The sequence below is a fragment of the Anopheles moucheti genome, chromosome 2 (assembly GCF_943734755.1).
Source record: "Anopheles moucheti chromosome 2, idAnoMoucSN_F20_07, whole genome shotgun sequence".
Classification (NCBI taxonomy): Eukaryota; Metazoa; Arthropoda; class Insecta; order Diptera; family Culicidae; genus Anopheles; species Anopheles moucheti.
In genome coordinates, this window is record NC_069140.1 from 61,154,056 (window position 1) to 61,226,144 (window position 72,089).

At 36.8% G+C, this 72,089-nt stretch overlaps 2 protein-coding genes across 2 annotated transcripts; one reads left to right on the forward strand and one right to left on the reverse strand.

The window, feature by feature from the left end:
* Positions 1-208: 208 nt before the first annotated feature.
* LOC128310885 (uncharacterized) lies at positions 209-42,509 on the reverse strand. Its single transcript, XM_053047628.1, has 7 exons — positions 41,981-42,509; positions 33,769-34,342; positions 24,567-24,669; positions 23,602-23,821; positions 7,186-7,363; positions 4,749-4,885; positions 209-1,711 (listed from the first exon to the last, which is right to left on the reverse strand). The coding sequence occupies exons 1-7, from the start codon at positions 42,504-42,506 to the stop codon at positions 1,584-1,586; spliced, it is 1,866 nt and encodes a 621-aa protein (XP_052903588.1). The 5' UTR covers positions 42,507-42,509; the 3' UTR covers positions 209-1,583.
* Positions 16,408-17,157, forward strand: LOC128310886 (uncharacterized). Its single transcript, XM_053047629.1, has one exon. It carries the CDS (start codon positions 16,408-16,410, stop codon positions 17,155-17,157), a length of 750 nt encoding a protein of 249 aa, XP_052903589.1.
* Positions 42,510-72,089: the final 29,580 nt, after the last annotated feature.

Genomic DNA, 72,089 nt, shown 5'->3' on the forward strand with positions numbered 1-72,089 from the left:
AATTGTAACCTAGTGTAATGAATTGACAAAAGTATTACCATAATAAGACAATTATTCGTACCTTAAGCTAAGCCAGGAAAACTTTTGTCTTCGTTTCGTCTTTGAACTTTCGTCCTCTGTGCAAACATAAAAGATACGACCGTGGAGGAAGGAACTACAATCTTATAAAACATTTACATATTTTTGCATATTTATTCGTCTTGCTTTCACCTTTCACGTTCATTTTTCCATCATATGCCGCTCTTGCGTTTGCAAACAAATTACGTTATTTCTCATGTTTCAAATCACATGCTTACATCTCATGTCAGTTTGAATTTCCTAGTTTATCTATCGTTGTTAATTTGAATTTAATGTACATGTATTTTGTTGTTAGTTCATATTTGACGATTATCGTCAAAAAGTTAGCATGCATCGACGGACTATATGACCGATATATTCTCATCTGCAATCTGCAATAATCACTTTACGTACAATTGTGAAACGAATGTATGTTAAATTTTGTCAATAAAAAAAAACATTGGTATAACTATTTTAACATACTATATACACAGCATGCTTACCCTCCTGCTTACCAACTCCCATTTATATGTCTGTTCCTGTTTACAGTCGGCTAGGGTGGAAAGTGGTTATTACTTTAAGTAGTGTTGTTTGTTATTGCAATGTTTGGTTTGGCTGTTTGGTATTACTTTACTTTCCTGTTTCCCATAAAAATATGACTAGTATATGTTTTCATTGGTTATCCTTCTCCAGCATGACATATCGTTTATAGAGTTTCGGTAAGCACGCTATTCTTTTACGGGGGTAAGTATGTATGTGTATATGTCGTGTTTGTTTGCATGTGTATCTGTTTCAGTATGTGGTATCTAGGTTTAAAATATATTCCTATTATTTCTTAGTTATCGATGTTGTTTTTTATGCAATTCGAATTCTGCGGATCACCTTTCCGAAGATGCAACATAAATTTGTATAAAAGTATCAAATTTGGTAAGCAAATTTACAATGGGTAGGATATTTTTATAACAATTTTCGTAGTTGCTATCTCTCGTCATATATCTGCTATTTTTTTACTAACGCTAGAAATTGTGTAGAATGTCGTATTTAAGTACATCAAATTGTTTAACTGATGCAACATTTTTCATCAGTGTAGAGCTGATTACAGCTTTACCATGAAGGATTAACAAGTCTTATGATCGCATGCCTCCATGATATGTAATGAAAATTATGGTAACGTCATCAGCTTTTTTGTTCTTTTCAGTTGTATTATTATTATATTAACATGTTCTAACACAGAAACAGAATCATTTACAAAAACCAGGAACCATGAACAAAAACACATGAACAGTCAACCCATTGCTCTACAAACTATTTCAAATAATCTGTTTTAATGCACTCGACAGTTTCGTGTAAATTATCCTAGCCCTACGGGTGGATGCATTGGTTGTTTAAATAGTATGTTTTGCTTCGGTGCATATTTGAAAGTTCTAAGAGTGCATCACATACACATGTACATGGACAGGTTAAAGAATTGGGACCATCATGGGTAGGGGGTTCGATACCCTGTTTTACTACGATAAAGCCGACTATTATCTTCCAACGGATAGTTTGAGCACCAGGAAAAACAGACTCCTGATAACAAGCCATAGATCCACAGCTTGTAGAATAATTGGAAAGGCACACGATCGCTGATAGATTCCGAACGGATTGGCGGTGCCTGAAAGAAGGAAATGGATATAGAAGATAAAATTAAATTTCGTTTAAAAAAGCGACAGCCACCTTCGTTACAGCGTTATTCGCATCGAACCGTAAAAATAGTTTGTGTGTTTAATACACAAATCAAAAGAAAAAATAATATGAAGAGTAAACGTACAGATTGGCTTACTTATGTAGGTCAGAGATTGGAACAAAATGTTTTTTTTTGTTGTTGCGAAAATTACGTAATTAATCACACCAATGATAGTTGTGATACTCCTTACACTCGGTAGCACTTACATATTGGAATGGCGTAGGCTCATAAAGCTGCCACATCATTCAATTAGCTGAACCACCACGTTTCCTCTTAACGATGGGGAATCAACGTGGCATGTAACTCCCCGAAGAGCAATATTTTTTCACTATAATGCTTAACATGTCTCGTGCGAGTATTCCATACTTTTGATCTTTAGCGAGCTTCTTATTTCGGTTTTCCAGTCGGTTTAGCTTAGAATTGGGAAGCATGAGAACATTCTGAGAAATAAAGCAAATTTTCACTTATGCGTGGCTCGACACCGCTCCCTGGGGTGTAGCACTTTGTTGCGGTGTGAGGTTACGTTTCGTGAGCATGGTATATTCATCAATTGGATAGATTCAATCAGATATTTAGTTGTGGAATCGTTTGGTAGTGTAAAAGTGTGTGGTGAAAATTACTGCCGTGAAATTAGCCGATATCAATACTTTAATATATTTTAAGGTGCGGTTTAGACGATTTATCGAACTATCCTGCATCCTGCTACAGTAAAAGTTTTGTGTTACCTTATACATGTAATGCGCAATATTATGCGCATTATACAATGTTGGTTGGGGTTGAACCAATATATTATTTTATTTCACTTTATTAGAATGGCCCAATGTCACAATGTACATTATTTACTGCCGAATAGAATAGAAATGATGCAATATGGCTTATATACAATGCGTGTGGGATTTTCCGTTTTAGAAAAAGAGGGTTTGTAGTTTGTAGTGGACAAAATCAAAATGACAGAATAAAGTTATTAAAGAAAACAGTAGCGGCTAGCTTTCTGCCGAGGAATCACCAATGTAATGGAGCGAAATGTAATCGATTTATATGTATGCACATGATCTGCCGCACAAAGCGCTCACGAATGTTCACGATAAGTTCCCATACCATTTAGCGCTGATGATGGTAGTTGCTATTCGCGTTTTCAAACAACCGCGAACAGAATGGTTCAAGTGTAAGAGGAAATCGTTATTCCCCTTCGACAAACCAAACACTTACGTGGTCGCACTTCCGACGAAGGTTGTGATACAATGTGACTGAGTTCGGGATGAGGAAATTAAATAAGTTTTTAGTAAAGGGATTATAAGGATCGTCAGCATGGTTGAATGCTTCTTCGTTTGTGGTAAATGCGTAAAAAGTGAACCGCTTTTGGGATTATACCCCTTTTTATCGGCTTTGATGGGTTGTGGATCGAATGTTTGCTGCGAAAAGGTTGGCAATGGTTTTATGTAAAATGGAGCCGCTAGCGAAGCAATAAAGTCAATTCGCCCATTCCGTTTTGGGCTGTCAAATATTAGTCAGCAGGATCTAGGGGGTCTAGGGATGGTGGATGTCGAGGCAATGGGTTTCTAACCGTTGTTGGTTTGTTAACTGGGTGAGTAAATTTCAAATGGAAATGCTGTACTAACCGCACAATTCACGGATTGGCCTTCGCTTGGATTTGTCGAAGGCATCGAAATTTACCGGTGTTGGTTCAAAAAGGATATATTGAGGACGAATAGACGAAGGTGCATGTGACTTATGGTCAATGTCATTGACGGTTTGATTTTTTACTTCATCTCACCGCTTTGGGAGAGTGTGAGACAAGTACATAAATCGATGGTAGGTGGTGTAGTAGGCAAAAAGAGAAAAAGCAAATCAATAAAAGCGAACAAATGGATTATGTGCAATCATAACTCATCTCCGAGTTAACGATAACAGTAGAGCCATGTTGTGTGCTGCGTCGTAAACGATCACACAGAAAACGAGTACAGCTTAAACCAACTGAAACAAAGCCAATCATGTACAGAACACTAAAAGGAGGTATTGATACCGTAACGATGATGCGGTCACCATTATAGGAATCAACATAAAGGTGCTATTCGCGGGTATGATATATAGCAAGCACCGTTATGAATGTTGAAACCAATGCAAGTGCGGTAATACCTTACATTCATAAAAATAGCGACAGGTGTTCCAACGAAAAGAAGCGAAACTGTGCGAAAGTTAAAATTCCTTTACCTTTCAAAAAGCATGACCGCAATTTTAAACATATGTGAATGTTTGCAAAATGGCTGCAAATGAATGAATATTGGAGCATATGGAAAACTTCAGAACACAGGAGAAAAGGTTGTTCACATTGAAAGGTTGGTAGCACATAATAGTTTAAAGCTTATCTTACTATTCGCGATTGCCACGTCTTGCAATTCATGGGTATATGTATCTATTCAGCATTAGATCGAAATTAATGATGCATGTTAAAAGCTTCCCATGGAAGTACCCAATAGGTAATATATCAATCTATTTAGGCGATCTTCCTGTTGGCGTGTATCTGCTACATTCGTACAGCTGCATAGGACAGTGTGAGCCTCTCTTACGACCACATCAACGATAGCCATTTGCTGCGAATGCCTGTCTCACGGCAACATCACGCAGATCGATAATGATATGAAATCCGGTCGAATGCCAAATCGGTCGGTAAATTAAGCTTTATTTGCCCTTTTCCGCTAGTAAAAATCGGATGTGGTAGGATGAAAAAGGCGAATAAAATCCGATCGATGCGAACTGACTTGACACTGTTGCTGTTCAACGTTGCTTATTGGTTTCGGAAACCAGGCTGGGTCGATCGATCTGGCTGGTTTGCATTGCCACCCACCGAGAGAGTGTCGAATGTAAATTGACTTTAGTTCTCCAGGGTCCAGTATACACGGTAGGGAATGGGAAGTTTGCAGCGATGTTGGTTCGAAGCGGACGGGGGCATCTAGTGAATACTTACCGTTGAGCACATGCACGGAGATGGAATAGTGTTGATTTGGTCCTATCGAACACGTATAGCTGCCGGAGTCTTGCCGATTGACCTTCGCTACGAAGAGTGTAGAATTGGCTCCTATACTTGTTAAATTCGTTTTTACACTGAAAAATTCAAAATACAATACAAATGTTAGTTTAAGTTTATATCATGATTAGAAAGATAATTATGATCCTAATGTAAGGAAGTAATAAAGAATAAAGGAGTTGATAATGTAAAAAAATGGATATTTAGTAGATACCGGTTTAATTAAAAAAAAATTTAAACTAGCCAAAATAACAAAGGGCCTCAAAGCGTGGCCGTAGACATTATGAATATTTTCACCGACTGCAAGTAAGGGTAATCGTTTTCTGTTTCATTATGAATAAATTGTTTTTGAGGTTTCAAGAAAGACGGGCTGAGTGCTCATTAAGGGTTTGATGAATAAATAACGACTTAACAAGTGATTTTATGTTAGTAGCACAACTATTTGAAGCAGAACCGCTGACTGTCTGTTCCAAAATGACCCTCCTTTTGGTTTTTCTTCAAAGCAGATATCAAAGGCAATCTCGAATGAAAGCAAGGTTAAAATCGTTGATGCATGTGATGATGGAATGCCAGATAGCTTTTAAGCTGGTTTCGGGTTTCTAGCAACTGGGTTTTGAGTTATTTTCGTTTATCAGGATATTTCCGAAAAAAAACATCAAATCGTCGTTTCATAGATGACATTTTCACGGTTTTCTGCGTTAGCGGATAGCGTTATTTTCTGATTCGAACTCTTCTTAAGTGGCCAACAATCATACCGATAGACGACAGATAATATAGTACGCGTAGAGCAAAAATAAATGGTTCTTCGTTTCAGACTTCTGGTCATTGTCTGACAGCAACAGATCACGTTGTCCTTTGAATGGATTCGGGTTGATTAACCGTAACTGATAGATGATGGATAAGACGAAATATTTGTGATGCTGCATCGTTTGGCTATTACGTATCTACGCAATACGAGCTAAGAAAATTAATTTTTCTCTAAAATTACTATGATCGCAACGAACTAAGTCTGGCGTTTGAACAAATAATTTAAATACTTTCAGAATATTTATTGCTCGATCATTGATTGATTAATTGCTCTTAGCTATACAGTAGGACATCGATTATCAAGGACCTGATTAACCAGCGGGTGGGTTATTCGTGAGTTATTATTATTATTATTATTATTGTAGTTGTTGTAGTTGTTGTTGTTGTTATAAATATTACTATCAAATCGCGTAGCCTTACGTGGAATTGTTTCGATGCGCTGGCTCCAGATATGTGCTGAGGGGCACCAAACAATGCTTACGTACTCTAAGATCGGCCAAACTAAAAGCGTTTTTATACAACCGAGGTCACGAAACTCTTTTGTCATTCGAAATAACACGCTTAGCGTCTGATTACCACGATTAATTAGATATGTCATGTGAGGTCTAAAACTAAGTTACTTGTCAAGAAGGATCCCTAGGAACACACTCAGAACGTTGTAATAAACAATTGTCAATATTGTACTACAATAGGATAAGTGAACTGCTTTTTTAGAAGGACATTACTTGACATTTATCGACGGACAGTAGTAATGAATTTCGTCGGTATCATGAACTAAATACGTCTATCGCATGTTGAAGGCGAGCACAATCAATGACTGCATCAGTAAAAAAGGATAGCTAGTAGCATAGTTTTGAATTTTTAACCTGTCAACCGGTTGGCCCTAGAGGCTCTTGAGCATTTCTCTATATTGCCCGGTTAATCGACGTTCTACTGTATAGAATTATGTTACCAAATTAAAAGCCATATAAACAAAAACGTTTTATCCAAGTCATTTTTAAGAGTCTTTTCTGATGATATCTATTGTGATTAAAGAAAAGTTATGATTTTAAATAACACAGCCATTCTTTATAAAACTGTACGAAAAGTTATTTTAAGGAAAGTGGTTCGTGTTTTGGTAGCCACACTGTACTATAATGTTATCTCATTTGCCTAAGTGTCGGAGCTCATTATGGTATGATGGAAAAGCATGGTAATTTTGGTAAATTTACAGATACTGCACAGGTATTACAGATAACTGTATCCCTATTACAATAGCTTCACGTGAACATTCCACAGATGAGACTCATAATTGAACCATTAAATGGAAACAGAAGAAACCCCGCGGTAAGAGAATTACTGATTGTAGTAGAATGCCGTTCGTACCGTTCTTGTTTACAGAGTCTTGCAATTGAGTGAAGCAGCAAACCATAAATGAACCATTTCACGGGTGTACGAGTTGTGGCCGAAATCTGATCCACTGATCGTAAACAATCGACGTGACTTCTGGACGAATGGTATTTGAAGGAACATGGTAAGTGGGAATGAATTGAAGTCAAGGGAAGAAGAAGAAGATGATGATGACGCTTACCTGATGCCGCCTCTCGTTGTATCGTGGTTGAGAATGTTTTCGTTGTGTATCCAGTAAACGACTGACCGTAACATCGAGATGTGTCGGATTTTGCACATCAGCTTTATCGTCGAGCCAACCTCATAGTACTTATCGTATAGTGGGGCACCTTCTTCGTCCACGATGGCCACTTCGGGTGCTATGTCGGGGTAGAACAGAAGGAATAGTCCAACGCAGGAGACAGCACAAGGGAACAGGTGAGAAAAGGGAAAGAAAGTTATAAATATATGGTTCTTCCGTTGTTGCTTGGGATGTTGTATTCGCTTGGGATTGGATGGTACGACTCGCTTGAGATTTGTGCGTGCTCAGGTAATGGCGAAATTGCACCTTCGTTTGATGTAGGGCAGAAGGGTAAAGCTTCCGATTCGCAGGTTCAGGAATCCTCCACGGTAACACAGTTTGTGTGCTGATACCTCAGCGAAAGCTTAAGGTAAAATCGACATGGAAATGGCACCATAAACAGTTTACAATCCCTACTAGCCTAGCGTTCGTAAGCTGAAGACTTAGTAGGTATAAAACAAACAAACTGTTCATGGTTTGCTCTGTTTACTGTCGTTCAGCTGCTACTAGTAGACTCTTCATATTTCGTTATGCAAACGATTTTTATTCTAGAGGATGGTGGAAGTATACAATTTATCCTATTGACACTGGATGCTGCGTTGTATGATCACTAGTCTTATTTTTTAATGCAATGATCCTGTCCAACAACTAGACGTAGTATGCATGACAAATAGTTATTGTTGTTATTTTTTTTCGTAAGAACGGTTAGGCCGTATTGACTTACTTTACTACGTTGCCAGAAAGTCACCCATAACTATGGGAAAACGGTGCGGATGGGCTTTTGACCGGTCCAGTCGTGTGAATTCCAACGTCGCTGCCAATACACTACCGAACAGCGCCACAAATAATTATGTTGTCAAAAAAATAGTTTGGCTTTACTCATATGGTCCTGCTGATACAATATGAAATACACATACTTTAACACAAATTTCATCTTCTTCTTTATCGACATAAAAACCTCGGGAGGTGTAGGTCTGGCATTTTTGGCTTTGATTTTTTTTCACCCGTAGCCGGATGGTCAGTCCTGCGTACGAAGGATTGATTTGAGCGGGATTTTGAATTGGTCCTGTAGTGTTGTGACCGGCACCGCTACCAAATACATCACTGGGTCACATATTTCATCGATGTTTTTTTTAAATTTGACCGTTCCTGCCAGTGGTGAGTTTCCGTGGCAGATCTACGGAGAACAGATTTGTCCATAACAATATAATTAAATTATACATTACTTGAGCACAAGGTTGGACTGCACAATTAATGCACAGTTGTGTTACCAGTCTTCGTCGATCGAACAATCCGAAAAGAGAGTGGATACATTAGTATTTCTGCAGTCTCATGCGCAACACGAACAATGTACACAGTACATATCCTACTCAATGTCCAAACGTCCATAATTAAAATATTATTATTTTGATAGTGCTAAGTGGCGGTCGATTGATCGGGTACAATCGAAATAAGGTGCCTTTTCTCCGTTGCTAGAAGGAATTGTCTCCAAATTAATATGAATCATTCCTTCTTTACTTTAGATTAAGATTCTAATAGATTTAAGCAATGTAGACTGGCCGATTTTCATTAATAAAAACAAGTGATCAAAGATTTATTGATGTTGGTGATTGATGATGATTGATGTGCCAAGTTCCTATGCAGTATTCCGAACGGGCTACCGTATTATGTTATCCATGATGGAGACGCCCAATCTTCCATCGATTAAATCTGTTCTTAGTTGTATTCTCGGCCTTTATTAATCCTAGGCCATTTAGTTGAGCAAGTCACTCTATGTCGGTTGAAAGTGTAGAGAATTAAGAATTTTCTAAAACGCGCATTTTCAATGATGGTTTATGAGGGTTGGTCTTGTTCTCATCATATCTGTTTTTGAATCGTTCAATGGATTAAGATTTATTTACACTCAAACCGAACATGTATTTGAGCCGCACATTGTCAACTGTCTTGTTTGACCGGCTCGAAATCTTAACTAGTTTATACTGTTTTTGTAAAACATACTCACCACAAAAAAGTATAGTATAGTAGTATAGTATAGTCAGTTTTATTATTTTTCCAGGATATGCAAAAATTTGAAACATGTTCAAGAGTACATGGTAGTATGCTAGTGAGCAGAATTAAACAAGGAAGTATGCTAAATTGAAGGTGTTCTGCAGCGCAATGTTGTTAAGTATTTAATTACACCTTCAATATGAAATTATTCTGAAAGAAAAAGCGTTAATTGGTTTCAGGATGTAAGCCTGCCAGGTGTAATTGTTGTTGAAGCGTAGCATAATAATGCCATGAAGGAACGGACCACAGTTGGATAGAGGAATATGATGAAGTGTAAGCTCGCACCATGTGCGTAAAATCTTGGTGCAATGAGGTGGCAAACTAACAAAGAACTGTGCTCCTAACTTTGTGCTCGCTCTAGGGACAAATGCACTTAGAACGGATGCAAGTTTCTTTGGACGGGCATATGTGTGCTATCGAGTGCCGTTAATGTTAGGAGCAGTGCCATCCGATTGACAAACCCCGTTGCGAAGCCACACGGAAGTTCGTGCACCGCGGGGGATTAGTATGTAAATTTATGCACTTCACACAATAGCAGGCTCGGATGCTTAGTGCCTTCTTCAAGAGGAAGCAAGTTAGCTTGAACGACAGCAAGAGAACGTGCTTAGATGGTTGGTTATTTATGGATGGTACACGAGAAATAAGGCAAACCGATAGAAAATTTAACAGCTCTTTTTTGTAGGAAACTTGTGGAAGAGTTGATGATGATGAGCGAATAAAAATGAGTTAATAATAGAAAGTTTTATAATCATGATTGCGCGTAAAGAAAATTTGTTGGGCACCGGTATCTCGTTCATCATAGTCACGTTTACGATCAACGACATGGGAAAAAATGTATGTTCTTATGGTTACAAGAGTTCGGTTTGGTGGTGTTTTGGTTTCTATTCAAAATCTTAAACAATGTGTGGAAATGTGTTGAACTAAAGATCTTGCATAATCAGCTAGTGATGTATCGTGAGCGAATAATAAAAATATATACATTAGAGCTAATTATTAAGTCGCAACAATAGTTAATGTAATCACTAGTGTTAAGGATGTTATTGACGTTTTTCATTGACGAGATTTGAATGAAAGTATTAGAAGAGAAATATTCGTCTAAATTATTAATAAATATGTGTTTTTTAAATACCGCTAAAAAAAATATCTACAAGATTTCTGATGACACTTTCCATGTTTGGTGTTAATTTTGGGCTACACTAGCAGAATTATCCAGCTTAATTAAATTTGCTCTCGATAGGCACGCTGAAATTTTTTCACATGACTAATAAGATTAACGCAAGGACCACTGTTGGTTCGAATATCTGTGTACGTTTCGTTATTACAACGAAACGTGTGGGAACCATAATAAGAAATACGAAGGAATCCATTCTATGAATTCTGGAATCGTGGAGCGTAGATAGAGTTTGTTTGTTTTTATTTTCTTCGATCAATGCTGTGCGAGTGGTAATTATTAATGTGATCAATGAATGAAACTTTTCCCATTGTAATAGCGTAACCATCCCATTTGCTACTCACGCCGAATCGAATTTATCGACCGATATCATCTTACATAAACAAATGGCACTCGTGGCTCCTCACTGGTGCGATAGATAAGAATATTCTTCTTGTGGAAGGCTGACTATTTGCGCTGAATCTATAAGCATGAGGCCGAATTATCATTTGAGGTTACATTTTCGAGATACACGTAGTCAGTACTCGTCAACAGCATGGTGGGAAATATAACATAATCTAATAAGTATAATATCTGTTGGGGATTGAAAACGAAAAAAGGTAAGAAAAATAAAATGATCTTTCTAAATAAAGCGACGGTTGGACGAAGCATCGAAGCATCAAACCAGAATAGCCCTCATGTACGACTCCAGAGATGAAAATAAATGGTTTGCAATAAATTTGATTCAGCAACTGTACAAGCATTCCACAAATCAAGTTTCGCTTGAAGACGACTCGATCGAAGGTTCTACTCGATCGATGTTGTATCGGGTTTCATGTGTTGTTGGTTTTTGTTTTGTTTGTTTATCGTAGTGCTGGAAGCAATGCTAAACTTAAGATGCAACGGTACGGATAAACTCTCGAATCGGAACAAATATCTTTAAGCGGGCACGTGGGTCGAGGCAAGTATACAGCGAGTGAATTGACGTTACTTTAGCTTGATTTGTTGTTTTTCTGGTTTCCATATACTTGCCTTTTCTTTCATGAACCATTTTCTGGGTCGTTAGTTGACTGCAAAATGGAAGCTTATAGCTACCTTCCGGTGTGTGTGTGTGTTTTTTTGTGTGCGGCTATTCCGACAAGACAAAAGAGCCTCCAGCGTACGTTGCCCATCGCTTAAGAAAACCTTGGAACTAAGGCGTTGACGTTCCCCAGACGCCAGCAACTAGGACAATCAATGGATGAAAGAAGCTTAGGAGGTTGGCTATTACTGGGATAGGTATCCATCTGGCAGAAATAGTTTGCCACTCTTTCATCACTGGCCGTGCATCGTCTTTTGTAGTGCACGGAGGCAAAAGAAGAGCAGCTAGGAGTTTTCCGAAGGGTTTAGATGAGATTTAAAAGTTAAGATGATGGGATGGAGCCTTCTTCCTAAGGCTCTCGGTTTGCGACGAGTGAGACTTTACGAGCAGCGAATGAGTGCCCGGAAGCTGCGGACAGTTTCTTGAGTGTCGAAGTAAACACGAGGGACGTGGTGATATATAGTAAGATTTGTGGGGTTTACAAAAGGCAGGAAGAAAGTGTTTATATGCCGTGTACCGGTAGGGTCAATCGTGATCATGTTGATCCCCGGCTGGGGATGTGTTTTTCTTGTTATTCGTTGAAATATTACATGTGTAGATAGAGATGGAAATCGTATGCGAAAACAAGGTTCGGCAAACCGTAGACAGGAAATGGTCGGAAAATTGAATGAAGCGTAACAGTGGGTGACGATATATTATTCGTAAGCATTTGAACCAGCGTGCGATGGCAGAGATGGTAGAGTAAAAGGAGTGGAGAAATGGAATTTTCTAGGGCGCAGTTTACAGAGGGTAAAATAAAAGAATTACGTTTGCTTGATGAAATAATCTTAGTGATTACAAGGGCTTACATACTTCATGACTAAGGATCAAAATAGGAAGTTTGAGTTAAAAAGAGCATTTGGCAAGTATGTTGACCTATTTTCCAAACGTGTTTTGTTATGTCTTTGCAATGTTTGTAACGTAGGGCATTTAAGTGTGTAAAAAAAATGTTTTGTAGGAAATGGTTATTTCAGATATCATTAGCTTGCTGCTTGAACTAGTTTTATGTCGTTTCTAAAAGACAAGGACCAATTTCTCTCAGTATCCATGATCAATCCTGCGTATCTTTATAGCTGCAACGCGGTATGCCATTTTCGGGTTGAAAACATTATTTAAATGGTCGATTCCGAAAAACTTTGGAATTTGATTGCAAATAGTTGTTTTTTTTTTTTGCTGTTTACCGTTCAAACTCTCTGAAATGTCACAGAACGTGTGTAAAAACACATCAAGCATATAAAAACAAATCAACGATTTTAAAATTCATTTTCTTGTAATCATTTTCACCGGTAACAATCGTTCAATTCCCAATGCTTGAATGCTATAACATTAACAATAGTGAGTAATTGTAAAAGAAATGGTGTGTTGATGGATCTTGGAGAATGTACAAAATTATCGCAGATTGAAAATAAGCCTCTATAATAGGCAACTGAAACATCCTCGACTTGCACAGCGTGCTAGAAGTTTGAACATGGATCCTTGTTCTATCACGGTTGAAAACGATGGGTGGTCATAAAAATTTGAGAGGGCCATAAAAATCGATTGCATCCATAAAAGCATATTTTATGGCTTTTCTATAGTAGGTGAGATTTCCTGTATTTTGTTAAAATTAAGTTTATCATACGGTAGGTAGAGATTGGGAAAACAAATCAATAGATTGCGATGGATAATATCTGTTATATGCCAGTGTATAAGCTCACAATTAATCAATTCACTAAATTCAATCTAATATCAAGCGATTTAGTAATATTGAACAATAACAACGAAATTGTCAACACCCTTGGTTGCTTGATATTCAGAAGCGATTGGTACAAAGTTAAAAAATAGTTAAACATTTCGTTTATGTTATGAATATATTTTTACAGGAATGAGATTGCATTAGGAATGCTAATTGAAAGCATAAACAAAACCAAGATATCGTGTTGCTATATGTTTGCAAATAGCGTAATAACTTCAATTCAAATCCAGAGCATGGGCTTCCCATGGCGTAATAATTTGAAAAGAACATTCATCTGCTTTGCGTGTATTAATACTGCTCTCGCAAACCTTGTACGTATTGGTACGACAAAGCGAAGAAATTATCATGCTTCCATGGTTTGGTGATGTTTTTTTAATGCGATTAAGCTACGGTAGATGCTAATGAACTTGAACACAAACGCAACGTTCTTTAAATTTATTACCAGTTTCAGAGACAGCTTAAAAGCTTTTCCAATCCGTTCGTTCGTCTTACTTTCTGTGGAATGTACCGAGAAAGCAGTGGAAAAAATTGAAGGAATAAATGAAGAACACATTATGAGAGCATCTGCTCGAGAAACGGAATAGTGAATTTTTGGCATAAATAAGTGGTCCCCTAACCAAACGCTCACTACGATTTTCTACTAAAACTCTCTTTGGTACGGCGATGCCACTAAGGCAAATTGCAGCAATCCTAACAACTTGAAGGAAATTATTATAATTTATGTTTGGGCATGATCAAAAAGTTTTCCTTCCTTTTGGCCGAAGAAAAATATTTCCGGTTTTGCAAATGTACTGTTTGATACGGTTGAAATAGCCTAGGTAATAGTTTTATGGCTTGCATTTGAAAATAAAACCGTGTAGTTGGTTTGTACGGTGTCTTAAAAACACACAAGCCATATGAATGTGTGAGAACATTGTTCAAAACGCTTGGTAAAATATGTTAACTTTAACGTAGGAAGTTCGAAAGAGCAAAGGAACAAAAAAAAAAGAGTCAGAAGCGAACCGGATGCAAGTTTTTTTGTTCTTGCAAATTAGGTTTGATAACGGAACCCATGCTTTCCGTTTGTTGCTTATACTATTCATCTATAAGTCCGTTCCGAAAAGCACGTTGTCGGAATGACGCTTGTCCTCCTTTTTCGGTTAGGTGTTATCCAAGGACAACCACCGTAAAGAACAGAATAGGCTATATTCTGCTACCGTTATCAGTGCAGGTGTGACCATTCGTCACCAGGCCAAATAGAAGCAAAGAGATATCGTTTACCAGTCCACTCGAACCAAGCCCTCTCTTTTTTTCTTGCTCGGACAGATGGAACGTGGTAGTCAACCGCGGCGTTTCGAAGTTATCTTAATTTGCCTCATTAAGGGCTGAAAACGAACCCGACCTGGTAATGGCTGTGAATCATTTCTGGGTGACAGTTTTGCAGGTCAAAGGAGTTTAATGTTTTTTTCTTCGGAAGTTGTTGAACGTAAATCATCACCTTTGCATTGTCTTAAGTGGAAGCCGGGTTTGTCGGGTTTTGTTTGATAAGGGAGTGTGTACAAATCAGCGCTGTCACTGTGAAGCACATTCCGGCGGTAGTGATTTCGAGAAATAGCTGGTTGATACCGTTTGCAAGTGACAACGAAACGCCCTCTATCTTTTTCAGCGTAAACATTCTCGGTGCTCGGTAGTAGTAAAATCTTGTCTGAATTTCCATTTACCTGTTGTTGGGAAAGGAGCATGACTTTTAGCGGGTTGGAACAGCTTCAGCGATTGCTCATACAGCATCAGTGGTTAGAACACGATTGTGGCTCTGGTACGTTTCACGTAGTGAACTACAGTAAAAACCCCCGAGGTCCGTTTCAGGCGATTCAAGAAGAAAGGGTTGTAAGCCCTAAAGACCCGTTTTGGGTTGAGGCGGAAAATTGTGGAAAATTTGTTGTGGATAGCGGACAGATAATGAAGACAGAAATTTGTGGAATTAATTACAAGAGATTGTTGTAGGAGATAATTTTCAATTAAATGCCACAGTGCAGGATTTGTGTTCCATTTTTCGGAAATAAACACGTTTCGTAGATCTAAATACTCGCACATCTGTGTGGTTTCTGAAAGAAATATTACTGCTTGCTATTAGATGAGTTACGATGAATTAGTGTATATTTGTATTCAGTTGATAAAGTCAATGCTGTTATACAAGCCACTGCTGTCAATAAAAATGAACTTTGTTGATGGTGTTGAATCAACGCAACAATCTATTTGTATATATATCAACGCTTTCAATATTACCATCAATGACAATGTCTCATCAATGACCACCAATGATGGATGTTTTTGTACGCCACTATACGTTGTGCTGCTGTAGTTGGAATACCGATGATGTGGAATAGAAGGGAGCTAATGTTATTTTGGTGTATCAAATTATCTTAAAGCACGACCAACTCACTGTGACACAAGCAAAGCAAACGTATCCTATTTCGTACTGAGAGTCATCTGATTCAGCTCCACTCGAAATGTGTTTAGGGTTTCAATGTCCTTGTGAAGGTTGAGTGCGTCACAAATTGAATCGAGCAATACGCCAGATTGCCTACGACTTGAAACGTGAGGGAATAGTGGGAAAAGCAGTAATTGATATTACCGATGTCCATTATTTTCTCCAAACTTTTAGCAGTAGTATCACTTTACAACCGGAAGTGCTCTCGGATATGTAAGTGTTAAATGTGTCGACTGAGAGTGTTAGTAGAGTAGAGATGATTCACCACTGGGATATGGCGCAAAGGAAAGCATTGTCAAGAAGCATTACCGGTACTGTTGTACAAGAATAACTAAAATAGGCCGAATTGTTGTTGTGTATCAGAGACTAAAAATTAAGTTGGAATCAATAATTTGACTACATGTGCAATGAAAATGGACAGGAGAATTCATAAAAACGTTGAAATAGGTTCGTCAAAGACAACCATGAGTATTGTATTTCATCATAGCAATCGATGCTCAGTGAAGTTAATTCGTATTTGATCAATCTGTAGTAAGTATTCATTCAATCAGCTGCAACGGTCTTTATAAAAAAATTAAGCTCATCTGTGGCAGATCAAAATGGAACGTGCTTTTGAAACTACCTACAGTCAGGATTACACACATCGGTTGGAAAACCGTGAACTAGCGCTGAAGCACAAGATAGATGCAAATCTTCCGGGCAGCTGTTTCTCACCAGCATTACAATGCACTGTAGCGGTTGTAGCGGACGATAAAAATAGAATGAGTATTGACTTCGAATCAGAAGTAAAAAAGAAAGACTTTACCAGGTGTGATGCGAATCGTTTCGTTAAAAGTCTGGCCAAAACACATCCCGAGTTGTATGCTGATATTGAAAACTGTCAGCCATGGAAGGAGCGCGCTGGTAATTCATCACCAAAATCAAGCTACCAGCTGGATTATGACCGATTACCAGAGAGTGCACCATGTCTCGGGAACATTTTGGTGCAATCCGATCGATGGCCAGACTGGAAATATTTTCAGCGAGGCTGCAACGACAACCCTTTATGCAACAGTGTATCGGGCCCTAAAGACACTCCATGTTCTTGTCAACTTTGTCCTATTGAACACCAAGAAGAAGACTCGAACAGTGCCGCTAGATATGGATGCGTGTATAGTATATCGAATATTCCAAAAAGTTATATAATTTCTAGTCATTGGCCTGATAAAGACTGGCAACGCAGCGTTACAAATCGAACGGAGTATCGTGATAATATCGGACGCCTCGGTGGGGTATTGCAACGTGAAAATGTTCACGATCATAGTCGTTGTTCACCTCAGCGAAATTGCCGGCATAAATTTTTCTTGTAATTGATGTGTTACAAAAATTCACGGTCTCAGTATTTGTAAAATACTCTTTAGTCTTTGATTGTTTGAAATGTTTGGAATAAACCGTGCAAGCTGCGTTTTAGGAACAAAAACCAAATTCTCCAACCATATATCAGCTGCTTACCAAAAAGAGGCAGAAAATTGTCATGCAATGAGTGCATAAAATAAAAATTTTAATTGTACTTATTTTATAAAACCCAAGATAACTTGTTTCAACTAATTAAATTATATTTGATGTTTTGCAAATTACTTGCTGTGGATATTGCAGTGTGGGCAAATTGAAAGTAAACAAATAATATTTTTTTTCGAATTTTAACTGTATGTTGTGAAATTGTGCATCGCAAGATCAAAAGATATTGAACAAAATGCCGAATAGCGCAAGGTGTGTTTTATCCAACACGAATGATTGATCACAAACCAACAATAAACCAGGCTGGTTCAAATGGAAGGTACAGAGCTGTACTACCTTTCGTTTACATGTTCAAAAGCAGATAGGACCAGCCACATATCGGCCGTAGTGCTTGGTTACATTAGCCCTAATGTTTGATTTATAACACATTACCTTAAATGTGTATTTCAGGAATAAATAGGAATGCGGTTGTTGACAACCTTTGTGTACCTTGATAGCCAGCTCAATGTATAGGTTGACTATGGCAGCCAGTTTTTTTTTATCGTTGGTTGGTTGGTTGAAGTAAGCATTGGATGAGAGCAACGTCTCCGACATGGCGAAAAGGTCAAACGCAAATCTACATTTCATAACCTGCTTCTTAATCTACCCTCTCAAGTGGCTTCTTGGAAAATTTTGGAAGGCAAAACGGCTGAACGGATTGTCATTGGTCTTTTGACGGGAGCGAACTTTTCGAAAATGTGTTAAAACGAAGTGGATCACTTATTGGATGAAAGTGTCGTACGGAAAAATGTTGGAGAATTGTGAAGGAAAATGGGGCGGAAAAGTGTGCTTCTTTTTAATGCAGCTGCCGAAACGAATGATCCTGTTCAAGATTCCTGCCTTTGGAAGTGAAAGCTTTGAAAGCAGTAGTACGGTAAGGGTTGGAAAAAAGTGTGAATGATCATAAAGTTTTCGGCTGATTCGGATAGCACCACGCTTTGGTGGCATTTTTCAGGTGATTTATTTTTGTTTTCTCGCTCCACCACAGTGTGCGTGGCAAGTAAGAGAGTAGAACATTGATTTGAACAAAACATTTGGGATGTGCTCTTTAAACTGTAATGAAACTTTATGTAAACTGTACTGTACTGTAGCGATTAAAGATACATAAGATACGTAACATATAAACATCAAACATAACAAAGATTAGGCGATATCTCGAACTGGGTTGCATATTGCAAACAGATTGTTTATCTTAAATATGCTTTCTATTTCAGACAAATATTAAAAAACAAACAAGTACTGCTTATGTGGTAAATTGCCGCTTGGATTTTTGATCATTGCCTATTTTCAAGTTAGCTGCTTATATTCAATAGGCATTTTATAGAGCACTTGAAGTAATGCTCATTGTTGGATTATTTGATATTGATAGTGCGCTAGAAACAAATTTGAAGAATTAAAATTTTCATTTAGTTTTTAATCGTTTACCATGGGTGCAACAATCAAAGGAGGTGTTACTTGTGGGTTGGTATAAAAATAGTCATTGAAGCTTGCTAAACATTCAACAAAAAATCACCAAATGGTACCATCATTAAAGCATAACTTGAGTAATGCATTGTGCATTCGACTCCAACGGTACCAAATATAAACGATCACCATGACGAAAGGAAGGAGTAAGAAATGTAAAGTTGCTCCAGTCAGCGATAAAAGCTGCTCTGTCGAGCGCCATTTGGAAAGATCCATGCCAAGCTCTTAAAAAGTCCCAGTCACTATGTGCCTTACTCGCCATCTGATATTCTCCGAATTGCTAATGGTTCAAGATCCAAAGAGGAAATGAACAAAATAGGAGCAGAAGTAAAAAAAAATACAACTCCAAACAGCTTCTCATAATCGTCAAAATGGGCCATCCATTTGACTCGAATGAGCGAAGTAGTTGAGTGGTTGAGTGTGAGCTTGCTGAAGCCACGAGAGGATTGCACAATCCTTGAATTATTTTCCGAGTACAAGGATGCAAGAAGGGGTATACGTTTTTTGCATCCAACAGTGCACTAGTTTCTGAACTGGACTGGACATCTTTAAGCTTTCGCTTAGTACTTCGAGCATTATGACTGGACTGCAAATGTTACCTTGGAAAGTCGTAAAGTGACTGTTAGTGTAGAAAAAGCTGTTACTTATGTTTAACAACTTTTCAAGTACGGCTAAGCTCTTGTACCAGCTTAGCTAGTGTCGCCGGAAGATGTTAAATCCCAGATTGGATCCCGAATTGTTGCGGACAGACGCTCTTGTGAATGACAAATTTTTATATTCCGTTGTCAAAGCTGGCATGCTGCACAAAACATTGTAAACATTTTTTTATCGACTGTGTCATAATTGAAGCGTAAAAGAATAAATAACAAAGGTTTGTTTTACTTTGTTTGTGGGTGTTGTTTGCACTATGTTGCGAGTAAGTGCAACGTGGTATTAGTGTTGCATTTTGTTTAAAAGTTATTTTGGCAATAGTTCCGATTATGCTTGCAACTGTAAGCTCTGGTTCCCATCCGATTGATTGTACGAAAAAGTGCACACATTTTGAATGAAAAACAGGCTATTTTCACATTCCTGGAGCTTCGCCCAACTCATTTGCTCTACATTTCAGACATTTCCGTTCCATTTTTGGCATGTCCAAGGTTCATACTTTATTGCATTGCAAATGGACATACCAATGGTTATGTGTGAGTGTTTGAGTGCTGCATGTTGGAAAGAGAGAATACATATTCTAGGAATCCGTGAGGAAAATTACAATGTTTCACGTTATAATAATATTCGTATTTGTCAAACCATGCACACAAATACTGAATGCGCACTTGACTGTCAATGGCAGAAATGGCATAAATGTACGGTACCACATAATCCAAGCGGCTTGTAAATAAAAGTTAAAAACCCTTCATTTTATGTAAGAATGCTAGATATTTGATAATACGTATGAATTACAAAAAATGTAAGAAATAAAGATGTTCTTTATCCTCGTGGGAACATGAAGCACGATGTAGACCGTGATTTGAATTTTTATCACGTATCGTTTCCTGCCAAGAAATGCTGTTCAACTTACTAATGTGGAATAATAAGAAATGTTTGTATAGAAATGATTTTAATATTTTTTAAGAAATTCAATTTTGTTTTCCAAGTTTAATGTATATTTGCGATTTAAGAAAGGGTATGTGATTTCGATTGTGTTGTTCGCACTTAATAGGATGTTGTCTACATGGGGTTTCAACGTAATTCGCTTGACATAACTTCCATAAAAAATATAATTAATTAAAAACATAAAAAAGATATAGGGTGGTTTTATACTGCAATAGTGAAATACAGCAAAAGGTTTCGCATTGTTTTTTTACGAAAATCTTTTGTTTAATAAACGAGTAAACTTTGAAAGTAAACAGTTTGGATATGTTGAGTCCGATCGTACGGTTTGGCTTATAAGTGAAAATAGTTGAAATGAAATTATAAAATTATTATGAGGATTTGCAATAAAAATGTAAAACCTCCTGTTTAACTTGCTGATGCAATAGCAGTGTTATTCTGTACAGTGGTCAAAGACGTTGTTTTGTTACGATATGTATTAATTTGATAAAGCTTTGAGACAGAGAACTAATAGATCAGCGGTCCTGAGTAATAAATAAGTCACAAAATGTCTATCCTATAGGGCCTATTCCCATCGGTCTTGTGTGTTAGCTGTTCGCTGGGAAATGAAAGGTTGAAAAATGAGTAGTCCTACGACTTAATCTTCTTATTTATCTCCATGATAACCGTGGACGTTGGCTTTCCTTACACACTGGATATCTGGAGCTGGTGCTGTGATTTGACATAGCCCGTAGACGTGTACGTACTTTTTCTTATCGATAAAGTTGTGAGGCTAAAGACTAACAAACAAATTGTTCAGCCTTGCATACATGTCTCAAGAACAATTTAAATTTTAGCTTGTTATAATCAAATACAAAATATATGGAATGTTTACATATACAATTAAAACAATAATAGAGTATAAATCTTATATGTTAATAGCAGTAGCGGTGACAAGGGGCTATTGTATAATATATCATTGATTTCATGCCATTCATGAAACTACAGCGTAGTCAATTGAGGTTGAAATCTTGACTAGAATCTGTGCTCTTCATATTTGAAAATGTTACTGCATATTACAGATCATATCAATAGATGCATACCGGTTACAACAAATTATTATAGACATACATTACAGCTTTTCAAGCGAGCAGTACAAGGCATGTAAATGACACTGCAAGAAATTTCTTTCGTTTATATAAGAAAAGATGTGAAGCGTCATTAAGTTCCCAAGAAAAGTTTAGACAAAAGATTTGGAAGTAACACCCTATTGCAATGTTTATCATACTATGAGAACATAAATTGAAATATTACTTTATTTATAAAGTTATGGAATTTTAGACGAAATGCTAAATTTCAGTACTTTTTCAATGTCATTTTCTTCGTGACGGTTGGGACAGGTTCCGTAACGTAAACCATGCCAGTGCCTATAAATTTATACATTATATGTAGAACATTCCGTTCGTATAACCATTGAAGCAAACGGACATAAATAGGCTAAAGTACAAGAAATCTAAGGTGGTACCCAAAAGAAGCTCAGAACTACTGTTATGGTATGGTGGGCGGCGAAGCAATAGGCGAAGGTCTTATAATTTTGCATGAAGTCACAGCCGCGTAACACTTGGCATCCGTGCACTGTTCCCGTCGTCGTTGTCGTCGACATCGTAGGGCAATTGACTGTCTATCGCAGTGCTGTAGGACTACACCCGGGGAAGAAAATTTATAATACGATCCCGATCGTAACAAATGAGCGCCAGCGCACTGTCATATTTTATGCAAGTTTATGTTCCTTGACTAAAGTCGGTTGTTTCCGTTGGCATCACAGCGAGTACCAGCAAAATGTAAACGGCTTGCATATATTGCCGATTTGACTGGTACTTTTTTATAATGCGAATAAAAGCAACTGTTTGTGGGGTTTGTGATTGAAGTTTGAGGCGTTGACACACAGGTTGCAGTGTGCGTGGTTGAAATTCGTACAAAGGACAAAGTTAGTGTATGTAGTGTATGTTAGTAATCCTGTTTGTTCGGGAAAACTCGGTTTATTCATTAAAATGCAAATCAAGCGAAGTGTGCCACTTTGTGTTATATTTAGTTTTGTTATAACTGTATGTGAAATCTAGTTTTGTGTAGTAAAAAAACGAAAAGTTTGTACGTCTGTGTTCATTGAATTATTTATTTTATTTATTTCAAGTTTCAATATAAGAGAATGAAAATTATATGTATGGACGGGAGTGCATGTGAAAAATAACGTAACTAATGAATAGACATAACTATTGCTCGAAATCCGCTACATGCGAGCCTAATTCCTGCTGTGAGTGATACATTTATTAACATCATTCAGTGAATGAGACCTTAATGACACAATGGTATTATATTGGGTGAATGAGCTCTTTGAAATCTTTGATAAAAAAGGCAAGAAAATACGTGGCTACAACACTTTTTTGTTAGGGAAGTTTTTCGTTCAACAACAGCTGATTGCACATGCTGTTATATCATGGTTGAGCAGTTCCTGTGGCAACAGCGTAATAACCCTCAAGGAATTATGCGGTCTACGTGCACAGCCAACATAAGAAACCCAAAATAAGGACAACATAAATAATAGTACCTTCCAGGAATACTTGATGGGATACGTAGCACTTGTTTATCGTGTTAAAGTGGTGCGAATATTCCGTGGATAAGAAGGTAGTAAGCTTCGGCAGATGGCAAATGGCATGTACTGCATTGTTTGCTATTGGTTTTACAAACACACACACCATGAACCCAAGTGACCATGAATGGAAATAGAATCACAGTGGCTGGTTATACTGGCACAACTGTTACCCGTATGTTTTAACAATGAGCTGATAATTCTCATAATTGAACGTATTCATAGGTGATAGCAAATAGTCAAAAATGGAAGGCAAATTTACAAAGAACAAAGAATAATTAACGAACAAAAGTATCTTAGCGAGTAAACATTGATTTTCCTTGTACAAATATGCATTTCATACAAAAACGCATTTTACATGAAATAAACAATGAAAACTCATTAATTTTTTCTCTAAAATACTAATTTTTAATTGTTTTATATACTAAGAGAGCGATAAGCGGTAAATGAAATTTGTTATACGTTTCGTACCATTCCCTTTATATTATGTAAAACTGAATGTTACCAGACATCCTTTGGCGTTTGAGTCCAACGTTTGATATTGAAGATGTAAGAAACTACCATTACTACTTACCGTTAACATACAGGTAGTAAATAATAACTTTGGGAGGATGTGTCGATATCTGACACTCGTACACCCCTTCATCATTCTTGTTCGCTCGTGAAATCTTCAGACGCCAGTTGTTGGGATATTGGAACTCGATTTGGTATCGGGAATCACCGGAGTAAGTCTGTTTTCCGACGGTTAGCAGCTGCAAAGCTGTGTCGCCGCTTTTTCGCCGAACCCAAGATACCTACACAATAGGGTAAAAACACGAGTTACATCAGAAAAGTTTAAGAACGGCACGAGCAAAAGCTGGTACCGTGTACTCGTGTTCACAAATTGAATTTAACCTTTAGAGAGTATATTTCATGGGATGGGATGGTACAAATGTCTTTTTTTGCTTTCTTTACAAATTTGTCGTGTCGTTTTGAAACGATTCCTGCATCTAACATCCTTTACTTCATGGGTATCGGTTTGAACGAGGTATAAGTTATAGCAGAACTTGTATTTGGCCGACCGCTCGTTTTTGTAAAACTTTCCGGCTAGGAAGAACAAAACTAGTTCAACCTGCTCGTAGCTTGGACAGATTGCATATTTTATGTTCAACTTGTCACAATTGAAAATGTATTTGACTTTGGAAGTGAATGTTACGACAAAATTATAAAATTTGTACATTACCTTCTGACGTTAAATTTTTTACACAATATGTATTAGAATATTTGGGCTAGAGAATTTAACCTTTAGAACAGATGGAATTATATGTTATTTAAGATTTATACATACTTTGTGAACTTAGAGCAAAAACCACATTTTTATCGTTCACAAGAACACAAAATGATGTAGATACGTTAATCGTTTCTGTATTTTGATATGTTTGCAATTCATGTATGCATTTTTGAAACAATTATTGGTTTAAAGTGTCGAAATAATCTTGAAACAGAAGCCTTTTGTAACTCATTTCATGGAAGCTTGAAGTATCGAAACATCATACTTACCGTTTTATCCTGCAGCAAACTTATTCTACAACTTAAAAAAAGGGTATCACCGTTCTGTACCGTGATGTTGGTGACGTTATCAGTTTCAAAGTGCGGCCCGTACCTGTAAAGAGAGAGAAGAAATTCCAAATGAATATGGGAATATTGCAGTTAATGCATAGCTGCAGTTGCAAAATTGTAAATCAAACTAGTTAAAAGCTACAGATAAAGTAATAACAAGATTTCATGTCACAGAATATAAGTTACGTTGTAAGTTTCTTTAATATTACATTCATGAGCAGGTGTATTGAAACATATGTGTTTCATCTAAATATCTCTCTATGTATCAAATGTTGATAGCTCATTGATATATTATATATTCAGAATATATAGAATATATTAATAGACCATGTCAGTATTTATTTTGCATTACTGCAGCTTAATTCATTTATTGTTTTATTTTATGTCGGCGTATACAACAAACCACCATTATAGTAGCGCTTGGTTTAGTGCTTTCGAGCTTGAACTAATGTATCGGAACCAGTGAAACATCTTATCAGGGTAGTCGGTGGCAAAAGAGAGATTATCCTGCTAAGTGGAAAAAATAAGACTACTAATCCATCAAACATCAGGCCTAGTGGCCCGTTAGTCCGACGAGAGAAACACGCAATGTAGCATGAAAAAAATGTGTTTATGTATTATTATGTTAGAATAGAAGTTTTCAGTGAACTACTGTACCGTGTTGAACACACCAGTTAAAGTCCAATATAGATTTCCTTTTTTGCCCAAGTATCACGGTTTCAACGCGCCTGAAATAATGATTAAGGTCGTCAGAACGGGAATGGTTTTTAGTTAGGTACGTTAACGCGTGTTGGAAAATTTTTGATTGACGTAAATAGTACAACCCCATATGTAACTAAGTTCACAAGCTACGCATCGCAAAACAGATAATAAATCGTTTCTGATTGAAAACCCAGCAAAACATGATATGCAATTTTAAGTTGTACACTGGTTTTATACGAATTACTATTTTTTTAAATTTTTGTTAATTATTTATGGAATCATGATTGTTGAGAACATGCCGTCATTTCGTACATGCTAAACCTCCAGGAACATGATGTAGAAATAGAATCAATAAGAGTTAGCCAGGTTAAATATTGTGGGTAAAGTAGTTTTAATAGTACGCATCAATAAGTTAAAAGTAGCTAAATAATTAAAAACCATGTATTTGAGATAAGCTTAAATTTCCGCTTTTCATTTGATCTAGAATCGAAAACAACTTTAAACAGGTTAAGTTGTTCGAACGTTTTTTATGGGTTTGTATGGCAAATCACCGGATCGATAACATACATAAGTTATGAGTTAAACAATTGGATATTTGAAAAAAGGCGGTGTTATCACGCTATCAAGTTAAAGCAATTTAAAGTTCCAAATTAAATTGTTGTACTAACCCAACAAAGTTTCATTGAAAGAAAATGAACATGGTTCAACAACTGTTAATTTAATAGCGATATAAAGTTTTGATAGTTCCACAGATGTTAGTTTATCTGCCACGTCGGGGTTTTGTTTTCGTTGCGGTGTGACAAGTTTGTAACTTTATAATGCTCATACACCGCACAAATATTTACTTGCACTGTCGAAGTTGCACATAATGCCAAACCCATGCTGTTGTTTAGGCTACTGAAAGTAGAATGAAGGAAATATTTGAACAAAAGTTAGAAAACACCCGTTGAACCCGTTTGTAAGCTTTCGGCGCAAATGACAAAACTTTCGTGTCCAACCGTGCAGTAGTGTCCAATCGGTGTAAAAATACTAGTAGCATCCTTGCCTTAGTGCTGAGTAAATAATGTACACATAATTTCCCTTACCTATAGCGTTCCCTTGTTCTTTGTTGAAGTTGCCCTATGATTCACGATTAAAGGACCTGCAGATGCGAAAGTGCTTAAAAGGTCATCCGGTTCATAGTTTGCGGTTGTCGGGCAACGGTGTGTACCTCAGTTTGCTCCGGAGGCAATGCTTTATCAAGAGTCATAAAATAAATGTAATGCCTATTTTCCGTGGCTTAATCGCACCGTATGGAGAAACAGTCGCGCCGCTTGTTTAGTTCTTTAGGTTGTTTGGTTTTGTTGATTTTCCGCAAGAGGAAACATGCGCCGACAGGTTGCTTGCGGTCGGCAGTTGGCAGGGGTACAAGGCAGACATGGTCAACGGGATCTTCTGGCATCCCACGGATGCACACTTACGTTTTGGTGGATGAATGGAAAAGGTGTGCTTTGAGAAAGCAGCCATATGCGTTGCTTGGAAATGTAATTTTAATTCTACGGCAAAGCCATCACGGCAACATATTAAACTAGCAGTGTTTTCCCCAGCGAGTCGGCCAACTCGGGAAAAGGGAACTTAAATAGAAACTCTTTTGATAGGTCTAATATATTGCATTTGCTCTTCTAGACTCAATTTCGGTAAAATTAATACTGCAAAAGGACTCTAGGAAAGAAAAACTGTTCGCACGTTCTGGTAAACTAATCTTCAGACCTGTTTGAGCCGTTAGTACTTTAGTAACATAATATTGGACATGACGTATTTGAGAGTAAAAAGTACTTGTCTTTGTTGATACCTGAAGTTGTTGCCTTTATACGTGAGTCTTGAACGCTATAAAAGATTCTATTTTATGTATAAACAAGAAGTAATGACGTCGCAAGATCATGTACCATGATTAATGTCATTGGTAGTAGTCATTTACAGAACCATCTACAAAAGACTTGCAGGGGATTCTGAATCATCTTTGCCTTTAATATGCACTACTAATATGTGTTTCAAGCCCAGAAAACGAGATGCGTTGGAAGTAATTTGGCTGGACGCGTTGTTTTTTTTTACCATACTTATGTTTTACACACTCTTATATTTAAGTTATTCAACCTTGTTTTTTGTTTGTTTGATAGATGTTTATTTAGAGAAAATGTAATTGTGAGAGTATATGTAGAAGAACGGTTTATAATTGCACTTTAGTCAAAGACAAACAGTGTTTGCAACATCAATAACATAACTTCATGAATTAACACATAAGTTGACATAGGTTTAACATTTTATGTGAGTGAAATGGAATGCAATAACGAAACGGATGATTGTGTAGTTGTTGCTGAATTATACGTCAAAGATGCGTACGGACACCAATTGATTGCTTGTACGCTCTGTGGAAATCTGCAACAAAAATAATTAAATTACACTGCAGTCAAAATTGCAGTATCACAACAGCAGCCCTGCGTGAAATAATAATTATATCGCTACTGGTTGAATATGCTGCTGCAATTAACACCATGCACTGCTGTTGAATGACCATAAAACTAATATTTGTGGTTGGTCATTTGATTTGAATTGGATTGCTATGCACAATTAGAAGGAAAGTTCATTGTATGCAAACATGTTTACCATATTAAAATATATAGTAAATTTAATGGAAAGTTGGAGCTTGTTTTCTTCTTGGTGTAATGGCCTACTAGGTTATGGTAGTTATTTCTTACAGACTATCCTAGAACCACGTAACCGGAGATGTTACGTGGTATCGATCCGTACAGGATTTTGTACCGATCCTGTCGTGTGAAACATCTTCGCCACTACCGCCTGCACCTCCAATATCAAACTATATTTATCAGCTATCAACTATTTTTACTTCGTTTCTCAGTTTAGAATGACACCATTAGTGTCATCAAGAAATGTTATGGCAAATAAGGCTATGCGAATTTATAACAACAGATTCAAATATCATTTTATGGAAGTGGTAGTTTAACGACTTTCAGACTCCAATTTAATTCGGGAATCCAGGAATGTGTTCGAACTGATAACACCCAACCATGCATAAATAATCATAAGAATTAATTACGGTTCGGTTTGTGTAAAATCGAATACGATTTTGTAAAATGCACATTGATCGATGCTAGTCAACTGATATTACCGTAAAGCGGTTATTTAACAAGGGTAGAAAAATGATAATGAAGTCTGATCTTTTTGTGCCACAGGCGTATGGTCCTGTTAAGATAGTGAGTGTATTTCAGTTACTAGGAAAATGTATTACTAGGAAAATGTTAACTCAAGCTAGTACGATAGAGTATATTGTTAAAGTAAAGAGTATTTGTAATAGATCAACCTGTGCTGATTATTCAAAGTTATGTTGAACTATTTAAATCTAGGACATTGATATTAACTTTGAATGATACGGAATGTTAGTCATTAAAATAGAAAACATTCGTTTGACTATCGACACTACTCATCATAACGTTGATGGTTACTGCTGGTTATTGCTAGCATATTTGATGGTGATCTTCTAAACACAGCCCAGCAGCCTGCCTAGAAGACAGACGTAGAACAAAGCTTTATACTTTTTCTAATACTGCTGGCACATAAATATTGTATTGGTGCTTATTGTCAGCCGCTTATATGTCATTTAGCCTATTTATTCTTGCATCTAATTTTCTAATGTTCTCAGCTCCTGTTGGTTGATGAGTTTGATTGTTTAGTCACGAGATAGCATAACGATCGGAACGAGAGTTTGTTATCTCGTCTCCGATCATGACGCCATTGCATTCGGGAATCAGCCAAGGTAGAGAGAAAAGAAGAAAAAATGAAGAAGAAGAGAAAATGAGTGTTGAGTTAAACATCCGCATCCCGCAAGCTTGAGCTTGTGATAAATATACTATTCATATACTATATCATGAATGCTTGATATTCACTGTATAGAAGTCTTTGTTGTTTTTGGTACATAAATTATGCAAATGTTTATGTTTAGTTTGAAAATAAGACATACAATTAAAAAATACGAAAATTTCCGGAAACATTCTAACATATAAAATTTTTAAATTAAGATACATTTCTTAAGCCGCCGATGTGATAAGAGTAATTCAGAAAAATGGCATTTATTCAAGACCAAAGATCACGCTCAACTCGCATCAGTTGTCACAGGAAAGGATAATTCAGAAAACATCGAAAACTTTTCCTCATCTTATCATCGTATGAAAACAGACACTTGCAGCAGCAGCACATAGCGTGTGAAGCGAATGAAATGAATGAAACCAAGGGAGGATAGTAATTGGTGGTTGATCCGGCCGTCCTGATTAAATCCACTGCCTTGACGGCTGTTTTGATGTCTTTTGAAGCAAGGACTCGTCTGAGGTTGGCGTGAATGCTAATGGTGTTGTTGTTGTTGTTCAACCCGGAACATCGAAAGTAATTTCTGACAACGGATGGATTTCTGAAAACCAATGTTTGTTGGATGAACTGGTGTAATGCTAACGTATGATAATCAGTTAACTGTAGGATGCAATCTGATGAAATAATTATCCAAAGCCACTATTTTTGCAAAACAAAAGAGAGGTATGGTGCTATATAAAAAAAGTTTGAAACAAACCTATTTACTTACAAGCTACAAATTGAGGCGATACATAATAGAAAACAAATTGCTTGTTTTTTTATCTTCCTGAACATTCTGTTTTCTTTGAGCTGTTTACTTCAACTGAATGCATGAGTTAATTTTGTTTGCTGTGTATACAGCTAAATATTTGTGTTTGGTTAACGTCAAACAAGAAAACGAGTGGAATGAGATTAGATAAAAAAACGGCTGTGCTTTGAGAAAAGGTGCGACAGTCTGAGATTTAATATCCTGTGGATAGTGGGGTTTCACTTACCTCCGAAAGAAGCAGTGAAATTTTCGCGTATTCTAGTATGGAAGCGTTTGTGCAGCTATACTTTTGAGTTCATAGGCCAAAAAATAAATTTCTCATTACAAATGATAAAAAACAATCATAACGCTCAAGTAGGAAACTTTGAAGATAGATTGTTTGAATAGTTTGTATCTCTGCAGGTAATTTAATGTGTTTTTCTAACAAATAATAAGTAAAATCTTTTACAACATTCACAAATCAAGAAATATCATAAGCATTCTCACAATTTTCAGAATTCACTGTATCAGGTTCGACACTATTAGCTATTGAATTTTCAGCAACTTAGAAGGTTATAGATTATGTTCTTTTCATGACAGGCATATGCAATTTAAGTATCTACTAAGCAGAAGAAAAAAATTAGTTACTATATGGAGACATGAGCCGTTTTGTTATTGATTGGAAAAGTAGCTCAATTATGCTAAATGTGAAATAATTGGCCTTTTATGATTCCAGTCACGTTTATGAGCTTTCTAGTGATTCCATTTTGTTTTTTTTTTGACAAAACTTATTATGCTTCATTTTTTATGCTTTCCATGTTGCCATTCTTGATTTCAGCTTGATTTTGTTTACTCTTCACTGTTATTTTGGTGAGCTGATGAGCAACATTTTTATTGTTTCACGACGTCTGTCTTCTGGAGATGAAGTTACATTTTCTGATCTATATAAAGTGAAGCACATGGTTGTCGAAAGATAAAATAATTCGTTTATTTAATTTTTCCCGAGAAGATTTTTGATTTTTTTTGCTTCAATAATCGGGTATTGTTGGCTATTTACCAACATAGCAAATGTTATTTGGAGTGGAAAATTAAAATTTAATCAAGATCAACCTCGAAGGTATACCAAATGTGATTAAAAAATGTGGTAGGTATCAGGTAGGTTATTGTCACATGCAGCGTACGTAAAAGAAAATTATTCATAAATAACATTTGCAACAACAAAAAATCATCGTGTGCATCGAATACAATTATTTTGTGTCACAAAAGTTGACGATCCAGTCGTGTTGCTTTTTACGCGAAAGCAAGCTCGTTTTTGAAAAGCATTAAATAAAAAAAATGTATGCAAAATAAATAGCCGCTGGTGTGATGTGATGCATTCTCGGTACACCATTATTCCACTCGGTGCGTGGAGAAGTAAGATAAAAGGAATGGCAAGGCTGTTAAATTTATGCATCCATTTTCAACACATTCAATTTTTTATTCGCGTTTTGCAATCCAAGCACTTACAATTTTTGAGCACATCCAGTAATGTAGGTGGTATTACAAAATATCACAATAAACGTGTTTAATATTTGTACGACATAATCAACTCGTACAAATTGAAATTAATTTTGCACAGGAAGGAAACGATAGGAGAAGTGCAATGAATTTCATGTAAACTTATTTGATCAATCAACTTTGTTGTCAGTTAATGTGCTCAGCCACAAATACGACGCACAAATTGATGGCATTCTAATCAAAGATGACAGAAATGGACCATGTTGTGACTAATGGAAGTACGAAATGATGCAAGATGACGGTGCATGATGACATGACGCATAGCCGGAGCAGTTTCTGCACCGCTACAAAAAATAGTGCATAATATGCGTGCAAGTTCGTCGATTACGCCCGGGACAACGAATGCAGTTGATCAATGGAAGATGATACCACGTTCTATGGTGGGTCAAAGGCATGTTCTTGCATGTCAAAGGGGTTCATAGCAGGATTGTACTTGCACATTGCTAGGCCCAGATTACTGCGCATCATACAATGCACACAGCCGATGTCCTGATCCAGTGTGAAGGCTGGAACACAAAAACTACTCATTCAAATACGCGATGCTTGCACAACCGATTTATCAACGTCATCTGGTTGGCTTGGCTTTCTAGTCAGAAAACTATCACGGTAGACAGTGAAAACACCCAGGAAGCGTAGGAAAAATCTGTCGCGTGAAAGTGTACCTTAGCTAGAATAGAATTTTTTGTATGACACATACTATCACAAGCTAGTGATTGAAATGCATCACGAAACGAGAAGAACGAAGAATAGCTCTTGTATCTATTACCACTGCATGATGTTCTTCTAGCGCTTAGGTTGCTAGCCTATGCAGTGCCATGCATACTATGTGTCAATGGTGCATGGATTACTATGAGTATCGGTAGTAGAAAACAAAGCTACGGTTGAAAAGAATTCGCTGTATTTCAGGTTGATGAAGATCGTAACATGAAGTGCTCATCGAGATCGGATAATCGGAGTGATTTAAAAAAGTTTTTATCAACTTTGGCCAATTTGGAAAAAGAATACAGTTTGTCGGTAGCATTAGCGACCGATGATTGACTGCAAAACACGGCAATAGGGTTATAGCTAATTTTGGATTATTGCAATGATACCATTTTTATTTCCATTAAAATAACTATGACTCATTTAATATAGTTTTTGCAGTAAGAAAAGATAAGCATACATTGGATCCTCCACAATGAATACTTATCGTAAAATATACCCACTGGTATGATTGATATTTATTGACGTGAGCAGGCATGTTTTGAGATCTTTTCAAAGACCAACCAATTGTATGGTGAGTCAACGCTGAAATGGGTAATGCGCCCATAGCTAGAAAGTTCAGCTAAGCTTATACGTGAACCATTACTGCGTCAAAGATGCGGAAATTATTAAGCTAGGCAATCATTACCGGAAACGGTCTGTAGCATAATGAAGTGTTGTATCGTACTAAATTGTTGCTGGAGCACTTTTCATGCACGATCATTCCTGTTGATTCTGCCCGGAAAAGCCCATGGGCGTCAATGCTACACAGAACAGAAAGAGTTCCAATATTCCTTGCCAGTAATGATGTCACGTAGAATCCATTTGCAGGCTGGTACGAAGTTGGTTTCTTGTTTCTGCTTGGCTATCACCACTGGAAATACGTTCATGGAAGGGTTCCACTGCAGAGATGGTCATGCTATGCACCAAATGTCAGGAAACAGATTTTCAACGCAATTCAGGTGTTTCATTTTTCACATAAAAGGCTGCCTAGTATTGTTCACAGAATGTTTAGCAAAAGGAAAAAGAGTCAAAAGAAACTTCTGCTGCCAAAACACCTTTTGCCTCTAAATCCATTTTCTCTAACACCGATCGCATTTTCAATGTCGTTTCTGTCTTCATCTGACTTTGTGGTGTGGAAGCGGAGCAGAATGCTTGATGAAATTATTTTACGGTAGCTAGTACGTGTTTGCAGTTTTAATTCAAACGTGGTGTCTTTTCGCCTAACGCGTCTCGATTATGTTAAACGGGGTATTGCTTTCTACGGTAGGTTAGTTGAGAAAACGAAACTTTATTAGGAAGCTGTGTTAAGTATTTCTCAATACCATTCTCTGATTCCTTGCCATAAATGAAACGTGAAACATATCGATCGACTTACACTGCATTTAGTTTTAGTGATCGATGTTGTTAAGCTGTTAGGGGAGTTGCGCACAGATTTGTTGTGGACGTGTGAAGTGTTGTGTAATATTGTAGTTCATTTATGCTATCATTACTCACCTAGTATTGTAATAAGTTGATTTGTAGTAAGGAGGATGATGGTCGAATACATAGTTTAGGATGGGACCGGTACTTTTCAGTAACTTGCGATGCTCGCCTACCGGTTTCACCACCATTGCCGGAGTAGTTGGATTAAGATTCATTGAATTAATAGTTCGATGGCGATGCAGGCTTGATGCTGTAGCGGTCGTTAGCGTATCGTTGGATGCGATGGAGTGGAAATTTGAAATGCTGATGGGATTGTTTCTTCTTGATGCATCTGATATCGATTGCTGTGTTGGGGAATGCTTCTGTATCGATTTGGGTGGGTCGTTATGAGAGTGAGTGGCTACCTCCATTCTCATGGGCTTACTGCCGTCTTCTACATTATGTACCATTACCGCGAATTGCACACTAGACGTTGGCCTTCGTATTGTTCGTTGGGTGGATAAAGATAGATTAGTGATGTGTTGCTCCTGTGACACATCTTCCGCTGATACGGTGAGTCCTGATAGGTCTGTTGTAGCAAAAGAGCCCCTACTGTCGGCGTTAGTGGTCAGACCCAACATCGACGAAGGTAGCTGAACAACTGTGCCTATTAGTAAAGGAATACAAGACAGAAATACTATAAGCCAACATGGAGATGTTACGACGCCAACATGAAGAAATTGTTGTTTGGCATAATAGTAGTAATAGTAAAACGGAACACGATGATTTCCCTCACATAGTTTATCGTCCCTTTAAACCACCGTCCTTTGTGGTAATGGTATAACACTTATTTGAAAATGTGGCATTGAAAAGACTTTAATGCAATATATTTCAACAATTAATTATGTACGGCAAGGTATCGTACAGGAAGCATGCTCGTTGGAATATATGAAGAACATTTAAAAGGGTTGATATGGTGTAAATATTTGGAAATGCTTCTTTATAATTTTTTATCATCCGTACAAAATTGCATATCAAGACTTCTGATAAAGAATGAGAATATTTTCAAGAAAAGACTTTCTAATACATGCTTTAGAGTTTAGCTGAATGTACAGATCATATTATACATCGCAGTATCGTATCGGAATCATTGGTTTTGATATATTAACCTGAAATGTTTTCTCTCCAGAGATATTTAGTCGGTAGTCTGTAATCTTGTACACCGTTAGCATCGTTTGGAGCAAATAAGATTGACATTTTTGAAACGCCCTCACAAACGAACAGTTGTTACTAGAAGAATACCAATGCGTATTCTTCAGTGCGTTGCAATGTCTGTGCTTTAACGAGCAGAATATAATCCAATCAAAATCCTCGAACCGTTGTATGTAGTTCGCGTATCCGATAAATTGGGTGTAGAAAATGGTGGACCAGGCATTCAAGGTAAGTTAACATGAAGGTGATAGGTAACCGCAATTCTCCAAGGAAAGTGACGCGTTCAAAGAGACTTTGAATTTAGAATAGCTGAGCGATACTTTCGTGTAGTTTTCTACAGATAAATTGTATGTGTGAGTGCTCAGAATAGGAAATTGAATTTAACTGGTGGGTTGTAGTCTGAAAACGAAGAGCCAAAAGTGAATATTTATGTGGCTTTCGAAAAAAGGTTCTACGAAAAGAATTGCAAAGTATAAATATGAAAGTAAATCTGATGCATAAAATGTGTTAAATACCCTAAAGAATTGTTAAATCCATGAATAGTATTATAAGAACGTTACAATTGTTGCTAAAGTTTATTTTTGTAATACAATTGATGAAAGGGCATAACAAATTTGAAAGGGTGTTAGCAGTGATTAGAAATCGATGTTTTGAAATCGTGTTGACTTTACAACATTAAACATTTTTTAAGAAGAAGCTAGAAGTGGTGTGCTAGAAAAGGTAAATTGTTATGCGTTATAAATTGTATTATAAGTGATTTTTTAGGTTAACGTAGCAATGTTGGTGATAGTGCTTAGGGTATTTGATGATACAATTGATAAAATGAGCAACTAAATGAATAATTATCAACTTATATTTTTTCTTTTCACGGAAGAACGGTTGGGTCGTATATCTTATCAACTGGTTCGTATTAAAACTATCACATTTTTACATTCCATTGATACATTTACATCATACATACAACATAGTTGATACATTAGACTTAATGAGATGAAATGATGTTGTGTTCTGTTCTATGATTCAAATTTTTCTTTTTAAAGTTTTTTTAAATTTTTAACAGGTAGATAGTTTAACAAAAGAAACAAGATTTACATGTTATCTATGTTACCCAATTACAATAACAATTCCAATAACAGATTTTTAATTAATGAATGAATTTACGGTTAGTTCAGATATAACGTATACACAACGGAAAGGCCATTTGATGAGCTAAAGAGTTACTTTGACATATTTACTAGAAAAAAGTAACGCTTTCACGATAGCGGTAATTTTACTAGTAGTGCGTTCTTGAAAAAGAAAATCGCATCCGACATGGTGATAATGAGGATCATGGTGCAGTCTATTTAAAAAAAGGTTCAACTGCAATTTGGGCATCCGAACGGCCACCAGAATGTTAGCTTTCCCAATATGTGAATGCCTTGGCTGTCTTGACAATTGATAGACTCTGCCTTTCGGCGTTAAATTATATTTACTATGTGGCGTCTTGGAAGTAGCATTGTAACCGTGGCTACGATGACCGTTTGTTAGGAGCATAAGGATATTCCAACAAGATTCAATACCAATATCATCAATAGCTGAAAATCAATATACTGGTGTTCTCCCACAATGGCCCACGTAAATTCCGGATTTGATTCTGCTAGTTTTTGCTGATTGGCCATTTTGCAAGATATCGTTAAAACGTATATATATATATATATATATATATATATATATATATATATATATATATATATATATATATGTATATATATATATATATATATATATATATATATATGTAGGGAATAATGTGTGAGAAATTGATTTATTAAGAATGATTGCAAAAATGATAATTCGTATAAAGAGTTCTTTCCACTTTGATCGTCAGTTCGCGAATCCTCTCTTCGTGACACCGCGCGTCACTTATTAACCTTTCTCCTTATCTCTTACTCTCTCTATCTATTTCTGTTTCTCTCCTTCCATTACTCTTCCACTCTTCCATGGGTGCTTCCTTGTTCATTCCCACACGGCCTTTCCTGATAACATTCAATTCGAATGTGACCAACTTTTTAACATATCTCCTGCCGTGGTAGTCTGGACGGGCCCTTCCTCTTCTTCGTCGATTTTACGAACTTCATACCTATCATTCGGCAGTACTTTTCGAATTTCATATGGACCCAAAAACCGTTTCTTCACCTTTGCTCCTGTCCTAAACTGAGTAAACGGTAGAGCCACTAAATTACCAACCTTATACTGTTGTGTTTTCTTGCGGCGAAGATCATAATATTTTCTGTTTTCCTCTTGAATCCTACCGATATTTTCACGTGCATGTTTTCGTAATTCGTCTCGACCATCATTAAACATATTCTGTATCTCTTCCTTCAAGATTTGTGCCAACCTGAGGTCATCCTTCGTTCTCATCTTTACTCCAACGAACAACTCGAATGGAGTCATTCCAATCGCTCTTTGCCAACTGTTGTTGATGACCGTTTGCACCCTATCGACGTGCTTAAACCACTCGTCTGGTTTTTCTATTGATAATTTGGTCAATATCGGAATTATTACGCCATGAATTCGTTCGACTTGTCCGTTTCCTCTTGGTACACCCGTTACAATTTTATGAGATTCTACATTATTTTCCGCACAATAATTCTCAAACATTTTAGAGGTGAACGCAGTACCTCTATCGGACACAATTCTTCGAGGATGTCCAAACGTATTCGCAATTATCTTTAATTTTTTAACTACTTCTTCTGTCGTCGTAGATTTCACAGGAAATAACCAAACAAATTTGGTGAACGCATCTACTACTGTGAAAATGTGATTATACGATTTCCGAGTTGAGGGCATAGGTCCCAAATGATCGACATGAAACGTATCCAAAGGTACGCTTCCTTTTGGGATGGGGTGAAGTTCCCCTTCTGCCTTACCTCGCTTCCTTTCTCCTACAATGCATTTAACGCAAGAGGCGATACATTCTTCTATCCTTTCGTCAATATGAGGAATGAAATAATCAGTTACAATTCTTTCTTTCGTTTTTCTTACGCCGAAATGTCCCTGCTCGTGTGCGCGTCTTACTACTTCACTTACCATTTTGCTCGGTACATACAACTTTTCTGCTCCCGCGCTGCCTTTGTGGAGAATACCATCAACAATCGTAAATCCATCAAAGTCTCCCTGATGCTCGATTCTGCGCATAATCTCTGCTATCGCAGAATCATCATGCTGCGCTGCTGATATCCGCGCACACACCGCTGATGTTACCACCATCACGTTCGCCCGAGACAAGGCATCCACATGCTTCATCCTGTCTGCTGAACGATGTTCCACCACATACTCGAATTCAGCTAGCACATCCAGCCATCTGCTGGTCCTCGCGTTCGGGTTCTTCTTTGCCAAGGACTGTTTAAACGCGATGCAGTCAGTCACAATCTTAAATCGTTCTCCAAGCAGATAACACCGGAACTTCTTTACAGATTCTACGACCGCCAAAGATTCTAGGTCGAAAGAATGATAATTCTTCTCTGCCTGGTTCGTTAACCGGCTGTAATAATAGCAAGGGTGAAACTTTCCGTCGTCCTCCGCTCGCTGCATCAAAATGCCAGCCAACGCTTCCTTGCTTGCGTCAGTATGAATTTCCGTTTCAAGTCCTGATTTGAAAATCCGAAGCACTGGATACTGACTCAAAACCGTCTTTATATGATCGAACGCTTTCTTCACATCATCGGTTACTTCAAACTTTTCTTCTTTCTTTAGCAACACTGATAATGGACGCATCACTCCCGCAAAATTCACCACAAATTTCCGAAAGTAACTGGCCAATCCGTAAAAGCGTTGCATTTGTTTCGTCGTAGATGGCATCGGAAATCTTTTCACCTTCTCTACTTTTAACTGCGATGGTTCTATGCGTCCTTCATAGATTGTGTATCCGAGATACTCAATCCGCCTTTGTAAGAATGTACACTTCTTCCAATTAAAACGCAGTCCTACTTTCTCCGCAACATTCAACAAACGTTTTAATGATCTCAGACCTGCTTCTTCATCCTTCGCTGGCACTATTATATCATCGACGAATGCTAACACGGTTCCATCGTTAATTAGTTCACGCAATACTGAATTTATGAATCTGCCAAACGCACTACCACTAAGACACAATCCAAATGGAGCTTTGCAGAACTCATACTGTCCTTCTTGCGTAACAAACGACGTGTACTTGCGACTATCTTCAGCAATAGGCACATGGAAGTATGAATTTTTAAGGTCTAACGTCGAATAAACTCGTGCACTTTCTAACTGATCGATTTGATCCTCCACGATTGGCATCGGGTACGAATCACGTATGATCTTCCGATTGATTTCCCGATAATCTACACATACTCTACGCGATCCGTCTTTCTTCGGTACAACCACAATCGCACTAGCGTACGGACTATTCGATGGACGAATCACACCATCTCGAAGCCACTCTTCTACTTGCGTCTTTACTGCTTTTCTTTCCAGTGGGGCAAGCCGTCTTGGATGCGTACGCACCGGAATATCATCACTCACTTGAATGTGTAACTCGTTTTCACTACGCGCACACTCTTTCGGATCGTAATTCTGTATCCACCCTGCGATAACTTTTTTGTACCTTGGGGGAGATTCAATTTCTTCCTTTTCAATATCAATATTGAAGATAAAATTCTCCGACGTCATTTCCAAGCCTGGGACAATATTCTCTGCCCGCTTTAATACTCGAACACCGTTCCTGGTCACTTTAGCATCAAAATGTTCTAAAGACGCCGTTCCTAGCACAGCTTCAAAAGGCATGCTATCGTTTGTCACCACGTAGAAATCCACTTCCCGGTATAGTTCGTGATCGATGCACATATCCACTTTACACACTCCTTGCGCCGCAATTTCTTTTCCACCAAATCCTCTGAACGTCACTGTCGTGGTGTCTAAGCGTGGTCGCCCGATTTTGTCGTACGTGTTAAATGCCATTAGATTCAAGGAACTACCGGTATCGAATAGAGTTTCTATGTCGATCGATCCTATTTGCGCAGTGATCATTGTTTTCTTCGAGCCCGTTGGTTTCGTCATAATTTCGTCTTCTCGTCTGAAGGAATTTTGAGGGGAGCGCATACAATGCCCTCGATTGTTTTGTCCACACATCAACACATTTCGTTTTTCACTTTTGTTAACGCCTTTGTTACACTCGCGTGCCCGGTGACCGAACATATTGCATGAGAAACATTTCGGTCCTTCGTTCTTTTGTGGGCATTCCGATGAAATGTGTGACCTATTACCACAGTTGAAACAATTCTGCTTACCGTTCACGTTGTTCCACTTTTCGGCTAAGCGTGATTTATCCTGCTTGTTACCAACTTCTACACGTTTCGTCTTGCTTTTTTCGGTCTTCGTAATCTTTTCAAAGTTCAACAACTTCTTTTTGAGCCGCTCGATGGTTTGCGCCTCTAGCAGTATAGACTGATGATACTCGTCGTCTGTAACTCCACTCACAATATACACACACAGACTTGGCTCATCCAACGCGATCGGAAGCGCCAGCCGTTGCATTTCGTATATGTAATCCCGAATTGATTCGGTCGTCTTCTTCTTCCGTGTTGTTAACGCACGATGCACATCGCTTGCGCATATGCGTGGGGCGAATTCCTTTATCAGTGCCTTTTCTAACTTCCCGAAACTGCTAAAATTGCTCCGAAGTGAAAATACGAAGCGTCTAGCGGTGCCGGTCAGTTTTTTACGGCACATGATCAGCTTTTGTTCGTCGTCCCATCGTGCTGCTTCGCAAATGCTCTTCAGCTGCATTAGCCACATTCGCACGTCTTCTCCTTCCTCGGCACCGAAGGATTCAATGCTTTCCTCCATGTCTCTGAAGGAGTACACTTTTAGCCGTCGTTGTGACGATTTGGGTGTAGATGTAGCTTTAATCGCCGTATGGTACATCACATCCGAATCATCATCTTCATCATCGTCATCAATGCCGTCGTCGTCGTCATCATCATCGTCGTCGTCGCTTGGGCCAATAGCGTCACCACGTTGCTCGTTGTTATGTTGCGAGTCGTCTTTCTCACTAACATCGTCGTCTTTTGAGCAACGATCATCATCGTCTTTGCCTTGAAGCACATCACTAATTCCATCATTGGAGCTCGCCTTACTCCGATGGTTGATGATTTTTTCGGCCAAATCCGTCTTTCCGCCTGATGTTGGCAAACCAAGCTTTTCGCATTCGCGCACTAAACCGATCTTGGTAAAATTTTCGCATAACTCTGCAACCGTCGTCATATTGCCGTCTTTAGTTTATTTCGTCGTTTTCACCAAATCACTTTTACGCAAACTTGTCCTTTAAAAATCACTCACTTCCCGGACGAGCCCCCATGTAGGGAATAATGTGTGAGAAATTGATTTATTAAGAATGATTGCAAAAATGATAATTCGTATAAAGAGTTCTTTCCACTTTGATCGTCAGTTCGCGAATCCTCTCTTCGTGACACCGCGCGTCACTTATTAACCTTTCTCCTTATCTCTTACTCTCTCTATCTATTTCTGTTTCTCTCCTTCCATTACTCTTCCACTCTTCCATGGGTGCTTCCTTGTTCATTCCCACATATATATATATATATATATATAAATATATGTATATATGTACATATCATCACATCATATATATATATATATATATGATGTGATGATATGTACATATATTTTTTGTGAACGTGTAGTTATGCATCGTGGGAGGAGATAGAAAGGAGTCTTTCGGAAAGTTCATTTTAAAATTCTGCAGGTATTATTCAATTGTAGATTTTGTTTAACCTGCCATTACAAGAACCTAAAAGAGACATGAATGTTTATTGAAAGAAAATTGAAAAAAGGAAGATTGTTTCCATCATTATGAGATCCCTTGAAGCCATTAGCAGATGGAGTTTTTTCTACACCTTGAATTTTTTCCGGAAGGCAAGCACTGGGTATTTTGTCGTTTTGAATTAATTGACCTAGTTCTATCATTTTAAACTAATAATTCAGCCCCTAAGCCAACCATTATCATCGATTTGAGAGAGACCCAGCAGTATATGGTAATAATTGTGGAAATTTAAAATGAACATTGCGTTACCTTCTGTGAGTTGCAGTTGCTTCCGGGGTTCCCTAGGGTTTTGATAATGGTGGTGCAGAAAACGTTTTGAACCGTCTGATTCTAATGTATCCTCGACAGCTTCTAGGTCATTCAATTCCGTTTGAACGCTAACGTGTACGGATGTAGATGCAGGCATGCCACCATTCGATGGGGACATTATCCGTACGGGGTTGTCGTGAATAATGCCGTTGCTGTTGTCATCTGCATCGTACCTGTTTTCTTCCACTGTCACCGGCCGATCGTCGCCCGTGTCGCTTTCGTCATTTTCTGATGTATCATTTTCGTCGTAGACATCCTGTTCGTTCAACGATGCAATGCCAGAGTCATTGTCACCAAAATTGCTCTCTATCCGGCCAGTGCTGCCAAAGTGCGATTCAATCTGGCTGGTGTTTTGAATGTCATCGGTATTTGAAGGAAGGGTGAGTTGATATTCTTGGTCTGGTTGACCCGTTGATGATACACAGTGTGCTATCATTAGAACAATTAAACAGCATTGATACATCATGACGGACACCTGGAATGTGCCACATTCACGCCACAATCTCCGTAGATTGAGCGATGGCTAAACCCGTGTGAGTAGTTTGTACCAGTTTTTTTTTTCAACATAAATAAAACATCTTCTTTCGTTTTGCTCGGTCAAGAACCGCAGCTGTACGCGTTGCCGTCGTCGTGACGGTTCGAATCATGTTATTGTGTAATATTTTATTCCAATACTTTATAGACCAAACAAGAAAGGTTTTGGTTTACAAATGCACGTGAAGCCAACAATGTTATATTCTGGAATGAAAATGAAAAACACACAACATAATTACAATGATTATTTTTCCTCATGCTCAATGCTAGAATGAACAACAACAAACAAACAACTAGAATGAACAAATAAAGTACATGAATTACATCGTTTAAGTTCGCTGGATTCGTTTGTATAACCTTGATTCGGAATGTTCTGTTTGAAACCATGCTTTCTAAGCCTTACTATAAAATCACATCGGAAAGCAAACGGAATACAATTCCCATCTACTACTACACTTTCCGACTCGTAGTATTCATTTTTCTATTTTCTTTGTAGATGAGTTTAGTAGGAAACCGGCACTACACATAAGGTTTTCGGTAAAGTTTTTTGGTTGAATGAATTCTTTGTCGTCGTTTTTTATCTTGCATGGTTCTTGTGAAAAACACAAACATCATGCTGCTGCTTTTGTGATCTCCGTAAGTTTATATGCTGGTGATACTGTTCTCAGTTAGTTTGAAAACAGGCAGCACATGTACGGCGTTGGTTTAGTTGAGGTGTGGCATAAAGTTTTGTGGCCCAAAATTTCCGCAAGCGACTGTTTTTTCTCGATCATTTTTTATCTTTCTCCTTATAATCGATGAAACCTTCAAACTGATTGCTATTTCGTGCATTTTTTTGTTTGGTGTGAAGTACCACAGCCCAATCAACACATGAAGTCTTCCAGCAAGCGTATCTCAATGTTATCAAAATCCGGCATTTTGTAGGCTCATCTTCTTTCTGGCGCTGCGGGCAGTCAACAGGCGTTGGCAATTTTTCATCGCTCGCGGGAAAACTAACCAATTAACCTCGCTGTGTTTCAGTGCCGCATTTTTACTGTTTGTTTTGTGTTGGCTTGCGAATGATTTTCATCATCTTTTCTAGTAAAAGCTTTTATTCTGATTGAAAGTTTGTTTCGCTGCTCTTTTTGTCTTGGAAGATTTTGATTTTTACCAGTAACGAGACTAACAAAAACATCGAGTGTGATGCAATAGTTGTTCAGGGTTTACTTAATGCTTTTATAAAAATGATTAAAAAGCTTACAAGCAATTTTTCAATTGTTTCACAGTTTACAGTTTGCTAAGGTTGGACACATCGAACTAGAAAATTGTGAGTTTTTTGAATGAAAATATTTCGATCGAGCCGTTTTGTATGAAAGAAAGCGACTATTCAATAATCCAAATATAGAGCATTACCAATAGGTTATTACTGTAAAAACGTGGTACTTTTTTCGATGGATTCCATAGATGAATATGAGTGCACGATTACAATAGGTAATATTAAATTGACGAAGAAGTTTTTCTTAACGCTATAATACAGTAAAATAACAGATATTATTGCACCCTTATTTGCAGAAATATTACAAAATTAGCATGCAGAAATATTGTTTGAGTAAGGTAAGGTTATGGTTTCAAGATGCAACACTTAGTTTAGAATTATAATAAGTATTTATCACAGACATATATTTGACGGTTCAATTTTTCAAAAAGTTCTTTGTAAGTATTGTTAATTCTCTATTATTTGCTGTGGTTCCAAACGATTGTATCAAAGATATAAAATGTATAATGTACCGATGTCCTGCACGGTGACGTAAGAATGAAATCGCATCAAATGATGTGAATGCTCATTGCATAACGACTTGTACAGAGACAACATCCTTTCAGGATAACATTTGCCTTGTTTTATTAAAAACTTCGCATCTGCCGCATAATGAGAAATGTTTACCGAAACCCAGTTGACAATAACAATTTATTTGTTTTGTTTTCAACTCGGTTTCGTTCCGTAAGTAGGTTTTTTTCTTATCTCGCTTCTTCTTTAGCCCCAACCAAGTAACAGACAAATTTGTTTCGTTTAGAAGAATGTTTTGGAGAGGGAAAGTTTCGGTGGCACGATGAAGATTTCAATTTTCAAGTACTCTCTATAATGTCTATCTGTGTAATCACTAACAAAGGATTTATTTTGAGTAGAGGCAACATAAAATGTATCTATCATCATAATCATGGCGTTAAAATATGAAACAAAAGGAATTTTGCTATGCAAATAAAATACTGCGCAGATAGACTCAATATACGTTATATGTTGCAGGCGCTCAGGGAGTAAAATGAATGTAATTTCAAGCATTGCATCAAATTATATTCAATTTGAAAGAAACAACATTTCCCTAAAATATGTAAGGCGTTGTTATAAATATGGTAATGTTGCAAAATAAACACCTGTAGCAACAAAAAAGGAAGTGCATAGACAAAATCCATTGTATACCATACTTTTGTGTGTTTTTGTATTTCAATTTGACCTATGCTGCAATAACAGGTAATTTCCATTGCGTATATTTCTTCATCATGTCGTTGATGGTTTTTTTTTCAAATTTTTATACTCTATCTTGACATTGTATTTATGTATATAAAACAACAATCTACATTTGAAGCTAGCATTGAAAAAAGTTTTAAGCCGGATTTTAAAAAGGTATGTAAAGAAGGATCCGCCAATTTTCTTCCTAATGATGGGTTATCGATGAAAGTTTTATTAAAATGTAATGTTTATTAATTAAGTTAAACATGTTGTTTTAAAATGAAATAATGCAACACAATCTTCAATTTGGTTTTGCTGTTGGGTTTATGTTGCTAGGCAAGTGCTGATAGTCGACTTGAATTGTATGAAAAATAGGAAACCATTAAATTTGTAGCGACGAATGATTTATGCTGTAACATCCCCAAAAACTACCGCTATGTATCAAGATGGATAACATTTCCTCGTGATGTAGGAGGTTGTAATTATGTGCGTTACGACTAATGGGACGTAATGAAGGGAACTATAATTAATCACCACCAAGTAGATTGTCCTGCGAAGAAAGTGCTTCAACAGACGCTACAATTAGCAATAAATTCATTATTACTGCCCTTATTATGAGGCGCGTCGGTTTCTAGAAAACTGTTGTTCATTTTTAGAAAATCACAAACAATACTAATTACATAATAGTCCAGCACCAACTTCTTGGGTGTGCAACAACATCAAAAAGACACTTTTTATGCATGCTATGTAGTTGAAATGTAATTATATTAATTTGGTGGTACCTAAAACTAATGAATTTGATGAATTCATTCATCATCGACATCAAAACAAACAAAGAATATTGTTGAATTTGTACTTGAATAACGTGTACAGTTTTGGCTTTGTAATAGTGGAAAGATTTAAATAAACAAACAAAGTTGAATTAAGTAATAATAATTGTAATAGTGCTTTTCCCTGAAACCTTCATGAGCAACATCCATACCATGGATAGCCCCGGGCTTTTGCATTAAATGGTTCCCAAATCGCCCACTAAAGAGCAAGGTAGAATACTGCGCCATTACTAAGAATATAGTGCAAAGGTTTGAATAGGTAGTTGGCAACGTGCTACGTCGGGGAGTTGTGATTTCCAATAGCGTTATGCAAATGGGCACTGGAACGTTTTATGTAAATTTTAACGAAGGTCCCATACAACTCCACGCTGTCCATCTTGTACAACCGGCAAAACTCGAGGTGTATCACTGAAAATAACAACATCTCTGACTCCAATCTGTATAATTTACGGGCCATGAAATCGGAGCAAGAGCGCCATCATTACGAAGGTCAGATAAAAACGTTTCCAAAGATCTCTTTATTTAAGACGGGTTTGCCATTCCGTAGTCAGTTATTCTTCCTTTCATCTAGAGTACATGGCTGGTTTAAAGTTATGAATGAGCTTATCGGCAAAAATATAGGACTGGGTGCGTACACTAGGTAATAATAAAATATTAGCTTTAAAACTGACGAACGAAAAGGTTGAATGGATCGGGTTGAATGGGACAAAAATGTTATCCAGCATATTGTATTGCTAAGTAATTTAAAATATTAACATTTTAACATAGCAAGTGAAGAGCAGTAATGATATTAAAAAATAACAACCTTTCATATTGCAGTTATTGCGCAATATTGATTTGCACTCCACAGTGAAAATAAAGTATGTTCTGGTTCATTAAATCAAGATAATTTCATTGACCCTTATAATGTTCCACTTGGATGGAAACATTGGAATCAAAACATAAACAAAATTATATACTAGAAGGATAAAAAATACAGATTTTGACCGAATGTATGAATCATTCATTAGATAAATGTCTTATTTTCAAAGAACATATCAACGGTAACAGACGATATATCATTACTGAAAATCGGAAACCGGACGAATCTTTAGGAGCATTTCAGGATGCACAGCTTTTCAATATTTTTGTTTTAGTTAGTTTTTTGTTGTTTTTGTGGGAGGAAATCTTTCATCATGATAAGAACCAAGAAGAGGCCAAAAGTGAAAAATTCAATTGTGTTTTCTTCATCGAAACAAAGTTTGCACAAAGAATAACAATGGCTAGGGGATATGCACAAGCGGGCAAACTGGAAGGACTCGCCATTTAGGGTTGTTCCAGGGCAAAGATGTTGCTTTGGAAAAGCAACGCTTACCGCAATTTTAGCACGCCTATGCTACTAGTAATTAACATAAACTCTAAGGGTTTTTTACTCGGTGTGTTGTTAAAATGGCAATGGTCAATAGATTTGTTAGGGTTTGCAGCTAACCCATGTCTTATCAAGTGGAAAACATAAAAAATAGAATTTTGTATAACGTCTGGTCAGCTTCAGCAGTAGTATCTACAAAAAGGTTTTAACCCGAATTGAAAACGGCTTCAACCAAAAAACTGTTTGTATCCTACGATTAAAATTATTTGAAATCCATTTTCCAATTTCAATTCATGTTATTGAGTTTATTAAATTAATAAACTATGAATGAATTGTTTGTTTGAACGTTCTATGAAGAGAGAATTAGACTCCAAGCATTACAGTATTACAGCAAAAGAAACATTACTGGATCAGTTTCTTGTCTTGATGTTGTTGTTACTTGAAAGTTAGTTCTTGTAATTTGGGCTTCTCCTGAACTCCAAATCCCACCCATTTTCCCACAAGCTAAAGAAAGATTCGTTCTTTACGAATAATTCTCTTAAAGGTAAGGCAAAATCGAAAGTCGGTACTATTACAAGATTGAATGATTGAAGAAATGTATATAATGCAAAATAAAGAAAACCAAATATAATGGATGTTGACGACATCTTCAGTCTTCATTCATCTTATTTGTTCGGGCAACTTCATTTGATACGTGATTAATGTTAGTTTGGAAGAAGGAACGAACAATTTATCGTACGGTCGTTACCGTGTGTATGGTAACACACGTAACAATACATCGCGGTACGTAAATAGATTTGCTTTGTGTGAAAAACATTTGCACATAATAACAATTGTTCCATGTTGTTCACTGAAAACATGGAATGATGTGAATGGACGAAAGTATATGTTTTACTATCTTTTTCTGCGTTCAATATTCCTAACTAATAATCAACCGAGTACTAGAATTTGCACTATTTACAGAATTAGAATAGAATTATTTCACAATCAACACTTTCGCATATACCCTACTTTTTTACAAAACAGTATATACTGTATATCATTCCGAAGAATTGTGCTGCGCTTCGAGCGAAAATTATCGATTAGATTATGAGTGGCGCGTGAAGAAATGAAGTAATTTTCTGAGGTAGTCATGATTTGAGTTATATTTTCTTAGTATCTTAGTTTAGTTTTAGCTGTGAAACGATAAAGTAATTATTATTACAGCTAATTGAGAAAGAACAATCAAGTGTATGGATTGTGTATTACGCGTTAAAATATTTATCTGTATATTTAGATTTATTGAATAGTAACCACATAGAGTAGCAATACGGCCTGGCCGTTCCTGAAGAAATAAAAAAAAACACTTAGAGCTGTAGTGATAAGAAGTTAATATAACTCCAACTTCTATTTATTCCTTCCTGAGACTGTCCTAAACATACACTGAATTTAACAATACGTAACTTTCTCTACACCGTATAACAGCTGTGCTATTGCGTAAATATGCACATTTCGTATCATTTGCATGATTTAACAGCAGTTGTTTCACTTCATATCATTTCATTCAATAATTGTTTGCGATGATGATATACACACAAGCCTTTATTTTCGTACAATAGGACAGTCGTAAAGTAACCACACTCTTTCTCTATTCATCTCTGATTTCATAACTCTTGTGGGATGTTGTTCACCATTTCGCTGAGAGTATGATCACGAGTTTCCCTTGGCATAACGCTTTCCTTTGCAGGCGAATTATGGAAGACCACCCGGAGCTTATGGCTATAATATTCATGGGACGCTACATTTTCACACTTTTGCAGTCGTCATCTGTGTCGTCTGACGACGCCCTATGCGTTGTTGCACTGAAGCAAGCAACTATAAAATTGGAGTGAAAAAAGACACATAAAATAAAGATTGAAGCATCGTCTTAAAGCGTTGAGTTAAAATATTCCGGAAAGCGAAAAGTACATACACACTCTTGGGCAGCGTTTTCTAGGCATGAGTTCTTTTGCGTATTAGAGCTTCGGTTGTAGAAACGGCAACAAAGAGCTGTGAATTTCATTGCAAATTTTGCGCTCGTCTTAGGACATGTATTTCTCAAAAAACTTATATCAACAAGTGCCAACGATATTCCAAACGATTGGACAACAAAAAAAAAAGTTTGACCCATCGAAACCTATGGTCACATGAGGATGAAAAATGGATTTTTTTTATAAGAGGGATCCATTTCAGTTAATTTTTTGCGGCACACTTTAAAGCGCTTTCGAACGATAAAGTTATGTGAGAGCCCATCGACGTTGATCTTTGGGACGGAATGGCACGAGAAATTTATTAACATAATTTATGGAATGTTTGACAATTCTGGTACACATCACCCGGACTACTTGTAGGATCCTTTTCGCTTACTTTGGATGCTTTGGATGAAACATCGGGATTTACAACGTATTGTTTGCTAGAAAGAGACATATTCGATGAGAGTGCTTCACTCTGAAAATGATGTTAAAATATACCCTCAAGAACGCCATTTTTGTTCATCGTTTTCTGGCTATTTTCGCTACAATGGCGTAACACAGGGTTTGCATGTATCTAATGTATCCAGTGTAACCAGCTTTTGTATTTCTACATACTATTGTTGAAAGGCAAAATCAATTATGTGTAACCTTATGTGCAAAAGTACCTTATACATGGCAAATACTACCAATTAACGTTAAAGTTAGTTTAACGTTAAAGTTCAGTTATGATGTACGGCTAGTTAAATATTTAAGTGTCGTCAAGAGGCAATTGAAACGGCGCATGAAATTCTTGAACAGGTCCGACATATAATCCGGAAATGCATGTTTAGATGGCTTCCAAACTATTTCACAGCCAATCACAGCAACAGCATAGGGCTAGCATTTAAAGTTGCTTCGCATGAAGAGGACAATTACCACCGGTCTCTGGTACGGAGGTGGCTCTGTGACTTCTTCCGAAAAAGCAGAAACGACTGAAATGCTGCAGTGGCAGCACTTCTTCTCGGCATCGTATCTATTTGTTTGTTCTTTTCATGTGGGGAGAAAAACGGTGTTGGGAATAAAATTTTATGGACGTTATGCGCCACATAAGAAAAACTTTTATTCGCACACGTTCTCTGCTCTGGTTAGCGACATTGCGATTTTTACGTGATGTCTGAAACTGCTCCAAATGAATAGGAAAACAGGAACCTCATTGCATTATACGATTGAAATATTTTCCTCGAAGAAGGCACATTTCGAAGCACGCTTATTTAAAACCAATTATTGAGGAGTCTATAGAACTCATGCGCATAGTCGATGTTCTTGTTTGCAACAATTGGAATAATGTTATTTACCAACGCCAACGCTGCACGGCTTCAGCGAGAATGATGTGTCGTTTTGTACGGTACAAGGGTAACGTGAAGAACATTTGTTAATTTCATGAAAAGAGGGATATCGACACTAGTGCAAAATATAATATAATCCACAAAAAAAGAGAATTTAATCGCCTCCCATGCACGGCATAGTTTCATGTGTTTTATCGCGCCACAAATAATGTAAGGGTTGAGCTTTTATGCAATGCCAGGCACTGTTTAAGCTACATTGACCATACAGGCAAAGAGTTTTGTCCCTGAATCGGAGAAAATTGAAGGGAACGGAACAACTTTACTAATTAATTTAACAAACCATTCAAGCTGAAGGCTAGATCGAATAGACTGTTTTTGCAACGAACCTTAAGGGTAACGAGAACCCCCAGGCAAGGTCTGGCAAAGAATCATGTTCGGACTTTTGCCCTAGAGCTTGTAAATCCAGAACTTCTTCTTGATTGCTCTAGTTCGTGTTTTGCAGTAGCTGAATCAGGAGGGTGAGAATTGATTTAATTAGATTTTTCGTTTGTTTGGGCCGCGCCGTTCTTTTCGGGTGTTAGGTGCGCGCATGATTCCAGGCGGCCAATGCAAAGGTAGCAATCAAAGGTAAACCTGAATGATGCAGGCAAGTTCTAGCCACTTAATCTTACACCTTTCTGGCTGGTCGATATTTTTCATTTATATTCATTTTGCGTACGGTAAGGTTGAGCTGACGGTACACATAACGTAATTGACTGCCAACGGCTAGCCCACATATTGACCGACCTTTATAGGCATGTAACCGGAGCGGTCGATCAGGAGCACGGATACAGTTTACTCGTATGCGTCATCTATCATATGAGATTAACTCACCACCGACTGAAGATCGCAGCTAGGTAACGACATTGGGATACATTGAAAGTTTTTTGCATGAAGAAAATTGCGCTCTGAAATGATTGATGATACGTGGGTGGAGGAGAAGTTGCGGCGTTCTTTTATCTCGTTTCATTTTTTAAACGACATCGTTTACCGTCTAAAGCATAACCATATGTATTGTACAATTTTTTTATTCATTTTATCATTATAATTGCTTTTCAATAGTACTATGGAATAAATAAACACTTGCAATGAATATCACTCAATGTTGAATAAAACTTTGACACTTAATGCCAGGGGCATCATTTCTGTTCAGAAACGTGGCAGATTTTTTTGTTATGTTTTACGATTTTTTAAGGGCAAATCTGGCGTACATCTGTCAATCTTAGATACACGATACAAATCTTCTGCTTTCGAAAAGCAGCAACATCATCTGTAACATGTGACAGAAGTAATAAGGGTAACATTCATGTTGTATGAGATGAATACGTTCTACATAAAAAAAATCCACCATTGCATAGGCATTCGGCTTTGCGCGTCTTGTATCCTGTTCATAACATCCTTATCATAGCGTGCTTCTGTGACAGTTGTACGCTCATCACTCGCTACGTTTGGCATCTGCTGGCGATAAGCAGGGAAAGTATCTGTGAATAAGATAGACGTATTGTTTCGTTTTTCATTGCGAAGCATTTGAATGAGTTTACATTTCACCGAAAATCAGTGCGAATATGTATAAAATCGTTCCTATAACGAAATTTTCGAAAAGGACTTCATTCTTAACATTAGACATACTATGTAAACCTGAATGATTGATCATAGACGCAGTGGAAAAAACGCAATGGAAGCCCAAAAAATGCAATGGAAATAAGCCAAACGAATTTGTTACTTAACAATGACATGTTAAGTACATAGTGAAATATTTCATAGTTGCTATGGGTTTGTGTGGTGGCAAGCCCCAATTGTGTGGTTTAATTATGATAAGTTTTTTAGAGTTTACCCTGTTTTACACAGAAGATATTTTTATGTATCTATTTTATTTAATGTATTACGGACTATGGAAGTCTCGACTGAGGTTTACAAAAATTTCATGCGTTAGTACACATTTCCTCCTACCAAACTACCTTATTACACAGAAGATATCACGGTATTTTTTAAAATGATAAATCGTCCTTCTACTTGATTTCCTCCACATCTTATTGCAGTTTTACACTCAAATAATGTTGTTACATTTTAATATACAAACCTATGAGCAACACATTTATAAAAGCATAGATCAGCGAGTTGGCGAGTGAAAGTCGTATCAAAAGAAAGCATCCTTTCCAAGACGGAAACACATTAAAAAGTATTGTCCTGATTGGCGTTATCAGTGACTAGCTACAGCTATGACTGATGATAATACACATTAACACGGTGTGGTCTCGAACGTCTGGCGAACGGATGTTGAAAGTTGATAAAAACCGGAAACAGGAAATTAATGGAAGTTTTATGATTGTTCCCGAAATGAAAATTGCCGCGGCTATTTTCGATCCCCGAACACTGCAACGTTGATCATGATGTTGATGTTGATGGCCAATAAAATTTAACAACTTTTCATACCAATCTCTATGGTTTCCAACCTAATAGTGAGGAAACGGGGCAATGCGTTTGAATCATAGCTATAAAGTGTGCGTGCCGTTTTAATGGACCTTGAATTGGCCAACCTATCCAAAAGCCACAAAAAAGCATGTTGCAGAAATTTGGAAGCTCAGCGACAGAGTCTTGTTGCTTTATTAAGCAGATGGAAAATATCCTACGGTATCATGGCGAATGTATTTACTGTAGCGATTTGCTATCATGGGTGGTTATTGTAATGTTAGATCACCATTAAGATAGCAAATTTAATGTCTTTCTTTGAACTAAAATAAGACTCGAACGAGTTTCTATTGAATTGTCATGTGTGAAACAGAGACACAGACAGACACAATGAGCAAAAATGTATCGTTTGAATGTGAATCTTAGATTCTGAGCTATTATCAACGTATAGATAGTAATCTTTATCAAACACAATTTCATATCATCCTGGATTAGCTAGATTTGGGCCATATTGTTGATGGGGTTGAAATAGTTTTATGTACATTAAGCCTCGGTTGACCCGATGGTGTAGCTGTAGCATTGCGGTATAAAAAAATTAACCGACCTAGTATGAGCATCACCTAGTAGGTCGTTACGTTCAGAAAAAATAAACTTTTTCTTATTCTTGTTATGGTTACGTAAGCATTTTACGCAATTGTAGCTTTTAGTAGTTTGTAAGAAAAGTTTTGTTTTTTTGTATATGAACGATGGTATACGCGTACCTTTACCCTAGTAAACCATGTATTTAATGATTATCATATTTGATGATATTATTTTACGTTATAATCGAATCTGATAATCAATAAATACAGGTTTCACTGGTACGAGGTACGCCTGTACAACCGTACTCGATTATTTATTGATTTGATTAATTTCTTCATTATGACAGCTTTTGTCATATTATTAACACCATTAACCATTAACACAACGAGTTATGCACAATCTTACAAGGCATTTTCTCCTTACAATTGGCCTTATCCCGGGCATACTCGGTTGTATTGGTTGTTGGGCACCATACCTGATTATGTCAAAATATCTCCTTGGACCGTAGGGATTAGTTCTACATTGTTCTACCATTGTCATAGCATCAGGAGCAAACTAACTTCAAAAAATGTATTAGCACAAAGAGTTATTCATTACATATGTTCGTCGTAGCTTTCCAATTTGTGGAAATTAATTCCAATTTCAAGCTATTTCATTTGGTGTTCTTTTTTCACGAGCTTGAATTCAAAATTTCCCTTCGTTGTTATAGAATCATTATCGGAATATTTAGTCAATAATCCTTTTCAGGCCGCCCGACAAAAGAAAAGATACACAAAGAAGAAGGTTAGATACAATAGTCAATGATAATAATTATAATTAATTAAAATAGGAATAAACAAAAAGAGGTCGGTGAATTGATAGCTTTTAAAAGATTCTTAGAAAGGACTTGAATGAACCGTTGCTTTGTGTTATATTTATTAATTGTATTCTATTTTTTTTTTTAATTTTTTAATCAAGTCCAACGGTGAGGTCCTATTTTTCTTGTTTTTTGAAACTTTCATGGTTAAGCTAATACACCGTTTGCGAAATTGTGTTTAAATTACGCTGCCTTGCGTTTTTGGTTTATTTTGTAAAAGGAATTTATTTTTTATGCAATAGAAATATAAGCAGAAAACAGGTAAAAAGATTGTCCTTAATCTTTCAAATGCTCTCATCGCCACACCGCTTAGGATACCAGCGTAAACCTGATACTGATTAGGTCACCGTTTCTAAATCGCTTTTGAATATTGAATTCCAATTTAAACAATCTTCTCTATCTTCCGTCGATGAAGATGAGCTGGTATTTGAATTTTCCACAATTGATGTCACATTCTGCAAAGCTAGCACACTCCGAAATATCAACGTTGAGAGGTTTTGATAACGTTGAAGCTGCCACCCTGAATTGATATGCTCGTAGACACCACCTTGCAGAAACGGGTTTGACCTGGCTTGAATTCAAACATGCTAAAAGGATCAACCGATATCTTTAGATCGGCAAGTCGCATACAAACACCTTACCTGGCAAGTGGGTTTGGGCTCATTTCCTTCCGCCAACGAATGCCGAAAACAACATAATGGGCTCTGGTTTTGAATAGAACAGCTTTTCCTTTGAGTTTCGGTATTTCTGATAAAGTAAAGCTTTGAAGAAAATATTCTACGTATCTTGAGAAAATCAAGAGTTAAGAAGGTGCTTATTATCTTAATGAGTTCCAGTGCTTAGGCAAGCAACACGGTTGGTAACCAAAATGGGGGATGTTAGATGACAAGTAAACGATAAACCTCAGTCCTCATTGACTATGGTGGTTGGTGTACTTGTACTTTGGGATGTTGGAAAATTCCGTTTATAATAAAATTGTGACAAACTCCTCCCACATATATAATAGAACGAAGGGTGTACGTATGAAAATATACGCAGCAGGTTTTTTTTGTCGGATTGTTTTTAAATAGCATTAAATCCTTCAATGTTTAATATCCTCTGCCCTTTATTAAGGTAAAGTTCAGGAGTACTTTGAATCGTGAAAATTAATTGTAATAACCGAAGCAAAGTATACCAAAAACTTTGCTATACGATAATAATAAATAGTAAGACTCATGTAATTAATCTGCTTGACAAACAATAACCCTTACAACGACCTTTTAGATATAATGAATCATAATAGAGTGTTTTTCGGCTTAATGCTTGTCCAAGTTTCATTAGTCTCTTTCACCTAGCTTTTGCTGAAAACGGTTGTCAACCAATAGTTTTTGGTCACTAATAATCGTTACCACCATTCTAGTTTGCGCGCCATCTGTCTGAAACAACCGTTCTACAGTGCCAGTGGCACGACGTTACGCACAAGGCAACATATCAACAGCATGAAGGAGGAGTGTTGCAAACGAAACGAAAAATGAATGTTTCATTTAAACTTCACGGTTCTTTTTGCCTTACTTCAGCATTCGCGTGTTGGTAATCCTTATTTAATGTCAGGAGCACTCGTGTCTAATGTAGATGCGTCGTTCATTCGTTATAGTTCACACTTATCGTTGGCAGACCAAGCAAGGCGTAAGAGTTCTGCTAAACGCAAAATTAGTCGGCTGGTTTTATTTGATCTGAATGGTGAACAAATTGCAATGATAAAGTGCAAGTAATGAAAAAAATGTTTACTTCTGCATGTAGGTGAAAATAATGGTTAAGAAAACAAATGGAGAGTTAATTTAATGCACATCTACTATTTAGGATTTGCAACTAGCTTTATGGAATTCAACTGGTATATGAGCTTACTCTGTGTACCAAATTATGTTGTTTTTATTTATGTATGTCGGTTGTTTACAAATGTTGACGTTTACGGAAAACATGATACATATGAAATACAATCCTACAACTTCTGTGGCATGTTGTTCTGAGGTTCAATGTTATAAATAATATGAGTAGCTAAAAAGTTTAAGAAATGTGAAACATTATACAAGTACATTATATGTACTTGAATATCATGCTTTCAATATAATAAATATTTAATAGAAAATACATTAGTACATGATGAAACACAAAGTTAATCATGCTTGGTTTTTATAAAACTAGCATGCTTTCAACCAAACCATCGTGTGCGAATTTCATAAAATGTAAAAGTTGCTGGTTTGAACATGTCTTCAAAGTAACTTATCGTGTCTCAAATCAAGCACGCAAAATTGATTGTACAATGGAGCCAGACTTCGGAAGCTTCGGTGAGCGTAAAAAATTGATTGATGACACCTAAATGTGGTACTATGCTTGCGAAAATTTCTATCGGCCGCTGATAGTACAGAGCTGATGATTGAAATCGTATGAAAGGGAGAATTTTTCGGTCGTTCTATGTTCCAGAGCAATAAAGGACTATAGAATGTGCGTTGGGTGAAAGTATGCCTCTTAAGCTCGTCAAAAGAAAATCCTTTCTGACCTTTTTCTTCGGTACAGGGACAATGCCTTTATTGAATGGTATACGCGTTGCACGGGCAGTTTGATGTTATGGAAAAATATTAAATTACCGCTAAGCCATTTCACGCAGTGTAAAAAATCATTGAGTTGATACGTAACAAGCTAATTTGCATCTATTGGCTTATTTACAGCTTTTTAAATACCTTTTCACGTGAAATGCAAGTAAGTTCCAATGACAATATAAAACATATTTTTACTTTTCGCATATACATGATTGCGTTTAGCAACAGGCATATCAAGATTTTTTTTAGCAAATCATACCTCGTATACACTAATTTTTTCATGCTATAGAGTTAATTAATTGTATGTTAAAGTCTTCAGAAGATATCAAAAAATCAAATACATTCAGTGAATCCGACTCATCAGGCTCCAGGTAGGTTGGCCATGTTATTAAAAGAACACCAAACGAGTCAAACCGTAAAGTTATTTTGGATTTCCGGGGTCTTTTAGTGGGGTAGGGCTCAAATTGAGATGGTCCACCGAAAAATCTGGAATATCAGATTGGCAGGCACGAGCGGTTTAGAGGACTTTTGTAACTGGCCAAGCGGTTGTAGCGCTCATAAGAAAGTTAATAAGTAAATATGATACGATTTATTCCTAGTAAGTAAGTTGATGTATACGCATCATATGATATGATTTATTGTTATTTTTATAAATAATGCGATTAAGCGTGGTGGTGTATTGATGGCGGTGTCGTCTACACACGACAGGACCTATGTAAAATCCTATCCGGACCAAACCCCCGAAGGACTGACTATCCGGTTACTTAATAAAAATAAGTCAATACACCTGGCCATTTTAACGAAATTTATAGAAAAATAATGTGTTTGATTATTGAAGTTAATTTTATAAATATATATGATTATATAATATAATATAATTTTATCAAGTAAGTTATAATAACTACGAAAACATAGTTGAATGTCTAACAAATTGATTATTCTAAACATTAAGATTATACTTAAACACTCAAGAAATTAACAGTTTAACAACGTAAAACCCATTGACCGTGTTTATAGATTTTTATCCATGGAACACATTTCCTTTTGCATCCACGAAATATCACCAAAGAAAGATAGCACGTTTTTTTAAAGCAAAATTAAATGAACCAGGAACACCTTCACAAGGAGCGGAAATATTATCATGTTGTGAATGAATCGAATTATGGAATCAAATTTATTATTCACCACTGATTCGGAAGATTGATGAAGTACCTTTTTCTAGGCTCACTCAAGCCTAATTGTAGGAGTGGGTGAGGTGTGTATGAGCGATATTTGGTGTGCATGTGTTCGGTATATCCTTGCCCACGGTTTGTAAGAAAAACCATTTTCGCATATTAATGGCTATGTGATTCAATAAAATCGATTTAAAAAAAGGTGCTCCTAATGGTTTTCGCTCAAACTCATAACAACAATGGAGCATGATTGCAACAACATTTTGCTAAGGTCATGCGGTAGCTTGCATAATTTCAAATACATAGAAATGTATAACGGAAGGATTTTATGAAGTAAATCAAGTATTATTCGGAAGAAAATCTTAATCCAATAAAATAATCATCATATTCCTGAAGTAATGCACATTAATATCTTACAAAGTCGTTCCTGTAGCAAGAAGGTGATTAGGCTATTCTTTACTTATGAACGCAGCATAAAACGATAAAAGTAATGGAAATAATATTATAGAGTTCTTATTTCTTGATATGATGGTGTTATTATTGTTTGGGATATTAATTTTACAGCTCAGGTGTGAATGCCACTTAAACAAGACTTTGTATCTGATAAATTTGACACTGCCCTGTCGTCATCTTTCGGGCTAATGTTTGCGAATATCTGGTACGTTTTGTGCGTTCTAAGTCCCTGCAGTGATAAACACTCATTGCTCCACTTGTTATTTATATCATTAACTTCGTTTCATGGGGATGCTGCTCATTAACATCGTAGAATACGGTCATCGCAGCTGTTGTTATGTTGGCGTGTTGTTATCGCAGCGGTACATTCACAGCAGCGGCAAATAATGTCATGGGCATCATTCCACATAGTGATGAACGTGTTAGATGTGTCACAAACATTCCACAACGACATGAATCATTCCGTATTCCCAAATTGCTTCCAGCATTTAAGGTACAGTTACTTTCTTTGATCTATGTCCTTTGACATTGTAGCTCAAATGCCAATGCAATGTGCTAACAAATAATAGAGTACTATCGCAACTGATTGATACGATAATTGATGCATGAATAGATGATGTTTCACACATACAAACTTATTTTAATATCGTTTGTATAGGACAATGATTAATCACACAAATAAGAAAACATATAATGATAACCAACTTATGTAAAACGACGTATCTTGGATTAACAATTTCTTGTGTTAGTGCAAAACGAAATAATAATAAAGACAAATTTTAAAGAAATACCATATTTGATTTTAAGGATGAATTAGATTATTAACTCTACAACAAGTAAAATTTACTGTAATAGCGCATTAAAACCCACATAATACTGGATAAGACAGATAAGATAAGGATGACCAATGTTATCTTTGCTAAGTGAAGTGACTGATCAAACAGCGTTAAAAGTTATCTGTAATAGACTCTTTAATTTTAATATCACAAACCCATCAACCACCTTCATGACCTTTGTGAAGTAAAGAAGTCTGCCTGAATTTATGTTTAATTTATTACCGCCTCGTTTAGTGAATAGATAACATAAATAAATCTGTTTACGACTGATGGCGATTTTAATCATCTTCAAATTTTACGCACAAGTTTTACGTGTTGAGGCTATTCTCGAACCCGTTCGGGCCATCTTTTTTGTATAAAGATAATGCTCATCGTTACCTTTCGTTAGTATACTGTTAACAGTATACAGATTGGTTGTGTGAGCGTGTCTCACTGCGACTAACGATGGCCTCCGGCAATGTATAAAAGGTCGTTCTTGGTAATGGACATACTTCCACTGCAAAATTATCAGCAAAACACCAGAATGGGGTTAATATAGCTCTTTTTTCCTTGGTTTGATAAAGCGGTCCAGTAAATGGGTCTCTATTATGAAGGTGGTTACTCTTACAAATGGCGCACTTTTCTCAATAATATCCCTAGGATAAACGACAGATAATGATAGAAACTTTGTTAGTAAATTGCTGATAGTCCGTGCATATTTTTGCAAGATCAATTTTAATTTCATACAATTCGTAGCGGTGATATTTGACCACCAGTAAGCAATAATTTGAACAACGGTAAATAGTTAGTAGGCATTCAAATTTTCATCCAACCTTTATCGGTGTATAAAGGTGTCTTATCGGAACACTACCTACACTATCGCAATGAACATAGTTGGATCATATTGGAAAGCTGTTACGCAACAAAATAAAGCTAACGAAAGGGTTAAACTTTAACATTGGTAGAAACGCTTGCAGCATTTAAATATCGCGTTATGTTCAATTTTATTTTATTTGCAAATAAACCACACTACTATCATTAAATTACCTTAAACACCTGTGATAAATATTCAATCATCGATAGGTTATTCCAGATTGAGAGTTTTGTTTAATTTTGTATTCAACTACGAGGAACGCTTATGTCAAAGAGAAAAACAAAGCCGGAGTGCTCAAAACGAAAAAAGCTTTTCAATTTGAGAAAATTGGATCGAATTTTAAGGATGAAGTACTATCATATGTCCATGTCTACATGTACACCTACATGTGTTTGCGCTATGTTTGATCGCAAATAACAAACTAAACTAACTAACAAACTAACAATAAACTGACAGTTCGTTTTTATAAATGGCCCTGGTAGCCTGGTGCGAAGCAAAGTGAGTACTTCTTGTGCGAATTTCAAGAGCTTCAGTAAATCGATACTGTGATGATTGGAAACCATGTGCCATTGCACAGTGGACAATTTCCTACAAATGTCTAGTTAACATTATTTTTTGAGAAATAACAAATTTTTATTGATTATAACCCAGTTACATTCCATAGTTCTTTATCCAAGTTTTACCATTCAAAATACGATACTTTACAGCTACAGTTTTCGAAAGCGTCCTTTAATCTAAAATTCTTGAACGTTTTATTTGATGCTCTCTTTTGACATTTCTATAAATTATGTGACGACTTTACCTCTCATCGCCCCAGTTAACGAATTCGGCGATATTTGAGTAAAAATGTTAGGAACACTAAGCCAAAGAAAACATACATTTTAAGAGAGAAAATAAAATTGGACAGGACATAATAGTTCCATTTACTGAAAACCCAAGAATCATACATTACTAGAGAAAAAAAGTTTAGCAATAGTACAAGACATAAATCTTATAAGGTAGACTAAACGTTACATCAAAAACAATTGGTTATGGGAACACTTAATGCTTAATCTGCATGATAGTTAATTTTTACATACTTTTATTAAAAATAAATGTTATACCATTACGTAGTACATATGAAATGTCTCCACTCCATGCCTAGCATTAAGTCAATGTTAAGCATGTGAACATTGTCAAAACAATTTTAAACATGATTTATTCATGCTTTCATTTTAAAACTTGCTGTTTTTGTTAGAATGATAAAGAAAGATTTTAATTCTATATAACGTTTGATACAAATCATAAACACGGATAGTAATACGGAAATTAAAAACAAAAAAATAAATACGGATAATTGCAGGAAAAGAAAAAAGGAAAGAATTATCGTTAATGAAAGGTTGATGGGCTAAATAACTGGAATTATACAAACAGCTTATTGTGTTTTCAAGTTATATGTTGTGCGAGACATGCATAGCATTCTTCGTAATCAGTAGATTTTATATAAAACATCACACCGAAAAGCTTGCATGCATGAGTGGTATAACAAATCATGCGTATAGCAGAAATCTAAACATTTTATCAGAAATGTAATCAAAATAAGTTTGATCAATGCAGGTTATTAATAATATTTCCTAAAAAAAGCCTAAAATATGATTGCCCACATTCTTGGTGTCTTATTTGGGAGATTTGGGAGAAAATTAATGTTTCACAAAAGCGTATGCCGTAGCGTAAGTAAACGGCTCATTACTGTAGAGAAAATCAAGAAAAATATAACATATCCATACAAAAGTATAACATGACCTAAATGGTCAGTGCACCAGCAAAAAGACCACCAAGGAAAAAGATTGATTGTAAAGATATGTTCACGACAGCATGACACATACAGTTTTTACTTTTTTAAGAAAAGTTTTACATTGGTCACCATTTCTTTTAGAGAAATTATTCCTGACGATATCAAAATTTGTGCCTCGAGTAAAGTTGCTCACGTTCTATTTTGACTGACACTCGCAACGCCGCGATATGCATTTAGTGTGTTGAAGACAGTATGGTTATAGCTGCTGAGTAGGCCAACCATCAGCGACACAAACCTGAAACAAAATTAACGAAAGGGTCCTAAACGAAGTAGGCATCAACGTTACATGATTCGAAACGCACGAGACGCACGAAATTACAGATCCGGAAATTTCTTTACCACAAAACCACGTTTCGTCTATTACAGGAAACAGCAAAAGCCTTAGGCTTTCTCAGCATATAAATCGTGATGTTGAACATGAAAATAATTTCATGTTTTGACAGGTCTCAAACCGTGTGAAGTGTTCCATTTCGAAGGTCTTCGCACAAAATCCTAACGAAATGATTTGTTACGGTAAAACCGTCAGACTTTAATGTTCTTAAAGTACACAAGAATGTTTATATGGACAAATGAAAATAAAAAAAAAAACACAAACAAATGGGAAAAATATCAATATAAAAATTTCACATCCATGTACTGTGTTTTACCACATTAAACTCACATACAACACTGGGCACCGGTCGCAGCAGAGAAAGCATGTTTACACAATTTAACAAAAATTCTTACGACCACGGAAAGGATGATTAATGACTAATATCATTCAAAACCAATCTTCAACAAGCAGGACAAGGCTAAGAAAGTGATGATTTAATACAAAATGAACTGCATGAAAATGAAAAACTTCCGTGATGTACGTAATGTGATTTTAATGGCATGCACAGTAACAGAAGTGTTGATTTTCGTTTTGAACCAAATCGATTAAAGTGCTCACTTGAGAGCTGGCATAATATTTTCGTTTTGTCTTTATTTTTACAAACAATTTATTTGTTACGAACCAAACCAGAAAAGTTATTTTATTTTCATTATTTTAAGGGAGGGCATGTCATGATATTCGTCATTTTACACTCAAGGTCATTAGTGGTCAGGTGCATCTGTGCAAGTCCTCTTGAAATAGCGACTGTCTTTGTGCAGTAAACTGTTTAAAATGGCCAGCCATGACTATGCACTGCAATGCAATAAATCAATTTAACTAACAAATATCGTAAAGACTCTTAAAAAAAATCTTTAAACCTACTAATTTAATGTAAATTAATATGTAAATAAATGTAAATAAAATGTAAATGATGCATGAACTTGATTTAATTTAAACAATGTTGAATTTTATGTGTACAATTTTACAATCACAACGTACATTGCAAATTGGGGTGTACTGCAAAATAAGAGAAACTCTTAAATACCAAGCAGTGGTGAAAATGGAACACTTTCAACCTAACGCACTGTGGCTTGTAATTGAAAACGATGCGGGCCCATTCGGAGGACTCCTTATAAATATACAACCCCTTTAATTTCTGGAAAAGCACAATCATAGTAGCTTGTCACACAATGATAATTAAAATAATGCTAATAAAAAGGTCTGTTCAACGAGCCAACCATTCCATTCTATGCCAGTTGTCGCTATGCTTAAAAATGCGTTGAATGTAGACAAAACAAACTCTGTTGATGTTACGGTGACAAAAAGTTGAGCCAACATCTAGAAGTTTCTGTGCTAAGCAGTAAAGTGCTGACATTCGCCTTATCTGTTTATCCGCCGGTTAGGGCTTTTAGGACAGCCTTCACATTCCGGTGCGCATCGCGGATAACCAAACATCATTAGTACATGACTATGAGTAAGAATTTGAGCTGTGTTTTTCTTGTTTTAGTGATACAATTTTGGTGGTAAATGGGTCCTTTCTCATAATGTGTGGGTATCAGCCAGATACGGTAACCTGTCGTTGAGCTATGTAACATATGACTTTTGGAAACGATTTACAATCGTTCATGTTCGTGTTTGTTCAAAGCAGTTGGCAATGAATAGTTTTATGTTCTGTTATAAGAACACAAAGACAGCTTAGAGACTGATGTTAGATGATTTTTCACGTAATCAATGGGTAATTAATTCCTGAAAATTAATTGAACACTATACGGTATGTCTCGCCAGGAACTATTTTTACGAACTATTTTGAATGTTTTTTATTTTTTGTTTCGTTACAGCTTTCCGGCCGTATCCACTTATTTTTACCACGGAGCCTGATAGTCAGTCTTTTCTACGGGGGTTTGGTCCGGATGAGACTTTACCTCGGCCCTGTGAGGACCGGTGCCGCTACCATTACACCACCGGGCCGCGCCAAATTTTGAATGTTTTAAGTAAGTTCAAATTTTATTCCAAACTATGACGAAGGTCGTTGCGATAAATGTTTTTAGAAAAGGGATGTTCATTTACGGGTCAATTGGTTCACTTAGCAATATGAAAAGAGTTGTAAAGGATTAAGTTATTTGCTTCATACGGATGAATGTGACTCTGTTGCACGTTTTACCCTGGAATAGGAGATTGTTTCCGGTTGTTTTTTATTCCTACTTCAAGCGATAACCTCAGCGAAGATGACAAAGTGAATTGTAAAACGCTGGAAACCTAAATTGGGTGATACCATCAGTATACGTACGCTGTAACCGTTCCTTAACATATTGAGCAATCATCGTAGCTTCCAAACAATTCGACTATTCGAGGATTTAAGCAAGGACGACACGTTTTTACTCGTAGCCACACTGGAGTGACACGGAGCAAATACCACATATTTCCGCCTCGACTGATAACTATTCGGTCGGCAAGAAAAACCCGAAAAGGTCTGAAAGCAAATCATGCGTGACAGACGTAGGCTAGTTATCGAGCAAATATTTCAACAATCTGCGTCCCAAAAAAGCGAGGAAAAGTGTCTTTTTTCGCAAAGGGCGCGTTAGTGGTGTAGAAAGCTGTGGAAAATCCGACTACTGTTTTTTACGCATATGTCCCTAGAAACACGAATCATGTTGTGATTTACGAACCCATGATGGGATTCGTTTACTCTGAGCTTTGTTGTACCATCCCAGGAAGTGTAGCTATCGAACTGAAAAAAAGGAAAATGGTAAATCATTCGAGTGAAAGGGTTTTGTCAACGGTCACGCCTGTTAAGAAATAGGGGAAACAGCATAGGTAAGGTCCACAATGACAAACAGCAAGATTGGGATGTTATCTTCAACTCCCTATGTGTGACCCTAACTCAATTGTTAAATGTTAAATACAATGGTATTTTTACATTTGAAAACAGCTATATTTGTTGTAAACCTTCGCAACTGTTATCAACATCGTTTGAATCATTGTGTTCTCGGGATATTTTGTTAAGATTTAAATAAAACATGCTTGTGTTCAGCAAAACGAAATTCCTGTTAACATGTGTACAAGATGAAAGGTGAATACATGTTGGAAAGATATAATCTATTTTAGCGTTCCTTGCTTTTTGCCCGTCAAATTTCATTCGTAAGTCGTATCAATTATTTATTATTTGTTTTCTAATATAGCTGGTACTTCACCATCAACCAAAGTCATGGTACTCGTTCCGTTTAGGTTTTATTTCGCGTTTCTCAGGAATTCGATATTAATTTTTGCTCCAAATATGAAATGCTTTGATGGCATATGGTAAGAAGGCCAAAGTGTATCCAAATGTAGGTCTCATGTATCCTTAGTTAACATCAACCCTAGGGTGATTTTTTTTGCATGACACGATCTCAATTCCAACATTCATCATTAAAAGTAAATGGTTGTATCGGTGCCAGACATAAAAAGCTTAGTATCATCGTCTACGAAAGAAAATAGTCTTCGGATTACACATGTGGGAGTGTACGCACAGTTTTTGTATGCCGCAAGCTCCGTAAATGCACGCACGAACAAGGATTCGAGGGTTTGTAGCTTAGCAATATAACCTCAAAGCTAACAACAGGTATAAGCCCGCCCGGTTCCATTTTTTATTCTCGTTACATGAACGACAGATCAGAAAGATAGGGCGGCTGCGATATTCGAACATTTTGTAACAAGCTCTACATGTCTCGGTGATAGCAGCACTCCCAGTTATACCGATTAAAATAGAAATAATGTCCCTGGAGCGCACAAGACATGCCAAAACCACGGTGAGAATGCGCGGCAAGAAGAACACATTTGCTGTGAATACAAAAGCTCTTTTCGATTACCTCTTTTCATGACAGCCAATACGCCAGCCCATGGTATACGACCTTTCTCGGTATGGTTCAAAAAACACACCTAGAAGCCTCTTCGCTCCACGCTCAACACGTTTCCGAACACCTTATGGATCTGTCACCTTGCTTGAATCGGGGAAACGAATAAAACTTTCTCACATGCGTCGACAAACAAACGTAACAGTTCACACACGTAGGCACACCGCCCACCACACGTACGCATTTGCGATGAAATAGGTTTGCACCAGCGTAGATGTAGAGAGCCGTAATTTCGAATTAGATAACACAATTTATCGCTTTCCACGATCTGCAGCATCCCTGTGTCCCAGCGCTATGAACAAATCTTTCCCTCTCCGGTACGCTTGCTAGGCTTAGCTCCCTGCTTCTAGTTATACACTGTTTGTTGTTCGAACTTGAAACAGGCTTGAATATGAACAAAGGTGGACTACCGTTCCCGCGAGTAAATGCGTATCGGTTCGAAATTGGTATGAACTTGCGTGAAGCATCGAGGTTTTGAACGTTGCTATCAGTAGGACCTGCTGTAGGTGGGCTAGGATGAGGTGCGCTCAGATGAAAGTAGTATAAGGGATCTAAGTAGTGATCGAACGGGTGGTAAGCTACTTAAACAGCTACTGATAAGCGTTGTTAGCCTTGAACCAGTGCGAGATAGTCGCCATACTTGTTGGTCCTTTTTCTCTTAGCGTAGTGCGAAACCCAGGTTGCATCAAGGCCCTAACCATCTTGAAAACTTTTTTATTTATAGCCTACTATGCCGCCATTAGCTAAGGGTCCAAAGTATGCACTAATAAAGCTATATATTGAAATGAATTTAAATTCATTTGCATTAATGAACTTCCCGGTGGATACTGTATTTGATTTCCGTGAACTGGTCATGATGGAGAAGGATATACATTTTGCAACTTTGCACTAAAAGCTGCATTCATATGGCTAGTTTCTACCTGAAAATTCAAGCTACTACGCCGTGTAGTGTACAACACACTAATGTTCCATTTATACAAATAAAGATATGACAGAGAAATGGACATTTTATACAGAATTGCAGCAAGAAACATTCATGCAAGCTGATCCATGCTTAATTTTTCATAATATTTACTCGCTAACATCGAGCACAGATTAATATCGTTCACCAACGCACAGAAAAAGGAAGTCATATTGATAATCCACAGATTTCTGCGAATTTCTATCCGTGCTGTAACGGTATGTTTGACGCGCAGCAATTTGAAACAACGCAGAACAAGCTATGGTTAAAAATTGCTGGAAAACGTTTTGCACGGGGCTTGAGTGATTTCAGCATTGCTTATTTCTTATTGGTTACAGGCTAAAAAAATCGTGGGTTTTAGAAAATATCTCAACATAATTAGCGTGAACAATCTGCAGGCTTTCTTCGTTTGCATTCGCTGCTACTATTTTGCTATAGCTCTGTGACCTTATTTTTAGAAACAGCATTCGATGCCAAGTGGTTAGATGTTGAGCATGATTTGTTTTTCCGCTTTCGATTGGTAGATTCAAAGCTATGTTCCACGTGAAGTACGTGATGATTTTTTTTGTTTCAGTGAGTTTTGATTCGCTCTACGCTTATTGGCAGGAAGTACATGAAGGTTTTCCGTCTAACGAAAGCCTTTTAGAAAATAATTGAGTTGGGAATACACAAGATCCATAATCAATTATGCAGCCACTCAGGGAAGTTGGATGATGATGCTTCAAGACTTTGGACGTTAAAGTTTGGGTTATTTTTTATATGATCTATTTTTTTCCTACGCCACGATTGGATTTCTTTGGAATCTAAATAATATCGTTGTTTCAAGCATCAGTTGTGCACAATAACTTTAAGTTAACATTAAAATCTTGACTTTTGGTAGCTTTAAATTAAAACAAAAGTTGCTTATTTCATATCTTTATCTAACTTCAGTTTATCGTATAGTGGATAAAACCTTATGGATGAAATTAATAATGAAATGCCTAATCCATTATGGTCAGCTGGTTTCTGTGAATGTCCGCTATTCGGACAAATAGAGATATGATTCGCTAAAATGTACGCCGATAAAATGTAGACCGTGTTTCAAATACGGTTTACCGTTTACCGTTTAAAGCTAATTGTTAAAGCTTAATATAGACTATCTAGAATTGTATATGCTTCTTACGTTTGTAAGCGATATCAGCAACAGACCATCAAAGTTCAACATGACCCTTTGTTCATCTATCGACACAGTTTTTTAGTATCACTTGTTTAAACATAATGGTTATTTAATTATCTATCAATTATCAATAATTTTCTATTGCAATTTTTTTTAATAGCAGCTGTAATGATCAACTTGCTCACCTCCTAACGCAACATTGACAAAAAAGACATTTTATGCATAAATCTCAAATAATGTTTTACATTGTGTAAGACATGTTGAAATTCCATAATTGGAATCGTAATATTCTAATAAATAAAACACAGAATGAAACTAAAAAATAATAATAGTGCTACCCAATAATATACATACCTTATGTTGCACATAGATATACTTCCATTCCAAACATATTATAAATTCCTCATAGACATGATGTTCAGTTTTGATGTATATATGATATACTCCAGATCGTCCAGAGAGAGATTAAAATATATAAACACACGAAATTCACGAGCTTACATGTCAGCATACATGTTTTTGGTTTATACTACCGACTTAATAAAAAAAAGTTGTTTTAGCTTCTACACTTTCTCAAATTTTACGCACATTTACGCTAGAATACTGAAGAAAACAAACCTCTCTTCATCGTGTACTTAAAGCACTCGACACCAGCATTTAACATTGACATTCATGATAGAAAATGTAAAATGAGCTTTCATAAATCATTTTCCAGTAGACACCTTATCATATCACTTCAGTTATATCACGTTCAAAATGGCTATGAAATTGCTCATTCTCAAGTAAAATAGATTGGCTACCTCACATCATTCACATTTTTGTAACACCACGGCACATGTAAACACCAGTTAAAACTTGAAAATATATAAGTAACACAATTGCAACAACTCAGCCAGTTGCCAAGTAATCTGAAACATGATAAACACATGAAACACCATGGGCATCAAATCCTATCAAATTAGTAGTCAAGCAAATCAATCGTATTTTTACTTTTTTTGTAAACATAATCAACGCGTATGTCGTATGTTCATAAAATAGAATTGACAAATACACGATGCTGATGATTTTACAACTTTCATTTTCAGTTACAGCACATTCCCTACAACAACTACCATCGCATTTATCATTACTATTGATAACTACTCGTAAACATCAAATGATTATCACTTTCAGATACATACATAACGTACACATATTTGAAATACGAATACACAGAACAAATTACAGGTTTGTTAATTTTACGGATTTGTTTCACTATTTCTGAAAATATCTCGATTATTCACAAAACGCCACGATATTAGAAAAACAATTTTACTCTTTTCATCATGTGTCTGCTTTTTCTTTACACTTAATCGCACAGCCAATACAGCATGGATATTAGAATTGAAGCACTGTCACATAGAAGACACAATTTGTTGATGAAATGAATTAGTATACGTTTGCTGTAGCTTGCAAAAACAATTTGAATAATGCATGAGATTGGATTTACTGCCTTGGTACAACAATGAGCTCTCGCTTTGCTTTGCCTGTACTGCAATACGCAACTACGCAACTCTTTTTTGGAATAATTAAAGTATGGCCACATTTAGCACCACCGTAAACGTACGTAAAATACACATTCAACACAATCATCGGTTTGTTTTATGATTTCTTTGTATACAAAACTGTATGTTACTTGTCACACTTTGCCAAAGAATGTCTCTCTCTCTCTCTTCTTGACCTAACGACCTGCTAGGTCATGCCTGCCATTTCTGGTTTACTAGACTTATTTTACCACGTAGCCGGATAGTCAACCCATGATACGGGGGATTGGACCAAATGGGATTTTGTTCCAGTCCGTTCGCGTGAAGAACGGCGCCGCTACCATCATACCACCGAGCCGCGAAAGAATGTATGTACTGTATTAATGTACAGTGGCTCAATCGAACAGCACTGAATGAACTTTTCTTATCCCCACAACGCACATAGGGACCTCACATGCAACTTAATCAGCTGCTTGCACGGAAGGAACTGACATGTTTTGTGAAAGGACCAAACAAACGAACAAGTTACCAAAAGCCGGCATAGCATGGTGAAGCATTGTCGTTTTTCGGATAAAATGAACTATTCCCGAAGACGCCTGTTTGGCAACAACTCGCGAATATTCAAAACATCGAATGTTCCGGTGCAATTAGACAAGCTGCGATTTATCTCAGTGAGATTTTTCTCAAATCGTATTCGATGAAAATTCTATGTTTAAAAAAGGTGGCGATGTTGTGATGGCAAGCCTTTTTTATTCATGGACTCTTCTCGCAATACCATTACGAAAAATTTCGCTAAGATAAAGTAGGTCTTAGCATACTTTAGTGATATTCGTTCCTGGCAGGTTCGTTCCGTTCCGAAATTTGAAACCTGCCGAGTCCATGGAACTGGGTACGAAATTTTGAACCTCGCAGGTTGACAGAATAGTTTACGAAATTTTGAACCTGGGAGGTTCACGATAAGCACGAAGGACACACAGCGACACAAGAGATGGAAAAAGATAACATAATTCGGTATACCTTTTAGCGATAATTCCTTATACACTTGTTATCAATATCAGCGAAAGTAAAGTACTAAGCCCCCCCCCTCCCCCCAATTAATATTCCATATATATATTTCATACAATTCCGTCCTAATTATCCTGTCAGTTCCGTTCAGCCCTTTTCCTAAAGAAAACAGTTCCGTTTCGTCCTTTTCCGAAAGAAACCAGTCCCGTTCCGTTCCGCTTTTTTTAACTTTCCCATCACTAGCATGCTTACACCTCGTGTCGTTTGTTGTTCATTTCGATAACGCAATTTGTTGCGCATGCTCGTATACACTCGGGATGAATATTTGAAATACACGTTTTCACCATTGATTCACTCTGCAAAAGGAAGCCGCCCTATTTCGAAAAGATTAGCAGCATCGGTTCGAAGTCATTTTTGCTCTTTACGTAGTTTTATTCCGTTTCACGTCATCATTCAATGACTCTTTCGTCATTTCTCCATTCGTTGAACATAATTACAAAAATCTTGCAACAGTTACCAAGAAGATGTAAACAAACAAGAGAAACATTGCAACTCGTACACCAGAATGGGTTGATGTAACGTAGGCTCAGAGTTTCAGTTAATTTGTTGGAATACTTTAACATCGGTTGATTCCTACAATTATCTATAGTTAATAGAGTACGTCACGCCGTTTTAATGTGAATCTTGAAACTTTGAGAACAATAACACAAAAAGTATTGATGGTAGTATTTGGTGTAAAAATCCCACTTTTTTAAAAAAGCACAGTACATACAAAACAAGTGAGAAATTGTATCTATGTAAAAGAATGATTCTTTTAAAATGGCCAGTTATTAAACTTTCAACAAAAAAGCACATTCATAAATACTCCAGTCTGTTTTCCTCAAGTTTTTCTTTTGCGTGAACGATGATGTGAGCTGTAAAGTTTTGTAATAATTTGTACTAAAATTTTATTTTTTTAAATAGATGAATAGAAAATAACAATATAAGGAACATTTGCATCATTTGTCGTCTTGCAAGTATAACATCGTAAATATGACGA

Bases quoted from the DNA above. Each gene is read 5' to 3' on its own strand.
- LOC128310886 (XM_053047629.1), top strand. From the start codon at position 16,408: ATGGAACGTGCTTTTGAAACTACCTACAGTCAGGATTACACACATCGG.
- LOC128310885 (XM_053047628.1), bottom strand. From the start codon at position 42,506: ATGATGTATCAATGCTGTTTAATTGTTCTAATGATAGCACACTGTGTA. The intron at 24,670-33,768 runs GTGAGTAATGAT...CTCTCTTTACAG, and splicing joins TCAACTTATTACAATACTAG to GTACGGGCCGCACTTTGAAA. The intron at 1,712-4,748 runs GTAAGTATTCAC...TCCTTCTTTCAG, and splicing joins CTCCGTGCATGTGCTCAACG to GCACCGCCAATCCGTTCGGA.